The sequence below is a fragment of the Cinclus cinclus genome, chromosome 6 (assembly GCF_963662255.1).
Source record: "Cinclus cinclus chromosome 6, bCinCin1.1, whole genome shotgun sequence".
NCBI classification, from domain to species: Eukaryota; Metazoa; Chordata; class Aves; order Passeriformes; family Cinclidae; genus Cinclus; species Cinclus cinclus.
Genome location: NC_085051.1, coordinates 3996128 through 4056843, shown reverse-complemented (window position 1 = coordinate 4056843; position 60716 = coordinate 3996128). Strand labels below are relative to the sequence as shown.

Genomic DNA, 60716 nt, shown 5'->3' with positions numbered 1-60716 from the left:
AGGGGGCCAGGCGTTGCCCCTGGCCCGGCCGGGCCCTACAGGCCGCGTGTGCCCGGCCGGGAACGGAGCGCGGAGCCGCGGGAGCCGGGTGAGGGCAGCGGGCCCTCCCCGGCGGGAGGAGGGCGGGAGGAGGGAGGGAAGGAGCGGGAGAGCCGGGAGAGCGGAGCAGGAGCTGCCTCAAATGCTTGAAATAATTCCGCTTCCGTTCAGAGCCGGGAACAGCCTCCCACGGCACCGCGGCCTCGGAGCCGCCCGCTCCGTCCCGCAGCGCCGGCGGCCGCTGGCCCAGCATGGCAAGCTCCCCGCAGAAGTCTCCTTCTTCCCCCAAGTCCCCCACCCCGAAGTCCCCCCCCTCCAGAAAGAAGGATGACTCCTTCCTGGGCAAGCTCGGCGGCACGCTGGCCAGGAGGAAAAAAGCCAAAGAAGGTAAAAATTCACAGGTTTGCATATTTCCTGGGAGTTACCTTACTGCTGGGGGGGGGGGGGTGGGGAGGAGACGGGGAGAGGAAAAGGCTCTGGGGAGCGGGAGGAAGGGGCTGGCGGGGAAGGACGTGCGGGTGGGGTGGGCAGGCGAGCGGTGAGGGAGGAGCCGCCCCCGACCCCGCCGCTCCGGCTCCACCGCCCCGGGCACACCGCGGCTCTGCCGCCGCCGCTCCTGGAGCAGCTCCCGGGGGCTGTGCCCAGGGTCCGTGTGCGGGGCAGCTCCCGGGGGCTGTGAGCAGTGTCTGTGAGCGGATCCAGGGGTCTGTGAGCAGTGTCTGTATGCAGCTTCCGAGGTCTGTGTGCGGGGACGGAAGGCAGGGATTGGAAGGCAGGAACTGGAAGGCAGGGATAGGAACTGGAAGGCAGGCATAGGAACTGGAAGGTAGGCGTAGGAACTGGAAGGCAGGCGTAGGAACTGGAAGGCAGGCGTAGGAACTGGAAGGCAGGCGTAGGAACTGGAAGGCAGGCGTAGGAACTGGAAGGCAGGCGTAGGAACTGGAAGGCAGGCGTAGGAACTGGAAGGCAGGCGTAGGAACTGGAAGGCAGGGGTAGGAACTGGAAGGCAGGGGTAGGAACTGGAAGGCAGGGGTAGGAAGGCAGGGGCAGGAACTGGAAGGCAGGCGTAGGAACTGGAAGGCAGGCGTAGGAGCTGGAAGGCAGGCGTAGGAACTGGAAGGCAGGCGTAGGAACTGGAAGGCAGGCGTAGGAACTGGAAGGCAGGCGTAGGAACTGGAAGGCAGGGGTAGGAACTGGAAGGCAGGGGTAGGAACTGGAAGGCAGGCGTAGGAACTGGAAGGCAGGCATAGGAACTGGAAGGCAGGGATAGGAAGGCAGGGGCAGGAACTGGAAGGCAGGGGCAGGAACTGGAAGGCAGGGGCAGGAACTGGAAGGCAGGGGTAGGAAGGCAGGGATAGGAGCTGGAAGGCAGGGGTAGGAAGGCAGGGATAGGAGCTGGAAGGCAGGGGTAGGAAGGCAGGGGTAGGAACTGGAAGGCAGGGGTAGGAGCTGGAAGGCAGGGGTAGGAAGGCAGGCATAGGAACTGGAAGGCAGGGGTAGGAAGGCAGGGATAGGAGCTGGAAGGCAGGGGTAGGAAGGCAGGGGTAGGAACTGGAAGGCAGGGTAGGAACTGGAAGGCAGGGGTAGGAGCTGGAAGGCAGGGGTAGGAAGGCAGGGGTAGGAACTGGAAGGCAGGGGTAGGAGCTGGAAGGCAGGCATAGGAACTGGAAGGCAGGGATAGGAAGGCAGGGGTAGGAGCTGGAAGGCAGGGGTAGGAAGGCAGGGATAGGAACTGGAAGGCAGGGGTAGGAAGGCAGGCAGGGGCAGGAAGGCAGGAGCTCTGCCTGCAGTGGGCCCCGCAGGCCTGTGAGCACACTGGAATTTCCCTGGGCAGGATTTAGCCCCGCAGTTGGGTGTAGATTCCCAAAATCCCGGTGGTTCAGGCCCCTGTGACTCATCTCAGGAGGTGTGCTGGCGTAACAGTGGTCAGCACACAGTGCTCTTTGTAATGCACACATCTATTTAATGTTTACAGCGGTAGTGGTTCCTCAGTGGCTCCAAACGCAGTTATTGTCCTTGTGCTGAGCAAAAAACTTCAGGCCCACGACGGTGAGCCTCTGCAGAACACTGAGCATGTACAGTAGTCTCGTTCTTTGTCTGTGCGTGTGAATTAAAACTGCAATTTAACCTCGCTCACCCACCGTTTTCACAGCCGAACTTAATTTAGATGTGATGCAAATAGAGCCAAAGTAATAGTCACTTCAAAACAGTTTTCCAAGCAAAATTCATTGCTTTTGGGTGTGAAGAAAGTTATGAGGCTCAGCAGTGCCTGACTCCTCGTGTGCACATGGGCAATGAAGCCAGACACACCCAGTGCTTCATGACAGCACCAGTGCGGAGGATAAGGATGGCACAGCTGGGAGAGTGCAGCTCCTCACTCTATAACTCTCACGTCATTTTTCTGTGATTTACAGCCTTGCTTTCCTCTTAAATCCATGTTGCACGGTTGTGCTCACATTATTTGTTTTTTTTCTGGTGATTGCAGGTGGACGAGATGTTGATGAAACGGTAAAGAATGGCAGTTCCATTAATTACCTACTTTTAAAAGTTATTCTGTTAGGGTATCTGTGGCTGTTAGGTACATTGAACTAGCAAGTCTTCCTTGATGAGTCCATATAGTAGGTATGTTTAGAGATCTTTAAGTGAGCCTCTTTGTGGCAGTTTGGGTCTGTCCATTATATTGTTGTTATGATTGTTTTTACTGTTAAATGCTTTTTCCTTAGTGAGACAGGTTTGAAGTCACAAATTTGCAGCTGTTAGAGGCAGCAGTTACTTTTATCCACAATCTTGTAAGCTTACAAAAAGATGTATCCTGTGAAATCATACTTCTTCTCATTACTTTAATGGATTGCATTTACTGATTAAAACCTGCACCTGCCATTTCATTATCACTTTCTATCCTTTTGAAACTGCATTGTCCTTGTCTTTTTGTGTTTCCCAAGTTTATAAGGGAAGCTTATATCTAAAAATAACAGGTTTAGAGGGTTGTTTTTTTAAAATTAACTTTGTAAGGACTGTTATTTGCTGATGGACAAAAACATATTGTGTTAATTTCACCTTAGTATCCTTTTCACTTGGGTGTGTGTTTGTGATATTTCTCTGGCGGAAGCAGATATAGAGGTGAAATTGATAGTATGCTATCTTATCTTTCTGTTTATTGATTTATGGATTTTAACACTTTCAGATGGTTTCAGCCTTACTGTGAAGCCTGTCCTCCATCTTACTTCCTATTTTTTTTTCTACTAAAAATAAGTACAAGTTTGCAAACTATTAACAAGCATTGTTCCTTGCTGGCTGTGGCCCAGGTAGGTTCCATCTGAAATTGTGCTGATTTTTTTTGGTTTTTTTGTAGGGCTCCAGGTGTTTTTGGAGCCTAGCTAGGAATTTCATCTAGGATCTGAGCTTTGGTGTTTTTTCTCCTGCTTTAACCAATCTGTAGCAGGTTTCCTATGGAGGTAGGTCTTGGTCATAAAAGTCCACGTGGTCATTCAACTGCTTGCACAAGGGAAAGTGTTCAGTATAAGTCAGGATAAATGAGGGACAGCCAAAAATTTCCATGTCTTCCATTTAGTGTAGATTCTGCTGTTCCATAGGGGACAGAAGCATACTGATTTACTCCAGTGTTTTGCCACAAGCGCTAAGAGCTGGTGGTTTTTAATAAGGCAAAAGATGTTTTATCTCTTGTAGGGACTGTGCTGGTTACACTTTAGTGCCATCTCTGCTATATATGTAGTCAACTGCTATAGATGATACACAATTATGAAGTTGTGAGTTTTGTATTTATGTCATCAACAGGTGTTTTGATCGTTGTCAAAATTACATTTTTGTGTATTGCAACAATAGAGCCAGTGCCAAAATGCTTCACCAAATGAAAGTATTTTAGGATCTGAAGAGACTTTACAATCAAGAGTAATGCAGATTATTCATGAAGAGAGTAAAGTTTATGTAGTTTTAGGTGTAGCAAAAATAGTTTATGATACAACATAAAATGGGATTTCAGTATTGACATTAATTTATATGCATGAATATGTATAAAATATGTAGTAAACCTTTGCTTATGAATGATAAGAGGTCCATGTGTGGAAGGGGTGAGGATAGCCTAGACAAATGAAATGAATTCTCTAATATCAGAGCACAACTTATGGACCAAAACAAAGAGAGTAACCTGAGGTACTTGAGATACCACACAATGTAAGCAGGGATCAGTCATATCATTAGACATATGTTAGAATGGAAAATACATTGCCATTAAATATTGGAGAGTATTTGATAAAATCGGGAATTTGGAGATTTGTTTATGTTGTCATCTGTCATGTAGAGCCTTAGTGTAGTTTTAATTTACAGCCTCTCATCACCAGGGGTGTAATTCAAGGATGAGAACACTGTACTTTGGTCTTGCCTGTGAGAGCATCTGCAGATGCATCTTCAAATGGAGTATACAATCTGTTAAGGTAGCAAAATTACAAATTATTCGCTGTGTTTGGAATTGATTAAATTAGCTTTTTAGGCAGTGAAAAAATTGTGAACTAAAGACTGGAATATTTGATGGCCTCTCTGCAAACTGAACTGAGGTGTGCAAAAGTTATTTGTGGTTTTTAGTAAGGTTCCATCCCCTTCATTGCTGAAAAGCATTTGAGGACTGGCCACCCTATTATTTGTTAGTGAAGGATCCCAGTCATTATCTATCAGGAGTTCAGATATATGGTAAAGCTCATAATGTGAGCAAAAAAACCCCACAAATTAGATTTTTTTTAAGCTCCTTGTAGTAGTCTATACTGTGTACTAAACATGTCTTTAAACACATGTAAGAAGAGAAGAGAATGGCCTTCTTTAAAAAAAGATATGGGGGGGACTGTGTTATCGAATGAATTTTTCATGATGGGTTTAGTAAGGTCATGTGTGATTGTCCTCCTTGAATTTTCCTGGCCTGACAATTATAAACACAGAAAATTTGCTCCTCCTAATAGCTTACCTTAGTGGAGAATGTAAAGAATTGGCCCCAGACATGCTGATAAATCTGTGACACATTTGGGAACAGGGAGTGAAGTTCAGACTTGCTTAAATTGCAGACGAGCAGATGGGAAACAGACAGCTTGGACCCGTCAGTTTGGTGGAGAGCAATTGTATGGGCTCAGTCAGTTTTCCAGTTGATGTGACAACCATTTCAGTCATTTGAATGCTCTTCTGCCTAGTTTATTTGGGGTTGATGAGCAGGAGAAAGAATGAATTTTCTGCTGTCCTCCACTTACGATGTTTCTTCTTTTTTGTGTATGTCTTGTTTTGATTTAATTTTGGTGTATGGGGTCACAGTAGGCAGTACCTCAGGGAAGAGTATGTTAACAGTGTAAAATATTGTAAATTCTGGTGGGTTTTGATAATAACCTTAACTTTCTTAATTTTTACTTCATATATTTTATGGAATTACATGAAATCAGAAAAACCTAAGAATACAAAATAAGAGTAGATGTTGGGTGATGAAAGCTTTACAGGCGTTTTACGTAAAATGTATGTATGTCTTTCTGCAATCCATCAGTCAAATGCATTGCTGTGGGACTCAGTGACAGAAGGATCATGCCTTGATCTTGCTCTGGGCCTTTCCTATAAAATAAATTTATTTCTTGGTATACAGAAGTGTTCTGCTGGAGTTTGATTCGTTTTCTTTGGACTTGTTTCTGAAACCTACTGCACAATTGCAAATGACTAGTTTTTGTGTCAGTAGATGTTTGTGTTTGTTTCTTGTGTGAGAGATTCTAGGTTGGCTGAAACACTCTGCAGCTCTCCCTCTCCCTCAACTGTGTCCTCTTATCATATTTGCTAATGTATGGCATGAATGATGGAAATAAACCACTGGGTGCTGATTTCGTACTGATGTTTAGATGATGGCATGTGGTATCTCCTGTGAGAAGGAGGACATGGGACACATGACTAGTGTCAATCAATGCTTTTCACATTCTGCCTTTCACATTAGTATATCAAGGCCTTCTGGTGCCTTCAGAGTAGCTGAGCAGCTGGTTCTGCTGTCTGACATTGATGTGTTTCACCACCAGCCTCACTGCACAGCAGCTGCAGCGTGCTCAGAATGTTCCCCCTGCATCCTGTGCTGCACATTTCCGTGTCCTGGTGTGCTGCCATGGGCACATTACACACAGCTGCAGGGCTGATGCTGGCCAAAACCTGGTAGCATCACCACTGAAGGAATCACTGCCTTGGAGCAAGCTCTCTTACATGGATAAAACACTTCTGTTCTGTGGAAGGACCAAACAGAAGAATAGAGGGGAGGTGCACATGCTTTGTTTGTTGTCATTTCACAGCTTCAAGGCTTCTGAGCACATGGAACTCCTCAGGAGGACAGCACCGGGGTGTTGTTTGTGTGCTTTGCAGCTGAATCGCCAGGGATATGGTGTCTGGGGAGGCCTGTGCTTTGGTGGAAGGGGTTGCTGGGTGGAAAGGAAGAGAATTGCCTCTGAAAGCTGAACCCCCACCTGTTGCTTGGGCTGGTGATGGCCCTGCAGATGCAGCTCCGGGCACGGATGTGAATGACAGCTGTGCCCTGCTTGGGGCTGCTTGGCATCTGTCAGCCGAGCGCTGGCCTTTTTATCCCTCCTTTTTAATAGCCTCTGGCTCCAGGTGGTGCAGGGAAAGACATGAAAACACTGAATGTGTTTCTGAACCTCAAAAGTAAAAGATAATCCTAAAATTTTTTTAAAAGTTCATTGTTTCAACCAAATATTTGCGCAGGGCCCAGTCTGGTTATGCTCGTGCCATGTGTTTCATGTACAACTCAGATCTGCAGGAACGTGTGAGTCCCAGTGCCAGCTTTTTTGCCAGGCAGGTTGTTGAGTGTATAATCCAGAGTTGTTCTGTCATGGCAGAGCTGAGTGTGTGCCTGCTTTACGTGAATGCCTCCCAGCAGGTGCAGAGGGATTAGATCACACAGGTGTGGGATTGTGCTGCCCGTGTTGTGATGAATACAAAGCACAGCACTTGTGTGCCAGACAGGAGCCAAAGGAGCCCGTGCTGGTGTCTCACTGGAGGCAGGAGGAGCCATGTATGCAGTGAGGGATGTGTATGAAGGCAACACAGAGCCAGGCTGTGTGTGATTAGTTTCTGAAACTTACTGCTATGGGATGTTTTGGATGCCAGAAATGTTTTTGTAAAAGGCGTGGAGGGTGGGGACTAAAAGTGGGTCTGGGTGGATCTTACACGTCTCCAGTGTCCAGTGGCACACTCATGAATTACATGGGCCATCACAGACATCTTGTGTTCAGAAATCAGGGAATACCTGTTGACATCTGTTAGGATTATGAAGCTGTTATGAAGCTTATACAAAAATCTGTTGTTTTGCCCTTGACTGTTTGTATAAAGAAGGCCTTTCTGCCAGGTACCCGGGCCCTGGGCTTTGATCCCCTGTTCTGACCCAAAACAGACAGGAATTCTACTTTTCTCTGACTACCTGCATGAAAGCAGTAGATCCACCGAGCTCCATCTTTCATTTGACCTGCAAAAGCAGCCTAAATTATGTGGGCAAGTCAGCTGCTGCAGAGGTATGCCTCTTATTTCCTGACTTTTCCCCATTTATATAATTCCGTCATCTGAGCTGAGATTTCAGCTAAAACTAAACATCCATTAGACAAGTGGTTGAAGAACCTTCAGTGCTTTCAGATTACAGGATGGAGCCATGGAAAAGAAAAAAAAAAACAAAAACAACTAGGAACGAGCTCAGACTGAAGCACCTTTGTTTTGGTGCTATTTTTTTTTCTCTATATCTCCAGATTTAAAGCTTGCATTCCTGTAGATCATCCTCATAAAAACATATCCAGTTTGCAGAGTGAAGGTGGATATAATCGAATAGTGCTGTAGAATAAATATGAGGTGCTCAACTAAGGATGAAGTTTTCATCCTCAGTGACATGAGTGAGCTGTCAAGAGAATCTGGAGTTTGAGAACTCCTGCAGCATTTAAAGGAATCTCTCCTGAAGGTAAGAAGACCTAGAGACCAAGACTCTGGCAAAAGAATAGTTCTCAGTGGATTTGATTACTGCCTGTGGGCTTCACATCTTCTGAAACCCCTCACTTTAAGGGCAGCTTCCTCTAAGTACAGGTCTGTGCTTCTGGAAGTTTCCCGTGGACAGAATCTCTGGGATGTATCCTAATTTTTATTTTCTTTCTTTAATGCCTTTCACAAGTATTAATTGATGCCCTCCCTGCAGATCAAATAGTTTAATACTGGGCTCTCTGCCTTTCTCATGGAGATTAAGATAAAGACAGTCCAGTTCATTTGTTATGTCACTGTGTCTGAGATCAAGTGCTTCCTAATAGCTTAATCCAGTGTTCTGCAGTCTTTCTCAGCAAAATGCTGGTGTTGCTGAAGGTGAAATGAGCAGTTGTAGGGATACAATTCTTTGTGAATTGAAACTTCAGAAAACCAGGGATTGAGGTGTACCTGAAATTGTCTTGCTTTTCCATCTACTGCTTGTGTCCTGCTCCTTTTCCTCCCCACACCAGTTCCAATTCAAACACAGTTGTTGTTGTTGTATCCCTAAGGGTGAGGGATTTTATCAGCTGGACTGCAGCCAGCCCCAGAAGGAGACGTCCTGCCAGGCCAGTTGACATGCAGGTGGTGCAGTCAGCACTGTGCTGGAAGCAGTGTGATGCCATTTTGCTGGAGAGAGGATGAGCTGCAAAGCAGGGTATTTTGCAGTGCTTCACATTTTCACTTTCAGCTGTTCCAGATGTGGGGCTGAAGGTGTAACTTGCTCTCTGTGTGTTCTGTGTGCCCTCTCCATCTTTTGAGTAGTTCAGTGCTGCTCTGGAGTGTGTGGCTGCAGTTGGAGCACTGAGTAGCAAAGCCTTGCTCCCTATGTGTATCATCATGCATGTACTGCTTGATATGCTAATACTTACTAATAGATAACATTATTTGGCTTGAATACCCTTGTCCTTGTTGGAATTGGGTGTGTGTCTGTGTGTTGAATGCACCAGTGAGTTAATTCACTTTAGCGACCAAACTGAAATACAAACAAAAGATGTCTTGGAGCAAAAGCAAAATCAGATCAATAGCCTTTTGTGAATCCTTAGTCTTCTCTGGCCTGAGCACAGCTTTTTGAGGGGTAGTTGCAGAGAAAACCAAGGGCCAGAAAAAATCCAGGGATGTGACTGGTCAAGAGTGAGTCGTACTGGCAGAGCTGTATTAGGAAGATTAGCCACCATCTGTTCACCCAAATCCTGCACCTGGCTCTAGACTGTGCCACTGTTCATCAAGCAGTGATCTCTCTCAAAATATTAAAGAATTGTGGGGTGAAATAACAAGGCTATACAGTCTCCCAAAGGCTCTGCTTTCCTTTCAGTTTTCTAGCAGTCCATGTGAAATAATTGCATGTGGTGCTATGAAATGTTCTTATCATATATGTGGATTTAATAAAAAATTAGAGAACCCATAGGTCCTGACTTAGCAACACTGCTTTCCTTTTAACCTTTGCACTTCTCTTCCTGACTTCTTGCTGAGCTTTGTGTCAAGCAGCACACAGTGTACCATGGTTGACAATATGTTACTTAGATAATTCTTTCTGCAGAAGAAAACACCTGGTATATTAATTTCTCCGAGTCATTCTTGGTAGTTGCAGTCATGGTTAAGTACCTCTGGCTTCTCTGATTCCTGCTTTACACAGAGCTGCTCCTGTTCTTTGCCCTTCCTGTGGAGCAGTTAGAGTAGTCTGTGGCACTGACTCAGTGATGGGTGATATTAGCCTTTATTCACAGTGAAACCTGTGGAATCCCACTTGGGAAAAGGGACTTTAGGAGGAGAGGGGGGTGCAGCAATTGTCAGTGAGCACTGTTCCCCATCAGGAGCTCTGGGCACAGATTGAAGGGTGTAGTGGAGACAGAAGCAGCTCCAGTCCAGTAGTGATTTCCCAGACATAAAAATACAATCTCACACTGCAAAAGCTTTGAAAGAATAAAAAATTCCAAATACAGCCTAAACATTATCATTTCCTGAATGTTCCTTTAACATAAGGTTCATAATTTTTTAATGGAATATATGTTCACAAGAAGAAAAAGTGCCACCAGATCTGTCTAAATCTCCTTGGGAGTTGCCAGCTCTTTTCCACTAGCCACGTTTCTTTATCATTTTCATACAGTGCTTTACTGTGTTCACATCTACTAAAAATACCCAAAACTCCCTGTTGCCAGCGATGGTCCCTTTTCACACAGCATTTAGGCAGTGACTGCTGGGTTCTTTCCTGTTAGGACTCAGCACTCCAGCTGCTCGTTTACTGCAGAGGGAGAATTGAAGTTGCTTCTGAAGCCGTTTCCAGGTTGTAAGAGGACAGTGCCAATGTGTCAGTGCTGTCCTGCAGCTGCACCTGCAGCTCTTTGGTTGGTTGTTTCCCTGGAATTACAGTCTGAAAGGCTGGGTGCTAGGTGATCACAGGGCTGTGGCTGAGCACCTTCCTAGCCTAGGGACAGGCAGGTATCACCCTCAGCAAACACCTGGATGGGTGCAGGCAGCCTGCAGAGCACGTGTGCTGCGGGGCTGGGAGTTCAGGCCAGAATTTCCCAGACAAGAATGCCTAAATTGCTGTGCCCTACTTATCCAACTGTGAGCTGGATGAATGAGAGTTTAGACAGCGAAGTACTTTGGGTACATTTAGTGGGAGAAGAGATGTTTTCTTTTGTATCTGTACAGGTGGTCCTTTTGAAGAAAGCCAAAATAAGCTTCCTCACCTGGGTAACGGCCTGAATAGGTTGGCAGGGTGTGAATCCATTTTCAACACATGTCAAAAAAAGTGTAATAGTTTGCCAATGCACAGCCTTTCATTTATTTTTTTTCTTAGCAAGTTTTTTCTTTGGCCATTGAGTTAGGCTGAGGTCTAAGTTTTTTCCTTTTTCTTTTTTTTTTTTTTAACCCTAGGCAGTTCTAAAGTAGCAAACTATTAATAGTGAAATATTGGTTTAGAAGAACACTAATGCACAGGGGATTCTAGAGCAAACAAGGCAATGCTGTCAATGGTTCAGATTGTTCTTAATTACAATAATGGCATTATAGAAGCTGCAGTTGCTGTCGGGCACAAAAGAAGATAATGATAATGTCGGAGTGCTCAGAGTAAATGCAGTATAATGTATTGAAGTGCTGAATTCAAAAGATGATATGCCTAACTTGTCGTCAGAGTGCATGAAGAAGAAGAATGGTTAAAAGGTCAGAATGCTTTTTGTTGTAACTCTGCAGTTCAGGGGTTTGGATTTTGTGGTTTGTTTGTGGGTTTTTTTATGGCCTGTGCTTTCAGGCTGAAGAAGAAATGTCAGGTTTAATGTGTTTAAATGATAAGTATTAATTTTATTAGAAGGTGTGATCACATCTGTCCTACCCACTTGGACTAAAGAGCATCACTCTTGCTTTGAGAAGGAAAGGAAATATCTATTGGTTCATATCCTCAACATGCTTGATATTGATCCTGTCAGAATAAAAAAACAGGAATATGGTAGATTTGGCCCTGAGTCAGAATTTGCCCCGGTAGCCTCTGGAAGTATGTCCAGAGCTATTTGATTCATGTGATCCCTATTTTATAATGAGACCAAAAAAATTCAACTCTGACTTCAGGTATGTTTGAAATATGCATTTGAATTTTATGGCAAGAGGCCAAATCTGAATTGCAACACTTTCAAACATTTTTATGCTGTGCACTCAAATTTATCAGTGCAGAGGAAGAGGCTTTGCTGTTTGACTGCAAAGTAAAACTCGCAGCAGAGTAGCTCCTGGCCTCACATTCTTGTCTCTGCTTTGTTATAATTCTCCATCATACACAAGGACACATAATAAACTGGGAAATAGTGGTGGTGTTCCCCATTATACCACGAGTGCTCCAAGTGATTTAGTGTCTTGCATAACTCGTAGAACCGTACTGCAGCGTTGGGTTGAATTGGGAAAAAAATAATCAGCATCCAGTTGATTTGCAGCTTTTTAAATTTTTTTTTTCATTTTTCAACTGACTTGGAATAGTTTTCCGCTAATAAACCGTCTTTAACCGGTTTGATAGGGTTAATTGCAAATGGAACGGTTTATGTCGAATCTGAATAAATGTTTTTCAGGAGTTGCTGTCTCACTCAGAACAGGCCAGCATGTAAAAACACTGACAGTGTTTCCTCAGCAGAGCAGGGTGCAGGTGCCGTGCAGGGCACAAGGTGGCTCCAGCTGACGAGGAAAGCTGGCCCGAGCAGCCCCGGTGCCAGCCCCGGGTCCGGAGGAACCGGCTGCTGCCGTGTCCCAGCGCAGCTCAGCAGTGCCTGCCTGCTGGCCTGGAAATGAGCTGAACCTTCGTGCCGAGCCTTAGAATCACGCCAGGACGTTCACACTGCACTGGGGGGCTTGTAGTTCATGTTTGAAGGAGTTACCCCAGTGGATTTTATCAGACATTCTGCTTTTGCCCGAGTAAAAGGTAACAATTGTGTGCAGAATAGCATTCCCAGGGCGAGCTGTCGAAATAAGCAGTGAGAACACAAATGTAAATTAAGCCAGGCAGAAGATAGGTCAGAGAATGAAAGCTTAATGAGAAGGGGTTGTTGTTGTTTGTTTTTTTTTTGTTTGTTTGTTTGGTTTTTTTTTTTAACAGGTCATTCTAATTTAATGGGTAGAGGAGAGAAAAGAATAAGTTGATAAGAAAACCCTGTATTGTAAATAGACAGTCAGAAATTCTTTGTGTCTGTCATTGGGGTTACACCCTGTAAAATAGCATTTTTGTTTTCAGAGTCTCTTGGAAGCTAATTGCTTGTCCATTTCTATTTCCAACATAATATTAGCTGCTAACAATCTGCCCTTACACAGAACATCTTCATCTGACTGAGAATTTTAAGGTGAGGTCAGAAAAGGAGAAATGTTTGTTCTGCCTGCACCATCTGCTTGGGCAGCCGAGGCAGAAAAGGTGAATTGATTTACTCATGTGATCTTCTGCAGGCAAAGAAGTGGAAGGGAGCAGTGCTCTCCTCATTTCTGTGTTTAGTCTTGCTCCATTAGGCACCTTTATGCCATTCACAGTTTTTGTTGGTTTTTAACTCTTTGATGCCTGTCCTGGTACAGTTTGGATTTTTATATGAAACTGAGCTTTTAACTGGTTGTGTTTGTTTGGTTGTTCGGTTGGGTTTTATATGTGAACTAGGTAGAAGATTCCTGGGGTTTGAATTTTTAAATATTCTTTACGTACAGTAGCAGCAGGAATTATGTTAAATAGATACATGAAGAAATAACATCTCTTAATGTGATTTTTGACTCTATCCCAAAGAAAGAAGGGTTGGTTAAGAGGTTTAAGATGTTTTACTTAATAACAGTCTTTCTCAAAGTGATGTCATGTGTTAAAAAAAAAATTATAAATCTAACTTTGCTGTATTGTTTATTTTAAAAGTCCTGAAGTGTATAGTTTTCTTCTCTAACATCTAATGTTAAATACAGTGAAATAGATTAGGTACTACACCTATATGGAGTTAATGTTAAAACAGTGCAAAGCACCATTTTGACTTAATAAATTATTTGTATTTTCATTTTTACAAATGAATTTTATCAAAAGCTAGCTGTGGGCATGATTCTAATTAGTAGCTCCCCCACATTAGATGTAATCCCCCTTTTTTTTTTTCTCATTCAGACAGAACACTCATTAGGGTCAAAGTTTTGACTGAATAAGGAATACAACAACTGGCTGTAGTTTTAGTACATATAGGGCCAGATTGTGAGTCAGGGCCAACTTAAAGTGTACAGCTCCAGTGATTCCACATCTTGTGCATAATAGGCAGATCCTTCACACTGTTATGATGGTACTTTATTAACATTTCAAATACAGAAGAGAAAAAACCTGACAGTGTTATGGCTGCTCAGAATTTTATTAGCACGTCTTGGTGTTTTGTGCTTCTGGACTGAAATCACGAAAATATGTCTTCAAAAACATTTCCCTGTTTTCATGAGAGACCGAAGAAAATAGAAGTAATCAAAAACTGGTATTAAATACTCAAATAGTTTGGCCAATTAATAAAATCTGCCGTCGCAGAATAGGTCTGTGGGCTGGAGCTGGCTCTTAACTTAATGTTAACTTACATTTAATTAGCCAGACCAGATGGAAGCTGGCTAAGCTTTGCACGAATGCTTGTGGGAGAAAGACATAATCTTCCATTTTGTCAAAGGAACTAATACCACAGATTAAAGGTCGGTGTTCTTTTCAGAATTTAGTGGATGCACCGTGGCTGACAGCAAGAAACAGCAAGGGCACTAACAAATTAACTTAACCCCTGGATGACTATACCAGCTCTGCTTCATTTTCTTCCCCAGTTCAAACCACTGGTCTCCAGTTCCAGTAATAAATCCCAGGGAGATAAGAGCATCTGTAAATTTTGTTCTTTTGTCAGGAAAGTAGAGTTGTATGTAGGTGGTTAGCATGGCCAGAAAGATGAAGTTCTGGGAAATTCAATTCAGTGGAGTGAAACTTCACACTGTTCAGATGCTAAGCACTTGGGATCAGGCTGACAAACCACTTAATTCCCTGCTTAACAATGAGCCTGCAAGGAGACAAAGTCAAGGAAGCAAGTCAAGAAACCATTCATGTGCTCAAAGAGGTGCATACATGGATCATGTCAGAGCAGGCAGAGCTTAAGGACTAAATCAGGCACATTCTCTGCTAAGGCTTGGAAAGGTAGTGCAAAGTGGGAATGGATCTATCAGACTGAACCTTTAATAAAGCTGCAAGAAACTGCACATTTTTAAAAGTGGGTGAATGAGAATCTATTAAAAAAAACGAAGGGAAGGGAAGGGAAGGGAAGGGAAGGGAAGGGAAGGGAAGGGAAGGGAAAGGCTAATTGTTTGAGCATTTAACCAGTGTTTGGGGATACTTGCCAGGGACTTGAGCAAGGTAGGAGAGAGTTCTTTCTGAGGTGGAAGATAGCAACGCACATACCAAGAAATAATACAAACTTAGAGTTACTATGAAACATCACATCGTTGTGCAGAAAATAAGGTACCCTCAGCAGTACATAGTGATTATTACGACTTTGGTCTGCCTCCTCTGTGTATCTTATTTATAGTGGGAATACCTGTGCACAGTCTAGCTTGAGAAAGGAAGCTAGGAAATAAGCACCTGCTGTTTGAGTCAGGTTTATGCCTGTGTTCAAGTACAGCAGTAGGGAATTAAATACCTGTTGGACTTTCCCAGCTGGAATGCAGGCACCTGTAGAGCTGGTAGGAGTCTTTTGAGCACCCAAATAACAGCAGATCTAGGTGCTTCAGTTCTGCAGTCACTTAAGTTCCCACAATGTGTGAAAATCCTCTGGTAGTTACAATGTCTTTTTTAACAGTTAAAAACAAGACTTTCAAAATATGCTTCTACATTTGGTAAACTTTTTTGCTACTAGACCACCTTGCCTAGATTGTTGCACATGGATTTTCCCACAGATTCCCCATTTCATGGTTGTATCACTTAAGTGAAATCCTTTGGATGATATGGAGTCAGCACTTATAAAGAGTGCAGCATTTTGCAGATCTCAGTTATGAAATTGTGCTTGCTGACAGTCCCAGGAGAGATGGCTAAGGACCTGAATGAACGTGAAAATGATGGAACTGTGCAACCTAATTATGATTGCCTTGTGTAGATGGAAATTTGATATGCTGAGGTGTGAAAATCTGTGCTGCTGTTTACAGATTTGTTAGCTTTTTTAGGATGTGGATAAATGCAAGATTCCAGCGCTACACTCTGCAAGGTGCACAGAGTAACACAATTTTAATGTGGAAAGCTCTTCTAATGTGTTAGCTGAACTGGAGATTTGAAATCTCACTGAGTACTTTGAAAGATGTATGCACATGTATTTATGTTGATGCTTTCATCTCTTTTCTCATTTTTAAATAATTGCATCCTGGGGATGGAAGAATTATTTTGCCACATTCATCTATAGTTACCAACTGGTGGTGATGGAGATACCACAGTTATATTCTGAGTTAGTGACATATTTCAGATACCACTTGGGGACAAAATACTTGAAGGTAATGGTGAATTTTAAAACCATTGTAGCTACAATGTATAGAATTAGCATTTATTTATCAAATAGCTCATTTCAGCTGTTATAAAAGCAGAGAAGTGTAGGAGTAGGTGGAGCACTTTTGGTAGAGGTGTAGGTAAGTATGAAAATATTTCTTTGCTTTCCTTGTCAGGTAAAACTTAACAGCGCACATCCAAACTCAGCTCATGTTGTCTGAGAAATGCCCAGTAGGATTTGTCCCAGCAAGTAAATTTGGAGAGAACCTTTCTGAGAAAAGTCATTTGTCAGCCTTTGCTAAGTGTGTCGGACATCTTCAGATGGGGGATCACACTCAGTTTTGTAAGGGCATGAGTACAAATTCTACTTTCGTTAAATTGGAAAAAGGCTGTTGAAATCAGAAGAGTTTGGGAGCTGCCCTTTTCAGGGAAGTATTGTGCAGTATGAAACTTGCCAAAAACTAATGGATTGTTTGCAGGAAATTGGAAGTTAAAGTGCATGAGTCAGCCTACTTCAAGGCTGAACAGTTTCCACTGAACTTAAATAATGAATGCCAAAACCTAGAGACAGTACAAGCAGCTGCAGCGGGTTTCTTCAGTTGTTTCATCCAGGCACTGTAAGGGATTTTATGTTTAGCAGAGTCCTCCTGGTCCTTTAGTTCTTCAGGCTTTAAAAGTGTTACATATATTGCAGTTACTGACATGGAAACCTTTGCATAAGAAGCAGCAGCATTTCTGTTTTGGCTTCAAAGCAGTTAGTACAGAGTACAGGTTAGAATGTGCAGTTTCAGGGATTTCATCTGCAGAAAACAATTACCTACTTTTGTAATGACAACCAGAAAAGGAGAGGATTTTTTTTTCTCAGAAGTGATACTTGTTATCTTCACACTTCTCAAAAGACTCAGGCCATTTACTTCCCAGTGTGTACAACGATTTCAATATACCTAATGAAATAGATCAAACATTAGATGAAAGACAGAATCATTCTCAATGATTTAAATTTGTGACAGATCTTATGCCCAGAGCATTTTTGTTCAATAGACTGCTTTTTTCCAGGCTACTGAATGAATCTAGCTCTTTGTAGGAGTGCAGGAAAGGAATGAGGTGTTTGTGTATATGTATGTGGCTTAGATTTCTTTAATTTGCATTAGTTATTTGATGTCTGTGCATGTAGAGAGTAGTTGAGGGTATGCATGGCTGAGCAGTGTCTTTGTCCTGTTCTGTGCTTCTGTTCTCCAGTTCTCTCAATATTTGAACCTTCTGAGCATTTCTGAGTTGGAGAACCTCTTGAGTGCACCAGAGCTTTGGGACTTTGGATCTCATCCTCATGATAGATGCTCCAGGGCACTAAGTACCTTTGTGGCCCAGAACTGGGCACAGCACTCCAGGTGTGGAAATGCAGGTGCAAAGCTCTCCCCTGTGTAACAACTTTCCACCATGACAGCATCCATGCAGCTTTTCAGCTGTGATATGGACAAGAGTATGGGCGTGAGGTTTAAAGGAAATCTAAGTATTTTGCTATATGAAATTCATAGGAAGTTGGCCAAATGCTTCTTGGTAAGTTCTAGTCTGAGTAAGCTTAACATCATTTAGAAAAGCAAGTAACTACTTTTTCAAATAGAGAACAGTCTAGAATCAGGATGAGAATTTTTTTTGCTTTTGTTTTTTTCTTTTATCTCTTTTCAATTACATGGAAACATGACTGAGGTTTTCAAAGGCAGCTGCAGACTTCTGTTGTGCTGAGTCACTACAGCATTCTGTTACCACGTCTAGAAAGGTTCCCAGCTAGAGGTGCCTCATAAATAATGGCCACAGATCTAGCTGCATTAATTTACATGCTTGTAATCCCTTCTACCCCTCAGTTTTAATCTGAAGCTCTTTCCTGGCGTAATTTACCATAAGGCCATGTGAATACTTGCAAAAGAGATGATGGTCATGTGGGAGTGAGATTGATCAACAAGTTTGGAACGAGGTGCAGTCGCCCCTTTCTAAAGCAGTGGCCACGGCACAGGTTTCTGCGTTTGTCTGGGATATTTAATTATTGTGTACCTCAGTGTCCAGATGTGTGAAGTGGAGCGGTGACAGGAATTAAATTTGGAAGAACCTTTGAGCTTTCTCGATGAAAAATGTTAAGGGTTATTAAGTGTGAATGTGGTGAAAGGCTTAGCAGACAGGTGTGGATTAAAGAAATGGTTTGAAATCCTGTAATTTAGTTCTAGGTTTCATTGAAAGCTGTAATCCCAGCAATTCGGTGCCAGTGTCTTCCAGGATTTAAAGCCAACACACTGGAGCGTGTAATTTAAGGCTTTACAGAACAGTATTAGTGCTTATATGTTTATCACTCAGCACGTGTTAGCATTATTCCTGTGGAATGCTCTTAATGGAAGTCCAGGAGCTGCTTACAGTGCATTTGATGCTCACTATCATGAACACTTGGTCGAGTTAGCAGTGAAACAAATGGAAAGGAATGGTTTTCCTCCGAGCTGCAGTGTAATTGGCAGGCGCTTTTGTCACCGGCGCTGCCATGAGCGCGCGGGAGGCTTCGGCAGCAGGCTCTGTGCTGCTCAAATGACTTCTCTTTTCATTTTTCAAATCCTAGTATTAGCTCAAGTAGGAGGAAAGGGACTTCCAGTTGGTGCAGCAGAAAACCGGATGCTTTTTGCAGCAAAATAGCCATTAGGGCATGCCTCTTTTGCACATTGTACTCTAAGGTCTCATGCTTCAAAGCCAGATTTGTTTTGGAAGAGTTACACCCGGAGAATCTCTTGATAGATGGGCGAAATCTGTTGCTCTGTTTTTGAAGGGAAGGGACGCACACCAAAATAAGTGTTTTGTAACATAGTATTGCTTCTTTGTGAAATGTTGCCTTGTTTTTTGGGGCCTGATGCTCTATAGATAGGGTTAATTGTTTCAGCGTGAGCAACCAAACTTTTGAACACGAATTTTAGCTTTTTGACCCCATTAATCATAGAACTTCCCGATCTTGCTTACTGTAACATTGCTTTTTTTTTTTTCAATTGATGAGTCATGAGCATATATTAAATGCAATTTCTTTAAAAATAATTTTAAAAAGTCTTTCTTGCATCTCAAAATGATTTTGTAAGCCAAGAATTCAGCATATGTATGTCAGTACATATTGCAGTGGGCTTATGATATAATAGCTTCAATGAAAATTATATCTAAATTAGAGTAGACTTTGAGAAAGGGTTGTGGGCACATGATTTTGGGAGTGGCTGGAAGAACTTACTGTAGGGGAAGGTTCAGCCCTATGTGTGCTCTACCTAGAAACCAGATAGGCTGATGTTTCTAGTTAAAGCAAGATGCAGAATTTAAAGCAATGAACCACTGAATATGAAAATTAATTTTTGTGTTTACACAAAAAGAAAAAATCCAGCTACGCTCTAATTCATTTTCTTTGCTTTCCTTTCCAAAAATATGTTTAGAAATTAAATAAAAAGCATTGAAGTATTTCAACAACCAGTTGGTTGTGGGTTTTTTGGTTTTGTTTTGGATGTTTTTATTGTTTTGTTTTGTTTTGGTTTTTATAATGCCATTAAAACTTCTTTGGAGAATAACAACCCTCTTGAGGACCAAAACCCTGCCCTGTTACAGCCAACACTCACAGAGCTTTTTAACCCGCTCTGTGCACGGAGAAATCACAGAACTGAGAACTCACAGAGCTGAGCGAAAACTGAACAAAGACCCGTGACAAAATCCAATTCTTTCTGTTGCTGAGTTGGAAAACAAGTGTGTTTGGAAGTCCTTTTAGAAGTATGAGACTCCTTAACTGCTGTGTGTCTGTGGAACTGCTGTGCTAAAGCCATGGGATGGCTGTGTGCCAGGATGGAGCTGAGGGAACCCCAGCACTGCTCCATGGCTGTGTGTCCCTGGGGAAACTGAGGCACGGGGCTGAGGGAACCCCAGCACTGCTCCATGGCTGTGTGTCCCTGGGGAAACTGAGGCACAGGGCTGAGGGAACCCCAGCACTGCTCCATGGCTGTGTGTCCCTGGGGAAACTGAGGCACGGGGCTGAGGGAACCCCAGCACTGCTCCATGGCTGTGTGTCCCTGGGGAAACTGAGGCACGGGGCTGAGGGAACCCCAGCACTGCTCCATGGCTGTGTGTCCCTGGGGAAACTGAGGCACGGGGCTGAGGGAACCCCAGCACTGCTCCATGGCTGTGTGTCCCTGGGGAAACTGAGGCACGGGGCTGAGGGAACCCCAGCACTGCTCCATGGCTGTGTGTCCCTGGGGAAACTGAGGAACAGAGCTGCTGGCTCCTGGATGAATCCCAGCACTACCCTAGTGCTCCCTTTGGATTTTGGGGATCCCTGTGTGCTCCCTGCTGGCTCCTGGGTGAATCCCAGCACTGCTCCAGTGCTCCTTCTGGAATATGGGGATCCCTGTGTGCTCCCTGCTGGCTCCTGGGTGAATCCCAGCCCTGGTCCAGTGCTCCCTCTGGAATATGGGGATCCCTGTGTGCTCCCTGCTGGCTCCTGGGTGAATCCCAGCACTGCTCCAGTGCTCCCTCTGGAATATGGGGATCCCTGTGTGCTCCCTGCTGGCTCCTGGGTGAATCCCAGCCCTGGTCCAGTGCTCCCTCTGGAATATGGGGATCCCTGTGTGCTCCCTGCTGGCTTCTGGGTGAATCCCAGCCCTGGTCCAGTGCTCCCTCTGGAATTTGGGGATCCCTGTGTGCTCCCTGCTGGCTCCTGGGTGAATCCCAGCACTGCTCCAGTGCTCCCTCTGGAATTTGGGGATCCCTGTGTGCTCCCTGCTGGCTTCTGGGTGAATCCCAGCCCTGGTCCAGTGCTCCCTCTGGAATTTGGGGATCCCTGTGTGCTCCCTGCTGGCTCCTGGGTGAATCCCAGCCCTGGTCCAGTGCTCCCTCTGGAATTTGGGGATCCCTGTGTGTTCCCTGCTGGCTCCTGGGTGAATCCCAGCCCTGGTCCAGTGCTCCCTCTGGAATATGGGGATCCCTGTGTGCTCCCTGCTGGCTCCTGGGTGAATCCCAGCACTGCTCCAGTGCTCCCTCTGGAATATGGGGATCCCCGTGTCCTCGCTGCTACCTCGCCCTGTTCTGGGTTATTTTGTCCCTACGCTGCTTTCACATTTTTGTCCCAGAGACCGGCCACTTGTTAATTTATCTCCGGATCAGAAATTGTGTGTACAATTACCAAAAGCCTTCTTTGGTTGCATTCACCCTTATCCCTCCCCCGTGTTTTCCTCTAATTCCTGGTGACCCTTCTGTGGCTTTTATTACCTTTTAAGAAGTGGCAGAATCAGGCCATTAAGTTGAAGTGAATTATGAAATACTTAACCCTCTTGTCTCCCCTCTGTATCACCAACCCCACACATACCAGTTACGCATGGAGGGCTTTTTTATAGAAAAATGTGGTGTCTAAGTGTTTGTCTGCAGCCTGAATTGCAACATACATAAGACACAAAAAGGATAAAACCAGAAATTGAATTTTCTCCCTGTCTGAATCCCTTATGTCTCCTGGACCTGTACCATTTTAAAAATGAATTTTGGATTTTTAAAGGAAAATAATACACTGTGGGGTTCCACACTTTATTCAAGGAGTTAAAAGTCTGGAGCTGTGCTTGATGAGCCAGATGGTCTTCAACAGTAACATTGTTCATATTGTTTAGATTATCCTGTTGCAAGTACAGTGCCTCCTTTACCTTTTATGGAAGAAAGTGTGGAAAATTGACCACAGATGTAAGTAACCAAGAATGATGGCTGAGGCAATTCTTACCAGGCCTCCCTCTCTAACACGCCTGATCCTGCAGATAAAAATAAATAGAGAAATGTGAGGCAGCATGAGAAATATCTAGTGTTACCTATTTAAGTGTTTAATTTGAGCTCTGCGAGCTACTAAAATCTTTATTTTCTTAGACTGAGATTTCTTCATATTGAACTGGTTTCAGTCTTTCGGTGTAGGCAGCCTGAATGTAGATTTTTATCCAGGTACTAAATAGCACATCATTATATTTTTTTTTTTCCATACTGGTTGAAAAAAGAGGTGTGGGAAGAAGCCAACTACACTGACCTCAAACACAGTTTATGATCCAAAAATCTTCATGAGAAGATTGGTACCCAGTTTGTGCTGTAATGAGAGAGCACAAATTCCCCATTAATATTGATTTGATTGGTATCAGAAGCAAAGACTGCACCAAATTAATTAGAGGTAGCTCATTGTTACTCCTGATAATGGGCTGTTGAATTAGTGAAGCATCTTACAAGTCAGATTGAAATAAACTTTTTTAGACAGGTATCTCTTTTGTGCAGTATCTGGAATTGGAAGGCTCAACAGAACAAAGGGAAAATGTTGCAAATGAAAGCAATAAAGCCCTGTTTTATAAAGTCCTTTTGTCTCCTATCACTTTTCTTTCTCTCCCTCATTTCCTTCCTCTTATTAGGAGCTGCTGTCAAAGTGCATTTACTTACGGCAAGTGGTCCCCTTCGGAGCCCCTGAGCTGATGCTGCTGCATTTGCATGCAGGTGCTGCTGTGGTGGGGCACAGCTCTGGCCTGGCCTCTCCCTGGCCTGGCAGGGCAGAGACAGCTGGAATTCTGTAAACCCGCAGGTTTTGTAATTCTGTAAACCCTCAGGTTTTGTAATTCTGTAAACTCACAGGTTTTGTAATTCTATAAACCCACAGGTTTGCTGTGCGCGGGGCCAGGCACCGAGACTCTCCTGTCTGCTCCTGAGCATGGCTTGGCTGCCTCGTGCTCTTTCACAAGGTGGTAGATTCCTCTGGCTTCTAAAGGCAACATCTTCTTGCACTAAGCCTCGATTGATCCAGGAAATATTTTCTTTTGCCTGTGCAGTGCTTTTGAATTTGGTTCTGCCTACACTGGTTTTGAGAAGCCTAGACTATCAGAGTCTCTTCCTAACATTGTTTAAAGACTTTGGAGAAAGTGACAGGAAGAAAGAAATGTTTTACAGGGAGCAGAGAAGGCTGCAGATTATGGTGAGAAACACTCAATCTAGGATGTAAGGTAAAATCAGGAGTTAACTCTGGAAGCAGATTTCTAAGGCAAAGTTCAAACAGTCAGTCTAAGGTGCCACTAAGTGGGATGAGAGAGAGTCAACCATAATCTTCATATTTTTAATACCTGCATTCAAAATATGATAAATTAGATTGGCAACGTGGGGCACTGTTTTTCATCATGTACCTATCTGGTTCTGCTCCCTGCAGGATCTGGAAAACAAGATCCCTTGGACATGACAGCTCTGGCTCCATGCCTGCAGCTGTAGGGTGGAGAAGGGGGAAGCCGTGGGGAGGACGTGGCAGGAGCAGCACCACCGTGGGAGGTTGGAAAGGTGATAACAAACACGGGCCTAGGGACAGGACATGGACAAGGGGAGAGCAGAGGAGGTGACCAGCTTGAATCAGGACAGTGGGTGAATCAGAGAGTGATGGATGTGAGGGACTGCTGCTCAAGGGGACTGAGCCTGTGCCTGGGAGCCAGCAGTGCCTGAGCACTAATCCTGTTCTGTTCTGAGGCTGCATGCAAATTCCCTTTCTTTTTTTTTTTCCTTCGTGTCTGTTCTCATATTCATGAAATAGTGCTAATGGCCATTGTCTGCATCAAAGTGTTATCAGGAGGCTTAAAGTGCCATTGTAGTTCTGAAACAGCAGAGATGTGCTGACCTTCCTTTGTGCCCACAGTTGATAAATGCTTACCTCAGTGACAAATTAAGGGTTTGCTTTCTTCTTCCTAAGCAACCACAGCTATGAAAAGGGTTTGGACACCATTCTGTACTACAGCAGACTTGTTAGCTTAATTGCAGTCGGGCTGCACAAGTAACAAAGGGCAGGATTCGCCTGACATGCCCTGTAGTACTAATGAAAATGGAAACATTTGAAGAAAAACAGAAGCTTTCAGGTCCTGGGTTAGGATTAACTTGCTCACTGATGTAACATTTTGCAGCCGACTTCTAAAACTGATCCAGATCTGTCAGATCAGGTTTTGTGCTTGAGCTGATCCTTCAGCAGGGAAGCTTCACCTGTGTTTTAACTCATTCAGACTAGAAATGATTTGAAAGATCAACTGAAGTCTGAATGTTACAGAAAATAGTTTTAAAGCAAGGCTTCCCAGGGATGAACACAGATTTCCATCTAAATAAAGCTGCCAACACATGATTCACAAGACCCTAGAGATTTTCCATTAGATAAAGCAGAATTATTGATCTTTGTTAGTACTCTGGAGAGATGAGATGAAAAAGTTTTCATTGTCTGGGCAGGACCAGTCCAAGAGAGTGAAGAGGATACACACCAGTGTCACACAAACTCCCCAGACTCTATGAGTGAGATGCTTTGCTTTTGCTGTCATAAATATGCTACAGAGGCAAGTGCTGAAGACACAGAGCTGCAAAGAATTTATCTGTGGAGACAGATTTTACACTGTTTTTCAGTGAAGGGACTCTGTTAAATTTTACAGGAATGAGGCAGAGTGCTTAATCAGTGGCAGCTCACAATAATCAATAATCAGTACAGCTCACAATGATCAATATAGCAATTCAGAGTTGGTCCCTGCATGGTAATGTCCCACATCCATGGCTTGAGCTGCACTGTGGTTCTCACGGCCTGAATCACAAGGGAATCAAATTATCCCTTTCGAGGCAGTGTGACCCTGCTCATAACCTTGAAAGTGTTGTGGTAAAGGCCAGATAAACCACAGAAATACAGGTTTGTGGCTGCAAAACCCCCACTAATAATGCTTAGAGAAACTGAACAGTCAGCTCTTTTGCTAGTTTTCTTCAAAGCTTGGAGAGGAATTGTTACTCTTGTATGAAGGTAAGTCTGGTGGAGCGAAGCTGTGCTGCAGAGGGGCTGTGAATACAGAGAGCAGTTTCTCAGCAGGATGCGAGCCCAAAGCTCCAAAAAGTACCACTTGATTTGTAGAGCAGACTAAAGTCTTCTAGTGAACAGCCCTATGCAAATACTACATTTTTAAGCGGTGTACCCTATTACTCCTCATTTCTGACAGATATGCTGGGAATTTCCTTTTTAACAAACAATGCTGTCTTGGTAGAAGACTGTTTCCATGACTAAAACTGTGATGAGAGCATCAGCCTAGAATGGTTCCAGGAATAACCTACACATTCAGCTCTACTCTGCCAAGAACCCAGAGGCTGGTTGTTGAGATGAATGGTTTTGGTTAATGTGCACCACGAAGTAGGAAAAAAAGATGCCTATATGTTTTAGATAGATAATTATCAAGAAATTGTGTATAAAGAAAAATAATGTATGGGTAGGGGAACAGAAATATAAGCCTTGAACTTCCTATCCTGAAAATATAAATCACTGCAAGTTTTAAAGCACTTGCATGACTCATATGCAGAGGTCATAGACCAAATTTGCTGATGGAGGCAGGATGAAACAAATTCGGCTGCATTTTTATGATATTTTTCCTGCTGCTCTTAGCTTTTTATTTACCCAAAGTAATATAATTTTCCAGAGAAATGTAACAGATCCAACATATGGAACTGCAATCCAGTTCAGTGCCGAGGTGCAGAACTGAATGGGAACAGTGGTGTGTCAATAAATAGCTTACTGCATGTCAGGCAAAGTAGTCTCTGAGGAACCATACTGCCAGCTTGGCAGGGTTCTGGAAATGGAATCTCCAGTGGAACTGGGGCAGTAAGGCAGTCACTGAACAGGGCCCAGGCCTAGAGGAAATCCAGCTACTGTAACATGAACACTAAATGGAGGGCAGACAGAAACAAGAAAGAGGCACTTGTTAATGTGCAGGTTTATAAATCAAGGTGCTTTTCCTCTTGCTCTAGCATAAACTTTGAGCCAATTCAGTGCGTCCCTGGGAGTCAGTACGCTGTGCTTTTTCCACTTGAGAAACAATAACATAACACTGAGTAAACTATTTGGTAATCAATCGTGTTCCCCACTGCTGAGTAATATTTTTGTGCCACAAGAGAAATCTGCTGGAGTTATGATCTAGGTCTGAGCTGTATACTGGTTTTGTGCTGCTGAGATTCTGTTGACTTTAAGGTTGTTTCTGTATTTTCAGTAGCATTGCTGATGTTTAGACTTTGGACCAACATAGCTTAGAAAATGAGAGGAGAGTTATTCCTGCATTCAGTTTAAAATGTCAGCACATAGCAAGTCAAGAGGTCTGGCTCCAGGTGAAGGTTTTAGACCTGAATGTGTCTTCATTTAATGGCAGGGCACAAGTCTGGCCTGTTAGTAGAGAGAGGCTGTATTAATGAGTGCTCCAAACCATCCAATTTTGTGTGCTTGTATGTTGAGGTAAGGTTTTGTTTATGATATGAGGCACTAAAAAGTATGTGTGCTTATAGGTATAACATCATTCTCTTCCTCCTGTGTGTTTAGGGAAAAGGGCAATGGGCCTGCCTGTGTTGAGTAACACTTGGGCCTTGCAAGGTGCATTGCAAATAATAGTAACATTCTGGGAGAGCTGGAATTCCTCAGGTTCTTGTCAATGCATTTTTTTGCCATGTGTCAGTTATATTATAGGTGAACTGTATCACATCAGTAGCATTTTATTTTTCAAATGTCTAATTTTCTTGCATTTCATTGCTACCTAGCTGGAATTGCCCCTTTTAAATTACTTTTTTTTTTTTTCACGTGTTATTTGGGAAGATCACCATTTGATAATTTGCATGTCTGAAAACATAACTCTGGTATGTACCTTCTCCCCTTGCATCACACAGCCTGTGCTGGAGTTCTTCACTTCGGGATTTTAGCCCTGGTGAGAGGGGAGGGGGGGTTAGATGTCACCCCATAACCTCAGTGCCATCTCTAAAGTCCCACGTGTCAAGCTCACATCATCCTCTGGAGGGCAGGGGGTGGCACAAAGACATTTTGGAGACACCTCTGTCCTTACTGCAGTTACTCCAGTAGGTACTGGCACTGCCAGGGATCTAACCTGAAATTTCTTGGTAAATGAGCACTTTATGTGACTCTCAGCTTGTATGACTCTTGTTTCTGCTTATGTATAGCATGCAAGGTCTGTCATATTTTCTTCCATTTACATGATTCCTGGCATTTTAAATTCAGGTAGATTAAATTTAGACTTTTTATAATGAATCTGCATCATTTTGTGTTCTGCTTGCTCCTGAAATAGCCTGGGGGAGCCTGATAGATACGATTTATGTGTATCATTTAGAGGCATAAGAAAGCATCTGATTGATTTAGTCTTTCTTTTGTTAGCTCTTTCCTATAATTCTAATCATCATTTCACTGTAGCGTTAGACCATTGAGGAACATATGGGTTTTCAAAGGCAGGAAGTTTCCATATTTAGAAGTGGTGATGCTTAAAGGAAAATGGCTTGGAGGTCCTTACAGCAGATTTTTTGCTAGTTCTGGTGTAGCTCAGATCACGGTTTGCAAGGTAGAAAGATGTCTGGCATTTATGTCACCAACAGTAAGTTTAATTATTTTATTTTTTGCGTTAGTTCCTGACTTCAGCAGAATCTGCTGTGGGTAGGATGCTTCTGTGCAGCAGTGAGCTCTCTCTGCTGCGGTGAAGCTGTTGGTGTGAAAGCAGAGCTGGGTGCTGATGCTGCAGCGCATTTCCCATGGCAAAGGGGAAGAAGGACTGATGAGATTTGGCAATGTTTGTTACTGGGCTGGTGGGATGCTTGGAGGCTTCCACGTGGCTTCTAGTCTCTGTCACTTTTACACAGAGCAGGGCGAAGGAGACAGAAACAATAAGGACCTGAGCCTGGAATTTTCCATTTGGAAACAATCAGTATAAACAGTGGGGCGAATTCTCTTCTGATATCAGTCAGGAGGGCTCTTCTGTTGGCTTTAGTAAGGCTGTGCCCATTTGCAGTAGCTGAGAATTAAGCAGTTTCTCTCCTCCCAGCCTTTCTGATGACTTAACATTGTTTTTGAAACATAAAAGTCCTGTTTTGGGTCTGGGTTGTTGGCTTACGTGTTTAAATCGAAGGCTTGTCAGTCCTCATGTGACCAACACTCTGAATAAGATCCACGAGTGAGGTTAGGTAAAACTGTGGGCTTTTTCCCTACTACTATCTGGATTTTCTCAGAACCTAGATAATTTTATCCCATTTGCATCAAACATGCAGGTAACTTTAGAATCCTGCATCTGTATTGTTTCTAGGGAAGCAAAATAAAATTACAAATGACAGTAATTGACATTACATGCTTTAATTGAATTTCCTCCTCTGTGAACCAAAACCTTTTAACCAAGTATTGCAGTGCTATTTCAGTATTTATTTGTTACGTGGGTTAATGTGCTATGTGGCAGATCCAGTATTTATCCATTTTCACAAATTAAGCTATCAGTGTCATGTTGCCTTTGAATTGTTTCCTGTATTGATGGCCAAAATGGCTTGAATAAGACTTTAGTCCTCCCTGGCCATATTTCTGTTTTTACAAAGCTGAAAATTGCAGGGTTGAAAATGAGCCCTTAGGAACAGTTTGGGAAACTCTAGGCCCAAAGCATCTTACCAATGTGCTGGGTTTTCTCCCTGCAGTGGTTTCTGCTAAGGGAAGGGAGAAGTGCCCAGGCTTCTTGAAAGGCGATGTTCTTCTTGTTATATTACAGGAATTAGAAATCAAGCCCTACTTGAGTTTATGTTTGTGGCAAGTGAAAATGGATTACAGAGAGAAGGAGTAGAAATTCCTGTACTGAGTCCCCAAGCTGTGCACTTCAGAGCTGCTGAAGTTGTCAACTTCTTGCCATGTTATACCCTCTGAGAAAAGAGCTCTGCTTTAACTAATTTGCAGCTTTCTTACTCTGCTGTAACTTCACCTATTACCTGGGCTTGATCTTTTGTCTGCTTCTGTAGGTATAAAAACTCAGCATAAAAGAAACAAATCTCATTTACTATTACTTAGTTACTATTTTGTAAAATAATTACTTTTCTGTGTGCAAACACCACTTTATAAACAGATATAAGTAATCACTTATAAAATAGATTGCATTGATGATGCAGGTAGCTGCGACTTCAGACTTCGTGAAATTTCTTAATTTCATTTCCAACATCCTTCTTGACATTTCAAGTGAAGCATTGTTTTCCTTAACTGTGCTTGTGTCCCAAACAGGATTGCCATAATAAAGTATCTGGGACACTTATGATTCTATTCAAAAATTAGGAAAATGAAAGCTTGGTGAAGAACTGCCAGCTCAGTATTGTCCATAATTGAATTTATTCAGCAGTTATTCAGCAGTCCAGCAGTGCAGGTTTTCAGTGCCAGAAGGCAGTAGGGCTCCAAGAGTCAGAATGGGGAGCCCCATTGCTGCTTGTGAGTGCAGCATGAAATAGAAATGTTGGCAGGCAGAGCTGCTTTAAAGAGTGACCCTAAAAAAATTGCTGCAGAGCAGTGTGTATCAGAACCTCCTTAGGACTGGGAAAGAATGTGGTGTCAGAACACTTATGAGAGCTCTGGGACATCTTCTGCAAGGAATCACATCTGATATGAAACCTGGGGGAGAAATGTTGTGTAGCACAGCTGAGTAACCCTAAACAATAAATACCACTCCATTCTCCATACTTGTCTTTTGGCACCGGTATTTTAAATGGAGTTCCATTGGAAATTAGAAAGGTAAGTACTTTCCGTGACGTAGAAATGAGCCAGTGATGTGTCACTTCCCTCCTCCTGCTCCAAGTTGAAACATGCACTTAGACATTTTATGACTTCTGAAAAGTTTTAGTCTGTAGAAACTCCATAGGAATTTGATTTTTAGCCAAGTAAGTAATTGCTTTAGATTATATTTTCATTACTGTCCCCCTTTGGAAGAACCCATAGAACATAAAACTAGTTTATTTCTTACCAGTAGTTTATTATTCTTCTGATGGCTCATACCTCTCCTTTCCTCTGCTTTCTAGCTTTTTATATGCTTTTGCCTGTTTCAGGGCTTAATCCTTGATCCATGTGAGTGTTGCTAATTATTTCAGTAGGGAAGTATTTGCAGAGAAAAGAATACTGTGATCAGGATCTGAATTTGGTAATACCACATATGCATATCAATTCAGGCAACAGGATTCAAGTAACTCCTGCTGCTCAGACTTTGTTTCATAACAACAAAAACTAAAACTAAAAAAACAAAAACCACAAGAGAAAGAAATTTCCCATCCAGTGTTGCAATGTCTATGCATAGACTTTCCCCCTATCCTTTGAGGGGAACTGTGACTTTATTTAGTTACAAGGGAAAAAGGTACAAATTACCCAGAACAGAAAGACTGGGGTTGCTAAAAACGTATGTTTTACACTTGCCCTTTGAGCACTTTGTTTAGTTGTATGACTGATAACAAAAGCATACAACCAAAACGGCAACTCACCAAGCTGCAAAAAGCAGATTTAGTTTCTTTTGCAGATGGTCTATGAGTCTCATGTGGCATCATATTAAATTATATAGGCAGTCAGTCGCTTGTTGTGAAGCGATGCTCTGAACAGCACCGGGAGTTGTGATGAGCTTGGACCATTGTGCAGGAAAACAGGCTCGAAAGCTGAAACAGCTCCTCTGAAGAGAGCAGCACCAGGGCCTGCCAGGGGCTTCCCACACCTCAAGGACTGCAGGTCCCCCTGGGATGCACTATGAGGGTGGCCCAGCAACCCTACAATGGGCTGTGGAGCATTCTGCCCCAAAGGTAGGAGCCCAGACCTACTCATCTGGTTGTTTTGCTTTTCTGATTATTGCTTTCTGACCTTGTACTTTTACAGTGGTAGTTATTTTTTTGGTTTGCAATAGCTTGAAGATAAGAATGAGAGTTTTATTTTCTTTTTACTCCTGTCAGACTTTGTTTTTCCTGGGTAAGAGTAGAAGAAAATACAGCAGTCTGTTAATATTAATGCTATTCCATTAAAGTATTTCTGCAATATGAAATAGAATTAGCTGTTTCATCCTAGTGATGTTTCATAAGATTATGTGTTTGTGTTAGCTTCAGTTAGGTACAAATGCAGTCTTCGGGTAACGCTGGCTCCAGTGTGAAAATAATGATTTTTATCAGCTGAATTTGCACTCGGGGCGAGTTGTCATTTGTAGTCAAAAGCATGCTTGGGATAGCAATTTTCAAATAGGCTATGTGTTATACAGTCAGGAAGTTCGATATTCATGCTTATTAAAATGAAAACTTCATGGTAATCTGCACTTTCTAAGAGGAATAGTAACACAAACTCACTTACGACATCAAAGCTGAAGGCTGCAGAATATTTCTGGGAAGCTCCAAATGTGTTAGTGCCATGGAGTAAAACCCATTTGAGGTTATTTATGTGGATGATTGAGTTGCATGTTTAGGTATGCCCACCTGCAAAGTAGGAAATGCAGCCACAGGTACTGTTGGTGTGATGGTTCCTCATGATGAAATCGGTACATTGGCAATGACAGCAGCCCAGGAAATGCATTTGGCAGGTAGGAGTTCACACAGGGGTGTTTCCCTGGTCTGGCAGTTCTTGACAGGTGCTAGCAAGTGCTGCTCTGAAATTCCAGATCTCCTGGAAGAGGCAGTGGCAGTGCAGTGCAGCTCAGAGTTGGGCTTCATCCTTACAGTGCTGGTCTTCACAGAAGCACCACAATCAGATGAACACTTCAGTCAGGTGGTTTGTTTTCACAGGGCCTTTAGAAGTTGGAACAGCTGTTTGATTTTATAAGGAAATACATAAAATTAGGAACGCAAGGAGGGTACCAGGCATAGCCTGTGAAGGACAAGCCACAGGGCTGGATGAAAATCATTATTACTGGTTTATATGGGAAATAAGGGTGTTTTCTTTGCCATGATATGGATTTGGAAAGCAAGAGGTGCTGTCTGCTCTGTCAGGATAATGTAACATTAGATACAAGCTTTTAAGGCTGTATTTTAAGTGCCAGGCTTCCATTTTACAAGTGCAGTTTGTCTCCAGAAAGGAAACATGTAGATGTATTCCTTAAACTAGAATTGTGTTTTTGTTCTGTGCTGCAGAATGAGGATATTGCTGTTTCCTTCTGTTAAATGAATTAATTCTGATTAAGGGATTTGAAAACCTAGGCTGGAAAATGTTGATTTATTTCCTGTGCAAATTGAGAACAAATTCTGCTTTCCTAAGCCAAATACGATTTCTAGTTTGTGCTACCAAAGTCCTGTCTTGCATCATCATCTTACACTTTTGTGTAACTGTGCTTTAGGAGGACAGCACAGCCATGCTATTGATCACACCACATCGTGATTGATGCCAGCTGACCAAAGTCCTCCCTCTAGGCAGAGATTTCCACAGACAGCCCTGATTGATCCCTTTTTGTCCCTGAGCTAGCCCCTAGTGTTGTATGGCTGGGGGAAGCAGAGGGATGGGCTGTGCAGCTGGACAGTGCCCACTCCTGTGAGATAAGGATGGGGAAGGAAGTTCCCCTTTCCTCAGGTCCTGCTGTAGCAGCTGAAGCCTGAAGCTTTTCTGCTGTCAAATGCACATTAACCTCCATGTTGGCCAAGAGAACTCTGAAGGGCAGTTTAGTCTTCAGGATGCTAGAAGATCTATTTCTTCCATTTTAAGGTTTTTTTACCAAATCCAACCACTTTTTCTTTCAGAATGTAGCTGGGTTTCTGCTGATCCAGCCAAAGCTACAGCTTATTTTGCCATGTTGAAGGCCTGTCTTTAGATCCCAATTCCCAAATTAGATCCCCATTCTGTTCTTGACTACAAACTTTAGTTCCCTAGGACATATTGCAGAGATTTTAAGAAATCATCCGTGTGTTAGGCACAAATATTAAACATAGCAAGAAATTGAAAGTCTGTCAAGTCAAGGGTAGAAACAGAATTAGATGTTGCAAGTTAACTCAGCTCCTGAATCTGAGAACCATGGTTAGATACTCACGACTGACACGGAAGATAGTGAAGAATGGACTCCAAGCCACCAGTTATGCAAATAGGTAATATAGCTACGTATTTGTAGTCATTATTATTATTTGCATTTCTTCAGGTGACTCTTACTCCATCTTTCTTGTGTTTGCTATTTCTCCAGCCTTGGTGTCAACCCCAAACTTCATCCTGGTTGATTTTGATAGTAAGGAAAGATCTTGAAGCATGAGAAGCTCTCATAAGCTTATAACGTGGTTTTGGGTCTTTTGTTTTTTGTTTTTTTTTTTCCTTCTGGGATATAGAAATGCTTGGCCACGTATTACAAATCTTTTACTCCTTTGTCACAGAGTCTTTCCTTGAAGATGATGGGATGCTTATCTCAAAACACAAGTAGCTTTAGGAGCTGAAGTTTGAAAATGGGGCCACGTCTGACCCATAAACCAGTTAGTAGTGTCTGAGAAGGAGCTTCAACTTTCCAGTAAAAGTAGTAATTTTTCTATTTCTTTCAAGAAAAACACTCATCTAAGTTACTGAGATGCAGTGGGGTCTCTCTTAACTTTTTCTCCTTCAAAAACAAGGCTTACATTCACAAGAAGAAAACAGCAAGAAATTCAGGAAATCCTCAGCTTGCTACTAGTGTGCTCTCACATTCCTGTGTACTATTTTTGGGTTTTCTCTTAGGAATAGCTAGAACTTGTTGAGCTGGGAAAGACTTCTTGGAACAGATCCTTGGTTTTGTCTTCTCTGCATGAGCGCCTCTTGTTGATGTTGGAATAGCTGCTCTTAGCTGGTTGGTGATTCACAAAATGAGGCAAGTCAGCCCTGTAAAATCTGCTTCTCCACTCCACAGTCTTTGGAAAAAATTGTTGCAGCAGGCTGGTGAGCGTGTAAGAAGAACAATTGCCTCCACTTGCACCAAGAGGTCTGTCTGCCTCTCCCCTACCTGCAGATTTGTTGTAAGTGGAGAAATATCAAAATGTCAGTGAGGAGGACACAAACGCTTTCCCTTCTTCTCTGTATGGCCCCAGGTACTCTGTGTAATTCTGAGATCCCTGAGTAAATCAGTTCAGCCAACATACCTCAGCAAGTTAGAAATCTTAGCTGCCAGAGGATTTGTTTCTATAAAGTACTTTGCTGTCAAAGGATTTGTTTTAATAAAGTATTTTGCACCTAAGAATACCACCAACTAACAACCTGTATGTTTCTGTTGCACAAACACCCTACGAAGTATCTGAGGCTCTTTGGAGTTTGTTTTGGAATCAGATTCCACACAACACATTTTGATAAGAACTTGGAATGGTCACAGCATTTCTCATACGCATGGTTTGTTCTTCAGTGGGAGTAAGAATCACTATCAATTGAACTCTTGTCTGTATTTGTTCCCAAAATTGCCTTTTGGGATTTTTCTGTAGGGTTTTAAACTCTCCTGTAGGGTGACAGGCTTTTCAAAACATCTGCAGATACTGCTTATGTGTTTTAAAAGATGTATTGAGAGGATGTGTACAAGGAATGAGTGGAATGATTGGCATCTGTGTTAGCTTGGCACTTCACTGCTTATTACCTCTTAGAAATGAGAGGGAAATTCTGAGAAAAAGCCTTCCACCCAAATGAAATGTGAAAGCATGGAAGGCTTAATGAAGCTGGCAAAAGAGAATCACATGTACTGTTTTAAAAAAGGACTGAGTTTGCTTCCTGATTTATTTTTTTACCTACCCAGACCAGAGATCTGTCTGTTGAGGTTTTTTTTTTTTCCCCCTGCCAATTGCCAAAAGAAAAAAAGAAAGCAACAGCAAACTAGTCTCTGAGGTACTTGAGAGTGGCTTTGGACTTTAAAGAAAGTTCAAGGCAAAGTCATATAATTTGTTTTGCATGCATGAAAATCAAATCGTAGCATTTCTCCCATCTCCTTTTGTGAGCAGCATTACTCCTGTTCCTTTTGTGTGCATGCCATGTTTGGTTTAATGGAGAAATGAGAAAAGAAAATAGATTCTTTTTTGGAGACTGAGTACTAATGCAGAAACATTAAAGGCAGGCACATTGTTGTCAGCCAGTTTGCATATTTATTTACTTTTACAAATGGTTGGCTTGGAGTCAGCAGTTAATGGAATGAGAATGATGTTCCTGTACAGATCATTTCCTGAGAAACATTTTCAATTACAAACATATCTCTGCTTTTCTTCCCTCATTTGTTATGTCTTGGAGAATAAATGGGGAGTAGCATTTACAACTTAAGGTTTATGTTCTGAAGACAATTTTAACAATGATCCCCACATAAAAAGGCCCTTTTTTAGTGGCAGACATATGTTTATGATGTTTAGTGCTGTGAATATCAAATTTTTGGTGGATGCTGTGTCGCACTCTGCAAACTTGTAAACATCTATAAATTCATTGGATCATTTTAGTACCATGTGTAATGCAGATTTATTGTCTTTTGTGTGGATTTCTTTTGTTTCAGAGTTAAAGTTGAGCTGCCAGAAACCATGTTTAATGAATTATGTATTCCAGAAAATTAAGCAGTACTATTTTAGATTAATATTTTCTTTTCCCTTTGTGGACTCACAAGATGCACATGCACAGGTATTAGAAATTAACGTTTTGGGTAGGTGGCCCAGAAAGCAATTATGTAAGTTTGCTTGACTAAAGAGGATAATGAACAATGACTTTTTTAAAATGGCTTTTCTTTCTTTTTTTTTTCTCTCATTCTCTAGCTGTCTTAAGTAATTTCAGTCAGTTTTCTCATTTACCAGTACAAATCCAGAATTACCCTACTGGAATTATATGGGTTTATAGAACTGGAGTATATGAGAGGGAACAGTGAGCTGGTATAAATCAGCACAAATCCACTGAGATCCATGTGGATACAGTCATTTACACTCAAGTCTGCATTACAAGCTATCAAGGCAGTAGAAGAACTAAAGCTGCTGTTGTGCATGAGTGGTTACAAAAGCAAACCATGGAGGTCATGGGCATTTACCAGAAATTTGCACCCAATAAAGGGAATGTGAAACCAAACCCCGATTCATCTAAATTTGGCTCAGCTATAATTGAATGTATGTCTTATACAAAGAGCAGCAAAGACTTTCTGTGCTGAAAATCAGTATTTTTCTAAACTGGCTTTAATTTCTGGCTACATATCTGTATGTGGCATAGGCATGCATGTTTGAATGTGGACATGCATACAAATATCTAGGGCTGTTCTGGCAAGCTAGCCTTCCAAATGGTGGTTGTTCCAGGAAAAAAAAAGCTCAAGATAGAGACATGACATGTAAAGCTGCTGCCTATTTTAGCAGTTTGAAATACCAGGTAGATTTTGACTTTCATATAGAAAGCTTAAACTCTCAGAGTCATGTGAATGTCAGCAAATCTCAGCTTCCACCAAAAAACAAAAAAAACCCAAACAAACAAAAAACAAAACAGAAAAAAAAACCAAAGAAACAAAAAACCCCACCCAATGTACATGAAACCTTAAAAATTATGAAGAGCTTGATTGTAAAACCCTTATGGTAAAGAAAGGCAATTAAAGACCTGCAGAAATGTTATGTAGGTGTATATGCATCTATCTAAACCTCCTAGATTTGAAAGAATGAGGTTAGAAGCAGTGTAGCATTGTGCTCCTCCAAAATGATGGTTTGGTTCTAGTTAATCACACACTTTCAGAATTTATCCATTCCTGTTGGAGCACTTGAATGATTTTAATTTTTTAAGTACAGAACCAGTTACATGGGGAAGACATGGCAGCAGCACTCGGAAGAGAGGCTGTTTTACTCTGCATGTTGCTGTATTTGTTTCATGATTCTTCAGATGGGTATAAAATCCATCTAAACCACAGAGAGTGCACTGGGTGATGTGGCATTGCTGAGCTCAGTTAAATAATGAGATGTGTTTCATTCAAATCAGAATAACTCTAAGCCCTGAATACTAAATAGGGCAGCAAAAAGCCTTCAAGCACACAAAATAAACGAGTAAAAAAACCCAAATGAAACTGTCTAATAAATACAATGTGGAGCAACAGGCTGCATGTGCTGGAGGAATTAAGGCAATTTGAACCGTATGGGCAGTGCTCCACTCTCAGACTTGCTCCCCCAATGGCAGCTGGATGCACACATCACAGGACAGGCTCTGCCTCGGAGCACACGTCTGGGTTTGATAGCATAGGTTTATGACCTCGTAATCCTAGAGCATCTAGAACAGTAAGAATTCCATCCAGTTTAAAATAGCTGCTGTAGTTGCTGTTGATATAGGCTCGCTCCTGGGCTCCCCGGCTCCGGGGCCAAATTTGGTGCTGGCATGATGGGAGGAAGTCTGTTGACAGCTGATAGCAGTGGAGTTGCACTTGATTACATCATAAGAAATTTGGAGCTGAATCAGAAGTCTGAGCAGAAATGTCCTTTCCTCTTCCAGAGTTAAAACTGGGACTTCCACATTGCCAATCCACAGAGATCTGTCTGGCCCAGATGCAGCTGCTGCTTTTCAGGGTCTTGTTTTAAAAGTGCATTCCCCCATTTCCACTCAGCTTGGTGACTGAAAAACAGGTCTGGATTTTGCTGTCATGTCCAAAGAGATGAAGTCCCTTTCTTCCCAATATCAGCCTGATGAACATAAGCCCCGTGGTAGCTGATGAACTTAACTTGTGCTGTAAGGAGCGCAGCTCTTAGTTACATACTCCAAAGCCATTCCTCAAAGTATTTCAAGAAATTAGATTATGTTATGTTAATTTCAGCTGCTGCAAAAATTGCCCCAATACTGTGTTCTTGCTTTTTATTAAAATACTAAGTTGCTGAAGTGATTTCCATGAAAATTAATTAAAACAAATTAATGAAAAGCAGCTGAAAAATGGACTCCTCTACTGAAACTCTGGTATGCAAACTCAACCTCAATCACATATTTGTTGTTGCTCTATAAACACCTAAGTGATTTGTCATGGTATTTTTTTGATGGAAATTCTTAGAAAGTGAAGTGAATTCTTAGAAAATTCTGTACTACAGAATAAATTTTCTCTCAGTTTACATACAGTTTGATATAATGCACGTGCTTACCTGCTACATTTAGTAGTATTACTACTAATCCATAGTTAAATCTTTGCTCTTCAGTGTTCGGAAAGAAATGAAAAGGATGCTGTCAGGCTCAGGGTTTCTCCATCATGTTTTCTGCTTGTGGGGGTCAGGAGGGCAGGAGGAACCTTTACTGTGGGACTAATGCCAGCCTAGGGCATGGGTTGTGCAGAATGCAGAGGGCTGAGGAGGAGCTGTCCTCCCTAAAAACTGGATCCATCTGGGATCTTTGGATCATCTGGAGATGTGGTATTTTTTAAATGGCTCTGGCAGGTGTGCAAAATGTCTGTACTTACAGCAGTGTACAGAAAGCAGAGCTTAGCCCCTGCTGTGCACTAAATGTAACACTTGCATTCTAGAACATGTCAATGTTTTAGTTCCCCATGTATATTTATTATTATCTTATTTGTATTTTATGTTCACTTCTCATGCAAAGATGTGGCAGGGGTTTGTTTGCTTTCTCTTATTTTCTCTGAGAATATGATGGAAATCATGTTAGTAAAGGTAGAATGCTGTGCACGTTAGAGGACAGGTACAGCAAGTTTCAGTGGGCCTTGTAAAGAATTCCTTATGTAGCCTTCAGCCTTGGGAGGTCCACTCAGTCTCCTTGGAGAATTGTCAGCAAGCTCTGCCAGCAGGCTTCTCCCTGGAGACAGGAGCCAAAAGCTTTCATCACTGTCCTTCACTTGGGAAATGAGCTGACTGCTTTCTCCAGTGGGTCTCACCCAAGCAGAGCATCCAGCCCTTTGGGACAGGAGAGCTCAGTGGAGGCAGTTGGCTTGAATAGATTTTATTTACCATGCTCCCCCTTGGCCCTGGTGTGAAAAACCCCCACGTTTTCTGCCTAGGAAGCTTTGTGAGGAAGTCCTCTACGAGCTAAACATTTCAGAGCAGAAGAAAGACCTCCACAGGGAAGTTTTCTACCCGCTGACGTTTTTATGCCCATAACCCTTTTAAATAAAAAAAAAAAAAAAAAAAAAAAAAAAAAAAAAAAAAAAAAAAATTAAAGAGTTTAATGAAACCAAGAAACCAGCAGTTTTTTTCTCTAAGGAGGGCTAGCAGTTTCAACAATTGTCATGAAGTGCAAGCAGTTCTCAAGATTATACATGCTGGACCAACTTTATCCTTGCTACAACTCCTCAGAACTCAGTGGAGTTACATGAGGGATTAATTTGGTCCACTGCTTTCAGCCATCAGTTTTTGAGAATATACAACAATCGAGGGAACTGTTATTGTCAGCATTGTCTTATGTCTCTTTAGAGCAGCTCAGTATTTGTATGTTACAGATAGATAAGCAGGGTGAGCATATGGAGTGAAGCTGTGGATTCAGTGGTAAAGGTAGTGGATTTTTCAGTAATTTTAGTACCAATAAAAGTAATAACCAGTCCAGCAGCCATTATTGCTGTGAGTCTTACATAGATGCTTGAATACAGCTACGCAGATTCTTGAAACATGCACAGAAACATTTAATCTGGCAGACCACAAAAAATTTCATGAAGCATAGAAAATATTTGGAAATTTCCTGTTAAGTCCTGATACTGCACCAACTGACTGATGGTCACAGTGTTCATGTGAATTTAGCTATACTTGCTGCACCAAGGAAGTAAAGTTAACTTATGAGGCAGCCATGAGGGCAGAGACAAAACAGAAGATCTTTAGAGTACTTCTCTGTTTTCTTAGAAACCGAATTGTCTGTGTAATTTTCGGAATAAACTGAGGAAAGCATCAGCTGATAAATGTGAGTTGTTGGATAGTGAATCTTGCATCTGCACATAAGTCAGATATTTCAGTAAATGTCAGAAGGTGTGCCTGGATCTTTAGGTTGTATGTGGGATTGTTGGATTAAGTTACTTAAGTTTAAACTCCAGCTGGAGCAGATAAGCTAACGAGCAGTTCTATTGAAGGTGTGCACACTGGAAATTGGGTGGTCAAAGCAACATTTCTTAATGGTCATGGATAAGGCAGTGAGCCCCTTTCCTGGTTTGGTAAATCAGCTCTGCACTGATTTCTTGTTCCCAAAGCAAGGTACAAACTCAAGATATCCCTGTCCCTGCTCAGCACTTGGAGTTCTTGCACAGCACAGCACAGCCTCGTGTGTTGGCTTGCTGGTATTTCTTGACCTCTGTTAGGGAGGCATGCTTGGGCAGTGAAGGAAAGGTTTTGTCTTTGAAACCTTCTGGAATTTGGGTCATCCAGAGGAATGAACAAAGTTCCTCTGGCCTGTGCCAGGTACAGAACAAGTGACAGGCTTCCCTTTACACCACTTCTCTGGATCTTTCTGGTCTTTTCTTCTCAAGAACATTGATTTTTGCAGAAACTGTGGACTTTGGCTGGGTAAGACCTTGTCCGTATTTCCTAGCAACTGCTGGCATCTCCAGACTCTGGGGTCTTGGATTACTTCCCCATTCCTAAGTCCAAGTTCCTCCTCAACCTGTGTGGACTCCACACTAAGGCAGAAGTTCTGAGGGTTCATCGTCCTACACCATGTCTTGCTACCATGATTTGTGCTGAGGAAAGGCCAAGAACACGGGCCAGAAGCATCCTGCAGTCTGCTGCAACTGGACAGTGCAGACCCATGAGCATCCTGGAGAGCAGGATGTGCTGTGTGCTGCAGCTGCACCTTAGTCCAAAACTGTTCCTCAGCCTGCTCACTCCTGGCTGGGTGCACAGCCAGACCAGTTGGACCCAAGGAGCTAAACCTGAAGCATCTCCAGAGCCACGGTGACATACTGAGAGCAATAACCATCTCCCTCCCTCAGCTGAAATGATTCATTAGTGTTAAAATGTCAGCACCATTAACATGCAAGTGAGCCTTTTAAGAGTTGGAGGACAATGGGCCATATCCTGGAAAAGATTTGAGGTAATTGCCTTGGTTCCAGCACCATTATCCATGAAAAATGTACTCATACAAGTAAAGGTTTGTTGGCTGGGCCTCCCATTTTTGTTAGCTTTGCTTTACTGCTGTAATTACACCCAGTGGTTTATCTAATAGAGTCATGTTCTTATAAAGAAATTAAGACAATTAATGCTACTTTTAGTGAAAGTACAATAGTAAGTAAAATTAAATTGAAATTTGACCAAGCTTTTCTTTTTTTATTTCCTAGTGTCTGAATTACAGGAAGAAGGAATAAATGCCATTAACTTACCTCTCAGTCCCATTCCATTCGAACTAGACCCTGAGGACACTATGCTAGGTAATTCACAACAATTTTACATCTCAACATGAAAGCTTGATTTAAAATGAGGTGTTGTGCCTGGGATAGTTTCTAATGGTTGTTTTTTTAAACCTTCCAGAGGAGAATGAAGTCCGAACAATGGTGGATCCAAATTCAAGAAATGATCCAAAATTACAAGAACTGATGAAGGTAATGAAAGCATGTAAACCCTCTCAGGAAAGTGTAACCATTTTTTAATGCCATCCTTGTCTCTTTTACTTGAATGCTTCCACGCACTGGCTAGATACTAATTATTTGGAACCACGTGGTACATATGTCCCTGTGAAATGGGGAGGTCATTTGTGGCAGTATCTTCCTCTAGATGTGGCACAGTGACACTTAAAAATTTCTGCTAAAATCCTGAGTCCAGAGTCTCAGTCCCATCCCACCCCCAGTCTAAGATCACATTGACTTTTCCTTGTCTTTGTGATTCTTCGGGCTAAGAACTTTAGCAGGACGCTTTGTGAAAATCAACTTCAGCACCTTTTACTTCACAATGAGATGTTGAAATGCTGCTGAAAGCATGAGAAAGATTTCACTCCAGAAGACTCTGCATCAATTAGTGTTTGTCCAGACCTCGTGGTGCATTGGCACAGCTACCTCATATGAGTCCTTGCTGAGTCTTTCCTGTTTGCTCCTGAAGTTATGTCAGACTGTATCTTGAGCCACTGCAGCTTTGGTATTCTTTCTGCTAAGAAAAATGACATGTGTTTTAAATTGCAAATGTATAGTGTATAATACTGCCAAATTTGTGTTTCCCACATAGGTACTAATTGACTGGATTAATGATGTGTTGGTAGGAGAGAGGATTATTGTGAAAGACTTGGCTGAAGACCTGTATGATGGACAAGTTTTGCAGAAATTATTTGGTAAGACAAAACACACGTGCACAGCTTTGAGGCACTTTGTCAATAAGTGGATCTCTTATTCCTGCCCAGGAGCCTGGGTATCATCTTACATTTATGCCACTAAGTGATATAAAAATAGCATTGTGTTAGGAGCCCCCTGAGCAGCGGGCTGTGTGCACAGCCCTCGTGGCTGCAGTGCAATATGTGGTGCTCTGCAGCTGAGGAGAGCAGCACAGAGCCTACCTGGGGTGCTGCACAGGGGGGGCTCTTGCCTTGGCAACAGCATTCACTCCAATTACATTTATTATCTACATATGGGCTCCACAAACTTCACCCTGTTACAAGTGGAAAGTGAGTTTGAAGGCAAGGGCATTCTCAGTACCATGGTGGATGTTTTTAATCTTTGCTCCTTCCATGCTGTAGTTTATTCACATCGCTGGGTTCCCCTGGAAAGCTGGAATTTCTTTCTGGTTTGATGTCTGGCTTTTAACATGACTGAGGTAACGGTGCCCAGTGGACTGCAAACTGAGCTTCAGCTGAGAAACAGATAGAGAAAAGAAACTGCTAATGCAGAGTTGGCATGTGCTTTTTACACTGTTGGCTTGAAAGCCATTTTCTTAGTTATTACAGCTCATAAAGTCTCCAGTAAATTTCTTTCCAGTATCCTAAATGAATCTTGAAACATCATGTGAGCACTTCTAATAAAGTCTTCACAGACTATTCCCTTCTATGAATGGTTAAACTATTGAATATATTGTGATGGACTGGATATGCCCAGACTGAGCAATTGGATTGTCATGGGCAGACTTCCAGTGACTTCACCCAAAATTCAAAAAATGTGTATCAGACGCAGCATGACTCTAAATATGAGTATACTGATCCAGCATTTATTGATTTCAGAGGAATATTCTCCATTACCCTTATGGATCAGATCTCTGTTTACTAAAACTTCAGCCTTGCGGTGAGACTATGCACAAACTGATTTCTGAGGAGGTGCAAGAAACATATATGAGACAGCAGCTCTTAGGCAGGATTAGGAGATAGCAGACTCTTAGGATGGGTTAGGAGATAGCTGGATTGGGAGATAGTAGTCTCTTAGGTTGGATTAGGAGATAGGAGTCTCTTAGGATGGATTAGGAGATTTCTGGATTAGGAGATAGCAGTCTCTTAGGTTGATTAGGAGATAGCTGGATTAGGAGATATCTGGATTAGGAGATAACAACCTTTTAGGATGGTAGTTTAGGCTCACTCCCTCTGGGAAGATACTTGGTTGCTTTGATGGGAACAAGATCAACTCTTACCAATTAAGATATCTCTTAAGAAGATACTCTTTTGTAGAAGTAAATTGATAAGTGACCAAGCATTTTGTTTCTGGTTTTGTTACCAGGCAGCCGCTATATTTTCTTTGGTTACTCTTTAAGGGTAAACAATAAACCATGTATGTACATACACAGGAACTGTACTAATTATAACAAACCAATTCTTAAAGTATTTTAAAATCTACTGCAAATTTTGAGTGCAGAAAATGGCTGTGGTTTCATGGAGGAACTGCCTGAGGTTTTAGTAGCTTTTATGAAAACTTGTTTGCCTTGCTGTGATGCATCCTCTGCCTCTATGAACACAGAATCACTTCAGTTTTATCACTAATAGGTCAAGTAAAATTTTTATCTCCTGCTTCTGAGGTAGAAACTGGGAGGCTGAGACTGATGAAATAAATCTTAAAGTTGCTGTCTGTTTCCTAGGTTTGATGGTCTGCTGTACAAACCTCTTGCACGCAGTATAACTTTTATCCAGCAGCAGTAGAAGTACTGGGCCTTACTTCCAAGTCTGGTGGTCACCAAAGGGAGTTGCAGAAAATGTTTGTTAGCCAGTGGTGTGGCATACAGAAATACTTGGCCTTCTCCCTCCTTGTCAGTGTGTAACTAAAGGCAAAATGTGAACTTATCTTTAGGAGCTCAGAAGTGTGGAGGGAAAGTGGCTCTGGAAAAAAAAAATAGATATAAAATTAAGAAGTCTGATGTCTCCTGAATGTACCTCTGGGTGTATGGATTGTCTTTGTGTTCTTCATGGAGCTGACAGTTGTTTTTCCTCCCATTTTTTCTTCTATCACTTCAGAGAAGCTTGAAAGTGAGAAGCTGAATGTTGCAGAAGTTACTCAGTCTGAAATTGCTCAGAAACAGAAGCTACAGACAGTGCTTGAAAAGATCAATGAAACCCTTAAACTGCCTCCAAGAAGCATTAAGTGGAACGTTGACTGTAAGTTTGTATTTGCTATACTGTTCTCATTTGTGGGCAGCTGGCACTTTGTTGGTGCCATCTGGAATTCTGAAATATCCAATGGTAAGGGAGGGCTGAAACCTGGGGTTTATGGTAAGAACTGCTCTGATGGGCACTTCCAGATGTGCCACTCTACCATCTTTACTGGTGCTCAGCCTTCACTTTCAGCTAGGTGTTTTCTCAGAGTCTGTCCAAGTGTGGTGGCTTTGCTCTGAAGTCCATGTGCATGCCAGCTTAAGTTTTGTGTTGCTAAGTTGGTTTGTTGAAACAGACAAAAACCTGCAGAAATGCAATGTAAGGAGAGTTAGGTCCTAGAATTCTGTGTGAAATTTGCAACATAGATATGAATAATATTTCTGATCATTTCAGGCTAAGTCTGAACCACTAGCTTTGATTACAAAACTCTCATCATGACTAGTTCTGCACCCTTCCTGTTCTGTTGTATTAGGAATGAACACAGCAGTTTCTAAAAGAAATGCTTTCAGTGGTCCAACAGGAGACACTTCAATGGGTATGTGTTGCAGAAAGCAGGTTATCAATTTTAGAAAATTAGGCCTCTCAATCTGTCCTAAGTTTAGTTTTCAGAATCATGTCATGCTGGTGAATACCTTGACCAGTACATCACATATTCCCTGTCTCCTGTACCAGTCTTGTCCTGAGCAGTTTTGTATCCTGCTCCATTCACAACAAATTAGTAAGAAGGAGAGCAATATCTTGAGGGAGGAGGAGTGAACATTTGGCAATTTGACTTTTCTCCTTTCTGTGGTCCTGCTGAGTTTTTTATTCCCTTCCTTTTTCAACCTCCCCCAAGTTTTCTTTCCATTCTCTGTTGTGCAGCTGGAGGCGTGATGTTTGGAGTGGCCTGACAATTTAATGTCTAGTTTTAATTTAATATTTTACGTGTGTCTTAGGGCTGGAGTAGAGCTAGAGAGCAGCAGCTGGGCCCAGCTGTAGCACACACTGGTGGTAGGCAGACAGACATCTTTGTAGTGTTCTGCTAAAGCACCTCATCCCTGACCACGGGCACTCCAGCAGCATGTGCCAGCAATGCCACATTTTATATGGATGTGTATCTCCATGGCATAGCTGGGACTTGCTCTGTAAGATTATGAGGAAGGATATTTTAGTGAATTTGATGCGTTCCAACAGTGCAGTAAGGTAGTACTTGTTAATTAGTTCAATAAGTGCACTGCAGTGTCAAAGATCTTTCAGGAATATTACTCTGGGAAATGCAAAAACAAAACAGAAGAAGAAGAAGAAAGGGAATAAGGATTGGAAATTACCCACATTCATGCCAATGGTTTGATACTTGATCATGGATTTCATAGAGTTTACTTTTGATGTCTTGTAAGGTGTGTTAGTGGTAACTGCCCATGTATGAAACCTGCTGCAAAAAAGCTTCAATAACAGAACTAGAACAACTTCATGAGGAATGTTTGAGTCATTGAGTTTAATAAATTATTGCTTAAGGCTTGTGCCAAAACAGGCTCGTTTATCATCCTGCAGACATTGTGACACTTAAAAATGAATAAGTGCATGTTATGAGTACAAAAATATCTTTCTGATAGTCCATAAATCCTTATTGAAATAAAGAGAATAAAAGAGAGGCAAGGAGAATGCAGAGACAGCACTTAAACTGTGGTGCATAAATTCTGACTTTTGGCTTAGCTTTAGATTTCCATCTCCACAAGCCTGTGGCATCCAGACCTGTTGCAAAGAGTGGTGCGTTGGTGCTGACGCATCTTGCAGGAGACCACTACAGATGGGGTGCCTTAAAGGTGCCCCCTAGCTGCAGGTGGCAAGAGGAAAAGAGCCCCATAATCCCTGCATCCTAAGAAAAAGTTAAAATCTGTGCCCTAGTTACTTTGCAGTTTGTAACTTGTGCTTTAAATATGTCTTTCAGCTGTTCATGCTAAAAGTCTCGTAGCGATACTTCATCTTCTGGTTGCATTATCTCAGTATTTTCGAGCACCAATCCGACTCCCTGACCATGTATCCATTCAGGTGGTTGTTGTGCAGGTAAGAGGGGCCTCAAACAGCTCTTGGGAGTGGTGTGAAGTTGGCTGAGGGGTTTCTTGTAAAAATGCACCTGGGGTTTTCTGGCTGGGCGGGCGTGCGGGTGTCTCTTTGGCTGACAAGGAGCACACGTGCGTCTTCCCTGCTGGACGGCACGAGTGCTTTCCCACACTGAGCTCTGGCTCACGATCTCTTACTTTGACTGTGAAGTGGCCAGACTGTGAGATTAAAAATATATGAAACATTATTATTGTTGTGTTTATCACCCAGTATGATCTCTAGAATTATTATTTTCCCCATTTTTTGACGCTTTTCTCACTTGTGTAGAGATTCAGGTCATTCTTGGCACTGAATGACAAATTGTCACTGTTTATTACATTCAGATTCCTGTTAGGTGACTAAATATTCTTTTTCAGCCCTGTGCACGCTAATTTAGTCTGATTACAGTGTTGGTTTTCTCAAAAGCATGCAAAAAAAATCCCCATCAACTAAATCTTTTGTCAGTCTCCTTATTAGAGCCTCATCCATTCAAACTCTTTATGTTTTTCTGTTCATCATTTTTCTTTCAGCTGAGCTTGTGCTTTCTCTATCTTACTTGGCCTCTTCCCATGTAATCTTTCTCTCCAGTTTCTTTCTGTCCAATTAACTTTGGCTTTATTTTTCACACTGCAAGTGTCTTTATTTATGTCTTTTAATTGATGTTACTCTGAAGTAACTGATTGAAAGAGCTATTGCTCAAGTTTTGTGTGGCTGAAAATCTGCAAGACAGATCTGAGAAAGTAAACATTGTCTGTTCTAGAATTCAAATAGGACAAGTTTTGTAACTTAGGGAGAAATCTGAAGGGGAGTCTCTGGGAAGTGTGTCACTGATGTCTGGTAGTGACTCATTGACTCAAGTTCTGCTTCATGGGTTTCTCTACAGATGATGAAGGAAAATCCCTGAGAATCTGCACTTGGGTGTCTAAGGCTTCAAAGAAACATAGTTCCTTTGGCTGTTACAAATGTATTATTTGTACTGGTTTATCTCCAAGTTCTGCCAAAACCAGCTGAAGAAATCTGGACTACAGTGAGCAGGGCATCTTTATGATGGAAAACTTAATGAGAAAAATTACACAGTCCTATAAGAAAGAACAAGAACCTCTGCTGTCTTTTCATACCTCCAGACAAAATTCCACTTGGAATCAGTGGGAATAACTGTCCTCTTGTTCAACAGCAAATCCACTGAAGTCAGTACAGATAAAGCAATTTAAAACAATAAGTAGTGGGAGAATCTGGCTCACTCTCAGTTACACAGCTGCAGCTCAGGCACCAGTGGTTTTCAGGGAACGCAGTTGCACCAGAATAAAATCCAAGTAGTGTTGAAGGAGATTTTGGTCCTTGGTGAAAGCCAGTCAGTGAGACTCCAGAGCTCTGCTGATTCCTGTTAACAGAGGGTGGGGCCCAGTATATTTAGTGTTATTGTTTGAGACATTTCTCATTATTATTTTATCCTGGGCAAGGTTTCTACTTTTATTTTTTTAAATCTGTCTTTCACATCCTTTGGGACTGATTCTGTATCATGCATTGTGTACCCTTTGAACTCACAAGAGTTTTAATCAACCATCAGCAGATCCTAATGCCTAATTTAGTGGTCAGGCATGCAGCCTGATAGCTCATGTTCTAAACAGTCGTGCATTCTGTAAAGAAAGATCAAGCCTAGGGAAGTTTAACAGGCTATGCAGTAGCTATTTTAAAATTCTGCGGTGTTATGGTTCGATAAAGAGAACAGGAAAAAGACAGAAATGAAGGGACAAAGTACTTTTATATAAAAGTCTTTCAAGAAAGACTCCTTTAATTCATATAATGATTTTGTTAGGCATAGAAACACATAAAACGTGAGGGTTGCCGTGTTGGCTGGATGTAGTTCATTGAAATAGAAAAAAAGATATGTGTGAAACAAAAAATGTGCTCATGTCCAACAGGTAATCAGCCTAGTTCTTATGAAAGCTTGTTTCCTTTGGCTGTTTTGTACAAAAGCTGTTAGCAATGAGAATAATACAAAATCTGGGTTTAAGCTGAAGTAGGAAAAAATGTGATAGTTGGACATTTTGTAGCTACTCTATTATTTTCTTTTCCTCCCATACCAGTAGAATAAATGACTTTGAATAAAGCCCAGGCTTTGTTTGATCATATCTACTGAAATGTCTGAGGGCTTCTTTGGAGAGCTGGGTCGTGTTATCATTTTGCCTCTTCTTAAAAATTATGTGTTTCTACCATCCACAAATGGTTAGATGGCAGATTGTTTGTGTCCAAGAGATGGAAGTCAGAGAGTGTAAGAATGCATTGACAGAACAGCCAGAATGGCTTCAGCATGTTCTGGGACAGCAGTTCTTGGGTGCATAAACTACTCTTAGGCAAAGCTAGGAAATTATTGAGATTAGCTGAGTGTGTAAATCACAACCTTGGTCCCACTACCTGGGAAGGTCTGAAATGTTTTGGAGCAGCTCTCCCTCCAGGTTCCAGTAAAGTCTTCTCTGAACCCGTGACAAATGTATTTGTTCTTTCAAGCTCCAGAATAATTCTGCATTTCACTTTGGTGGGGCAATTATAAAACATAGTCCTCCAGATGAAATGAGTTGTAACAAGACGTAGGCAAAAAGCCATCCAAATAATGGCAGGATTTTCGGGTTGGGACTTTGGGGGAAAATTAGGCAGTTGGCACTCAGTTATATAAAAATGCTGACACAAAAGGAGATAAGAAGAGATCTTTTCTATTTCCAGATGTACTACCCCAGTTTCAGGTTTGTTTGGTTGGCTGGTTGGTTGGTTGGTTTGGGTTTTTTTTTTTTGGTTTTTTTTTTTTTTTTTTTTTTTTTTTTTTTTTTTTTTTTTTTTTTTTTTTCTAGGATTAGTTGCCAATTTAAAATGTCAAGTGATTAGGAATGTCTTCAGGGCCTTCTGTGAAGTCTTTCAGCCATGAGGCAAGAAAATGCCAAGCCTTCTTCTAAGACTAAGGTCTTCTGTCATCAGGGAATGCATGTCCAGCTTTTCTTTTGAAAGGGGAATCTTAATTCATGCCTCTTTTCTCAGTGATTTTCAAATAGTTGATGTTGATTTTTATAGTTTGTTGTTTCGATTTTAGCCCCTGTTGCCTTAAGGAATGTGCTGGATGGTATTCCAGTCCTCAGTAGCACCTCTCTATATTTTTAGGAATATTGTGTCATTCTTCATCTGGTATAAGACAAACCTCATAATAGGTGACGTCATTCTAAAGGTCAGTTTTGAGGTGAAGACTTTTTAAAGTCCAAGAGATGTATGAGAAGCAGCCTTCAGAGAAGGTGCTCAGACCAGTGTTTTAAGGCCCATTCTGTTGGGAATTCACCAGTCTTTTTACAAATCAAAAGTATAGGAAAGTCTTGTCTTGACATGGGCTGCTCAAATAAGTGTCCAGGGATGCACGCTGTATTTGGGCAGTGTGGAAATCCCATCAGTGTTATGGTCAGGTGCCAGACACAAAAGAAGGGCTTGGAATCATTTTGGTTTGGGTTTTTTTTTTTTTTTTTTGCTGTTATTATCAACAACAAGAATAAAGTGCAGATTTTTTTTTAATTTGAATGTATTAGCTGCAGTTTATAGAAAGGGAAATATTTGTGCTATGAGTACTGAAGTGTATTTCAGGCCATTTTTGTGTGCTTGCAGATAGAAGGTGTAGAGCACTAAGAACCTTTTTCTGCTCCCATACTGCCTTTCACTGATCAGTGAAAACTGCAGATGGCATTGCTGTGATACTCAACCCCTCTAGGAGATGAGAGCAGCAGGGCTCTTGCTGCATAAGGCATCAGTGGCATGTCAGAGTCACGGTGAGGAGAAAATAAAAGTTTCCTTTTGCCGTGCAGCAAGGGGAAAAATAAAAATGCCAAGCAGAGTGGAATTCCAAGTTGAGCTAGCATGAACTAGATTGCAAGTTGAAGTTACTTCAGTTAGTACTGGAGACAGCACTTAGTGCTGTCTGCACAAGCTGGAAGCTGAGATTGCCCTAAATGATGCAATTTTTCTTCAGACTCTGAAGGCGTGTGACAGCAATGCCTCTGCAGCTGTCCTGTGCCCCCCTTCCAGTACGTAACACTCCCCTCTTTTCTTTTTTAAATCTTTTAAGTGCTCAGGTCCTTCCTGAATGCATTTTTTATCATGTGCAAGATATTTGGAAACAAGACTTTAAAACAGATCAGGAAACCCCCTGGAACTGTCATCTAACTGAAAGGACAGTTCACATCACTCCAAATGCCAGTCTGGAGTGACTTGGAGGGCCAGGTTCAGCTTTTCTTGAAGAAATAAATATATTTCTTGATATATTTTAGTCATGCTGTGTAGAAGGGAAAATATATGAAGAAATATATTTTAGTAATGCAGTGTAGAAGGAATAGACAAGCCTGGCTTGGTCCTCAGCACATCACACACTCAGGACTGCCTCAGGCAGGGATGTCCTGTCTTCTCCAAGGCAGGGAAAAGCAGCAGCCCCAATTCACATACCATGAAGGACTTTTCTTAAAGGTTATTCTCCTTTTCTCTCTTCCACCAAGAAGATGGGTCTAGGACCAGCATAAATCCATTTTTCTCATTTCCTTGTATGACAGGGAGCAAAGGATCATGAGTAATTGCCTAATGTCTAGACTTTAAATGGAGTTGTCAGCATTTGCCTGACTTTTCTCTTGTACTGAAAATTTTTGGTAATACCAGTGAACAGAATTGACAGAACACAAAGACAGGCAAAACATATGTGTGGTATTTACACCAGCCCCAGATGAGTGTGATCAGCAAACTGAAACAATGTCAGGCTCTTCAAGTGCTTCATTTTTCATTTTGCAGCTGACTCAAAGAGCAGTGACTGGAGTTGGCTTCTTCCAGGTTGGGCACGGCCTCTGCACAAAGGGCCCTGAGCACCAGCCAGGAAGGGTTTCTCCCATCTGAGGATAATCAGAGTCACTGCTGGAGCAGCATGGCAGTGTCAATGGAAGCTCCATTCTGGTTTCTGTCAGAAGCCAGTAGAGTTCTTTGTCTGCAGAGAAAGGAAACACTGAGAGAAAAAAAAAATCACGCCCCTCCAAAAAGAAAAAAAAGAAAAAAAAAAAAAGAAAGTGCATGAACAACGCAGAAAGAGCAAAGAGCTTGGGAGCAAGATTTTTGCAAAAGAGAAGCATGGGCACCATCTGCGAAGCTGTTCATTGAAATACAGGGCTTAATTCAGCTCACCTAGACATACCTCCACTAAAATACTTACATATGTGTTTGGGTGTTTCAAATGTCTCGCTGAATTGGGGCCTTTAAAAGAAAAGTGAATTTAGAACAATGGGGAAAGGAAAAGAAATACTTCCTTCTATAGATGGAGTTTCAGGTTTCTTGTTAATGTATAAAAGAGTTCTCTGAAATACTTGCAAGGTTAAATAATATTTTACTGAAAAATTGTGTAAGAAAAGTTCTTATTCTGCAGGTTTCTTATCTAATTATGTTTGTGGATCACAAAATTTTACTATACCCAAAGCATTAAACTCTACTGAGAAAAATGACACTTTTTTTTAAATTTTTCCAGAAAAGAGAAGGAATCCTCCAGTCTCGACAAATCCAAGAGGAAATAACTGGTAACACTGAGTATGTCAACACCACTTTTGCCAGCAGTTCAGTAATTGAACACAGATGTGTCACAGAAATTCAAACATTTGCTGATATTTAGATTTCAGTATTGGGGTTCCAGGGAAGATGATGCATCAGCCAGTGACTGTATTTTAGCCTTTTCAAGAGCTGCAAACAAGCATCTAAAAATGCAAAAGGGGGAAGATATAGAGAGGTGGGGAGCTAAAAGCAGGACTTTAGATGTGTAGAATGGTGGTAGTAAGCCTTGTATGTGTCACCTACCGAATACTTTATAACAGAAAAGCTATTCCAAACCAGGAGAGAAGATAGTAGAATATCCTCTTTTTTAATTGAATAGAGAGAAGCTGCACTACTGACTTATAATTGATCTGTATGGATTTATATGTGATAGTCACATGAAGGATCAACTGGAGCAAAATCCTGCAGTCCTTAAAGGCCCAGCCCAGGCCTTGTTTGGGTTGGATTTCTATTGTAACTGGTGTGGTAGATGCATCTTCAAAGCAGAGGGAAAAGTGGTCACAAAATCAACGTGGAAAAGCCTTCTTTACTCAGGCAAGGTGTGCTGATGTGGTTCAAAGCAGAGAATATGAGATCTGGCCTCCTGTGAGACTTTGGTGAAGCCAAGAGATGTACTGATAGACTCCAGGCTAGCCCAGATCTTCAGCTGGAGTAACTTGGTGAAGTTATTCCCAAAATTTTCCTAATTCCATGAATCTACTCCATTATTCACCAAGCTGAACATCTTACCATGTATGCTGGGGTTTTTTGCAGCACAATATCTGCAAGTGAATGATATGTAACTGTCTTGTTCTTCTCCTTTTTTTTCCCCACAGGGCATTATCAGGAAGGCATGGTGAGTTCATGTGATTATTGTGACTTTTTCTTCAGAGCGTACATGAGTTCTGCAGTGGGTGGTCACTTTGATCAGATGGCAAGAAAGGAGAGGATTTCCAGTTGCCCTGGCAAATATGCACCACAGGCTGTTGTAGCAGTTAACAAAAGGGGGAAAAAACCATTAAAATCACTCTGACCATCTTTAAAACACATTTCATTGCTTTTCAGCACATGTTAATTTGCATGTGCTTTATGGTTTAACCTCCAGAACATTACTGCAGAGGTATTAATGGTCATGAGTTCCCAGCATAATGTGAAATGGTGTCTTACAAGGAACCAGCTGGTGAATGTTGATATTCTACATCCATCACCTGCTTATATTTTAAAGATGTTGAGTCATTATTTAGCAGGCCTGCACACCATGCAGGGTCCTGTGCCTCGTGTGTCTCACTGCCAGGGCTGAGGATGGCCAACAGAAAACACTCACCCGAGTCTTGCTTGGTGTAAAGTTGTTTACAAATGCCTTTGGATCTACTCTAGCTTTTGGTTTGTTGTTTTCGTTTTTTTTTTTTTTTTAACTGAGGAATGTGAATGTTGGTTGAGTCATTTGCTGTCATTCGGGTGATTTGATTCTGAAACAGAAATTTTTCAGAAAAGGCTCTGGATATATTTTTCTGTTTTCTTCTGAAGGTGACTGCAGTAGCACTCCAGTCATGCCACCTTAGGTTGGCTGTCCTGCTGACAGTGCCCTAAATTGCATCTGAGAATGGCCCAAAACATCTATACAAAGGATTGTATTGCAGATGTGTAATCATAAACCTGCTTGAGATGCTTAATGCAGTCAGTGGCCCTTGGGGCAAATCTTCCTCTGTAGGTGTAGTGACCAATGTAAACTCATGTTCTTCTGCAGAAATTTTTTTGGTTACTTGGCTGTCTGTATCTCTCTGTTTAAGACTGTATGCATAAAGACACTATTCTTTGCTGATTTTTGAGAGGGTCCTTAGGTAATCCAAACCCTACCTGAAAATGATGCTTTTTTGTGAATAATAGACAATGAGTTACTAGCAGCTCTCAGCAAGACAGAGGTGTGCAAAACTACTTGGTAGTTGGAATACAGAGACTATATTGAACCATTTTGCTGACTGTGTTGTCTCGAATGAATGTGTGTCTCAGTAAGTGTTTATTCTGCACTGAAACAACTGCTGCTCAGTATATTAATGACACTGAATGTTTTTCAGAAAGAGATGCATTCGACACTTTATTTGACCATGCCCCAGACAAGCTCAATGTAGTGAAAAAGGTTGGAAGGTTTTTATTTTTAGAATACCTAATGTGTTCATGTGCATGCTTGTGTGTATCAGATGGTGTGGATGTGGTGAGTGTGTGTGGATATAATGTAGAACTGGCACGCTTTGCATACATTAAATACAATTAAGCTTTATGCTTAAATACACAAAGTCATGATTATAATGTTACTTTTTTATTTAATGTTTAGCAGCATGAACTTAACTTTGGAACACGGAACAACATACAGTTATCAAAGTTTCCATCAGAAAAGTTCTCATAAAGTGTATGTTGAGTGGAACCCAACTGGTACATTGACTATACTGATGCCAAGGAGATATCCAGTTTACAGCTGCCAGAGGTCTAACTCTAGAGTATTTTGGCTGCTGTCAGGTTGGGATGGAGTCCAATTACCCACTTCCCCATAGTCTGCTAAAAATCTGGGGGTTTTCTGTGTTTTAACAGTGTATATAAATATATATGTATAATTCATTTTATTTCTGTTCTTCATTCTTGTAAAAATAATTTTAAAACCATTTTTCATGTCACGTTTAAATTCCAAAACTTGGAGATTGTGTTGCAGTCACTTCACTCGTGCAGATTCTCTTCTGAGTGAAGTTCATACTGCTGATGTTGAACTGCTGCCCTGCTGCACAGGCCTTCATTGCACTGTTTTCATATTTCAGACTCTCATCACCTTTGTGAACAAGCATCTGAATAAATTGAATTTGGAGGTGACTGAACTGGACACGCAGGTAGCATTTTATAGCCTCTCTTACAGGGGAGAGGTAGTTGTACTATGTTATGCACTGTGCCCTCAGCTTTATCCAAAAATTGCACAGAAGTATTATTGAATGAGCTCTAAGACGTTATTCCAGCAGGAAACCTTTCCTTTCCAAATATGTTCATACAAAGAAGACTCTCACCAATGAAGTGTCCAAAACAGTTTTGTGCTTCCATTAGCATAAAAATCAATTACCAGATGCTTCCTTCTGGATGCTGCCAGGTGCTGTGTAAGGAGGACCTGCTTGTTTTGGTCAGGAAGGAATTTGGTGTACTTGGTTTGCTGCAACAGGCTCAGCATTTGTTTACTGCTTACCTTTGCACAAGCACAATGCCTCTGTTCAGGGGGAAATTTGGGATTCTTGGGAGCAAGGCTGCTCAAGTGTGCAGGCAGCTGTACAGCTGGGCTGCAGGCTCCATTGCACCACAGAAACAGTGTGCTGCATGCTCTTCTGTCTTGTTCTCAGCTGCTAAATTGGCTGAAAAGAGGCTAAAAGAAAAGCTTAATCCTGCTGTATTAATACCTCCCCATGTGAACAATTGAGGCAGTTGTCATAAGAAAATTTCAGGGTCAGGCAGGAAGGGATGGGATCTGCACTACCACAAAACCCCAGGTGTCTTCAGGTCTGGCTTTATTTTGTCTTGATTCATGCTATTAAGAATCTCTGCTTTCATTAAACACCCACCAATCCGATAGAGAGTTTTCAAAGGTAAAATTAAGATTTAAGTGGAAATCGCGTGTGAAGGCTTTCAAAAGGCTGTTCTTTTTTCTGCTCATTGCATTGTTTATTTTGGGGGAAAACATTCAAATGTACCTAGAAAATCCTTAAGCATTGATCTGAAACAGCACTCCTAAGATGAGAGGTTGTATTTCCATCAGTTAAAAGAAAATTACCTTTGTCAGGAAGGTGATGGGTTGCTAACAGACCTGATGCCACTGGGGTAGGAGTCAGAGGCCTGTGACAAAACCACACAAACATGGAATGGTTCAGGTTGGAGGGGACCTTAAAGATCATCCAGTTCCACCCCTCCTGCAGGGACACCTTCCACCCCACCCGGGTGCTCAGAGCACCAGCCTTGGTTAGTTCTAGGGGTGGGGATCCACTTCTCTGGGCAATCCTGTTCCACTACCCCATTGTTCAATAACAAAAGCAGTGAGATATTTTTCAGAAAATGTACTGAGAAATGTTTTTGGTTTTTTTTTCACAGTTTGCAGATGGAGTGTACTTAGTCCTGCTAATGGGTCTCCTGGAAGGATATTTTGTTCCCCTGCACAGCTTTTTCTTGACTCCTGATAGTTTTGAGCAAAAGGTAACTATATTTCATTTTTCAGTTAAAAGCAAACATATAATTATGTCTAGTTGTAGAAGGATAACACAAACTTTCCTGCATAAGTTTGATGCTAATAGCTGAAATCAAGAATGCACTGTACTGGTGACCACTTCCAAGTATTAAAAAAAATCAGCATTAATACTTAGCTGGAATGAAGCAGAAAATTTTATTAATGATGGGGTGGTTAGCAAGTATTAACAGATTTTGGCAGCCATTGGGTGGTGCTGTCATTGAATGAGACCTACTGTTCATTAATGTATATAGGATTACCCACAAGCATTGATGACAGAACTGATTTTTTGTGTGTCCAGAATCCAAGAATTTAACATTGGAAAGCTTTAATGGGTTTTGGAATCATAAAGGCATATATGTACCATGTGTCAATTTAAGACCAACATTACATCAGTGTCTGTAGCTATCCAGGCAATTCATTTGTCTGTTCAAGACAAGAGCACTTCAGGGGCCATCATGTTCCAATTTTTGAACTTGTAGGAGGTGGGCTGAGCTAACTTGTAATTCATTTTATTAAGGGTTATGTTAGTTCATGTTAACTTTCAATTACCTCTATCTTTCTGCAACTACCATTGCCCAGAAACAGCAAAACAATGGATTGTCTGGATTCCAAAGACCAGATATACAGAGCCCTGACTATTTCTTCATTCTTTATATCGGGATCTGCAACTTTAAATATATCTTGTCTTGACCATTTGCATTGTACAGAGTTCACAAGAGTGAACAACAACAACAACAACAACAAACTGCCTTTGTTGCATTGCCAGGTTGTCAATGTGACCTTTGCATTCGAGCTCATGCAGGATGGTGGATTGGAAAAACCAAAGCCAAGACCAGAAGGTACCTATCTTACCTTTTTTGCATCTCCTTAAAAATTTGTGTTGGATCCAAATCTTACAAGGTTATGGTGTGGCTAAATGAAGGTTAAGTTAATCCAACAGCAAAAGGCAAGGTACATTTTGTAGTGCTCAACAAATATGTATTTTAAATGCACTTTTTCAAATGGTGCAACGCTTCCTTTCTTCACTGGCCAAACATAAGCAGTAATACTCCAATATTCCCTGAAAGAAAGAGAGCACAGTTGTGATTGGTGTCAGTGACAGATGTGAACTGCTCCAATTGCTCCATTTTCCTCCCTCTCACGTTTTCACACTAAACCTTGAGTATTCCAGTAATTTATAAGATTTTCACAAAAGAGGGAGATGTTGTGGAAGAAGAATTTCATGTCTTCACATAGATGCCTTTGAATGCAGGACCTATTCATGCATATTTAAATTATATGTAGAGCTGGGGACTGACAGAATTATGTGCTTCAGGGAGGATAAAGGTTTTGCTGCTGAGGAGCATTGGGATTCCACTCCTCTCTGTTCATATACATCCAGTGTTTAAATCCAGCTTTTCAGGCTGGAGACAGAGCCCTTGATTCACCAGATTAATGGGTATTTCTTATAACTCCTCCTGTGAGAAGCTACCACTTCTTTCCATGCAGGAGCTGGGCGTGCAAGCTTCTGCTCCCCTCTTCCCACCAGGAATGGTATCTGGACTCCTGCTGGTTCCCTACCATAAAAACCAACGTGGCTGTGTCTTTTCAAGACAAATTTCAGACTTACATTCTGTGGTGCTCACAGTCTTTTCCTGCCACAATATTGGATTGTCATTCCCCAGGGAGTTGACATAAGCTAATATCAGTGTTGCTTCTAGCAGTCAGAGCTCCCTGGAGATTGAGGCACTCATTGCTGAATCAGGTTCTGCTCCATTCAGGATTTCTTCCATCCCTCCCAGTTTCCAGGTTGTAACAGCCACAGAGACATGCACACACAAAAAATAATGCATCTCAGGATCGAGCCTGTGCATTAAATCTGGACCTACCCAGCCTGGCTTTTTTTCACTTCTTTTGATTGCTTGAACTCTTATCCACAGTCATGCTTAACTAAACCACTGGTGAGTGTATGACAAACCTTTACCTCTGAAACAGTCAAAGCAAGAAGGGGGAAACAGTGAAATCGAGGCATCCAAGTCAAACACAGAGTATCTGTGATCCCTTACTCCCCGTGGAGGTTTAAAATCCTTATGGCATTTAATTTTTCAGGTATTTATTGCTCTAGGGGACAGCTAATTTTTCCAGTATAAATCAAGCCATAAGGATATTTCAGCATATATAAGACATTTCTTGTGCAATTATTGAAATCCTTAATATGAAACTTCCTGCCCAATGTGAATGGAAAAACACATCTGTTTTATGTGTTGTTACATTGGGCACAATGCCCATACTTAAAATTTCCAGTGAGCAAAAGTGTATTGAAAAGGATCTTACCCTAAAAGTGTACACTAAATACTCTTTGAATTCCTACACTGTTTCTTTGAGGTTCTTGAGGAAAATGATGCTGAAAAGTGCTTTAGAATATGAAAAACATATTTAGTGAAAAAAGAAATGCAGTTAAATAAATGAGTATTAAAACCAATGTTTTTTATGGGGTCAACAGTTTATTTGGGTTATTTGCAATATAATTGAAAAGGTCTTAAAAAGCTTTCTGTGACCTTTTACTTTAAAAATGGCCAGAACATTAATCTGCTGAGTCTATAACGAATTAAGCTTCTTCAGATTACTCCTTACAGTGTGTATATCAAAGCCAAACTCAAGTTTCTCTTTTAGAAACTTGCAACCAGTAAAATGTTACATGTGTTGGTGAAACCCATGTAGCAATGGAAACACCCCTTCTTTCTCTGGGAGCATGCTTCTTTTACTTTGAGCTCCTCTGTGGAATTCTGTTGTGGTGATGGCATCTTTTTTTGTGGTGGTGTCTTTGAGAAGAACTAACAAAGTTACTTCTTTGATAGTAGAAGTTCTGTATTTGGAAAAAATTGTGCACCTTCTGCTGGCCTGAAAGAGGAAACTTCCAGTGTTACATGCAAACAGTATTGCAGATTGCAGTGGAGTGTTGTGGGGGCAATGCACCCTTCCTGCAGCTTTTGGCATTTCCTCTTCATTTTATACCAAGCATTTTTCATCTCATTTATAAAGAGCCACAAACCCATGCTGGCTCTGGTTACATGAACCTGCACAGGCCCAGCACAAAATCTAGGCTTGAGTGTTTCCACCCTTAGTCCATGCATGTAAATTCAGTATCTTTAGTTGGCATACTTTAGGACAATAGGTTTGATTGGATTAATTATTCAAAGTGTGACCCCTTCACAACTCGTGAGAAACATCAGTGTAGATAAATATAATGGCTAAACTCTGATGATTGCAATACACCATTTACTGGGCTTAACTGGAGGTTTTGGCCAATTCCAAGAACCACAGTTAGGAATTTGAGTTCCTATGCATTCATTCAACAGAAGGAGACAGGACAGTTCTAATTCTGCTCTGCTCTTTCTGAGGGCAGTCCTGAATTCCTGTTTGACTAAAGCACTGGTGTAGGCTGCTGCATTAGTACTTGTCAGTTTGTTTTATAGATTTCTTGTGAAATAATATTGACTTTCTCAAGGACTGCTCTTTGAAACAGAAGGTATTCATTAGCTTTTTGTTTCACATAAATCCTTGACTTTAGATGTTGAGTTTCTGAGGACTGATTCAGCCATGAATGTCAGCTAACTCAAAGAATTTTCAGATGTTTGTTCAAGGAGCACTTGTATACCTAGCTTCTTTAGATCCTCTGGAAAATTTAAACTTGCCCCTAGCTATCTTGCTGAAATTAGGCCTAGTGTAAGGGATGCTGCAGCCCAGAATGTGCCAAGTCCTACAATTCTTACATAAGAGGAAGGTACTGCCTGATGAAGTTTTTTCCGAATCATTCCTTTTCAGCCACAACTGACTGAAGCTGTACAAGTATGTGTAATCCTGGGCACACTTGGACTCAGGAGCATCTGAGCTTGGTTACATTGCAACATCAGCAGCAGTAGCTATTTGTGTCCCTCACTAGAAGTGGTTAAAACACCATGTTTTGAGTTGCCAGTTTGAAAATTGTGTTTTATTGATATTTCTATTCTTTTTTGCTATCCATATGATCTAATGTTCATTGGTATTAATGTGAGCAAGGGAATAGAGTAGAGAATGGGCACTTCTTTTTTTTTTCTGGAAAACATTTGGAGTTAATGAAGTTACTAATTTGTTTCCCCTTGTCTTTTTCTAGATATTGTAAATTGTGACTTGAAGTCTACACTGAGAGTACTGTACAATTTGTTTTCCAAATACAGGAACGTGGAGTGAAGAATTGATTTAGGTCACAAAGGAGTGTTAACAAAGAAAATATCATAACTAGCATTTCTTTCATCGGTATTCCTCTGCATCTCTATCCTAAAAGGAACTAAATAATTTACCTGAAGAATTTTTTATTATTAGTTGATTATTCTGGCACTACTATTTGCATAGTAGATTTAAAACTAGTATAACTTATAAAGAAAAAAAGGTTTGGGGGAAGGTATCTGGGTATATTCTGGGAGAATTCATGTCTTAGTTGTCTTTACACTGTTTTTAATAGGTGAAGCAACAATGAAAAAAAATTCAGTAAGCTTAATTCAAATCAGCCTTTGGGGCCAATCATAGGAATATTCTGTACTGAGTACTTTATTATGTTTTACATACATCTTTTTTTAATCTGGGAAGAT

At 41.6% G+C, this 60716-nt stretch overlaps 1 protein-coding gene across 1 annotated transcript; it reads left to right on the top strand.

Annotated features, from left to right (window-relative positions):
• Positions 1-290: 290 nt before the first annotated feature.
• PARVA (parvin alpha) lies at positions 291-60318 on the top strand. The gene is made up of 13 exons (XM_062494740.1): positions 291-426; positions 40984-41073; positions 41174-41244; positions 41861-41963; positions 44058-44198; positions 46123-46238; positions 51802-51860; positions 52697-52716; positions 53936-53997; positions 54668-54736; positions 55974-56075; positions 56876-56948; positions 60242-60318. Exons 1-13 carry the CDS (start codon positions 291-293, stop codon positions 60316-60318), a joined length of 1119 nt encoding a protein of 372 aa, XP_062350724.1.
• The last annotated feature ends 398 nt before the right edge of the window (positions 60319-60716 follow it).

What these genes read in the sequence shown, in the direction of transcription:
- PARVA (XM_062494740.1), top strand. Translation starts at nt 291, where the DNA reads ATGGCAAGCTCCCCGCAGAAGTCTCCTTCTTCCCCCAAGTCCCCCACC. An exon ending in AATTACAAGAACTGATGAAG is followed by an intron (nt 41,245 to 41,860) that starts GTAATGAAAGCA and finishes TTTCCCACATAG; the next exon opens with GTACTAATTGACTGGATTAA. An exon ending in CTGATAGTTTTGAGCAAAAG is followed by an intron (nt 56,076 to 56,875) that starts GTAACTATATTT and finishes TTGCATTGCCAG; the next exon opens with GTTGTCAATGTGACCTTTGC.